At 46.6% G+C, this 71,639-nt stretch overlaps 4 protein-coding genes and 4 non-coding genes across 8 annotated transcripts; 2 read left to right on the forward strand and 6 right to left on the reverse strand.

Moving 5' to 3' along the window:
- Nucleotides 1-19,059: 19,059 nt before the first annotated feature.
- On the forward strand, nt 19,060-20,602 carry LOC125516214 (leucoanthocyanidin dioxygenase 1-like). The gene has a single exon (XM_048681698.1). It carries the CDS (start codon nt 19,321-19,323, stop codon nt 20,428-20,430), a length of 1,110 nt encoding a protein of 369 aa, XP_048537655.1. The 5' UTR covers nt 19,060-19,320; the 3' UTR covers nt 20,431-20,602.
- A 14,669-nt stretch (nt 20,603-35,271) lies between these two features.
- LOC125515314 (polyphenol oxidase I, chloroplastic-like) lies at nt 35,272-37,226 on the forward strand. Its single transcript, XM_048680765.1, has one exon. The coding sequence runs from the start codon at nt 35,306-35,308 to the stop codon at nt 37,148-37,150; it is 1,845 nt and encodes a 614-aa protein (XP_048536722.1). The 5' UTR covers nt 35,272-35,305; the 3' UTR covers nt 37,151-37,226.
- Nucleotides 37,227-38,035: 809 nt separating this feature from the next.
- On the reverse strand, nt 38,036-38,256 carry LOC125517816. Its single transcript, XR_007287821.1, has one exon. It is a non-coding gene; the product is annotated as a small nucleolar RNA U3 (small nucleolar RNA).
- Nucleotides 38,257-38,856: 600 nt separating this feature from the next.
- Nucleotides 38,857-38,927, reverse strand: TRNAG-GCC. Its single transcript has one exon. It is a non-coding gene; the product is annotated as a tRNA-Gly (tRNA).
- Nucleotides 38,928-39,545: 618 nt separating this feature from the next.
- On the reverse strand, nt 39,546-39,762 carry LOC125517818. Its single transcript, XR_007287822.1, has one exon. It is a non-coding gene; the product is annotated as a small nucleolar RNA U3 (small nucleolar RNA).
- A 2,302-nt stretch (nt 39,763-42,064) lies between these two features.
- On the reverse strand, nt 42,065-42,286 carry LOC125517813. The gene has a single exon (XR_007287818.1). It is a non-coding gene; the product is annotated as a small nucleolar RNA U3 (small nucleolar RNA).
- Nucleotides 42,287-48,635: 6,349 nt separating this feature from the next.
- LOC125514371 (putative serpin-Z12) lies at nt 48,636-50,335 on the reverse strand. Its single transcript, XM_048679680.1, has one exon. The coding sequence runs from the start codon at nt 50,154-50,156 to the stop codon at nt 48,888-48,890; it is 1,269 nt and encodes a 422-aa protein (XP_048535637.1). The 5' UTR covers nt 50,157-50,335; the 3' UTR covers nt 48,636-48,887.
- A 10,537-nt stretch (nt 50,336-60,872) lies between these two features.
- On the reverse strand, nt 60,873-62,377 carry LOC125515998 (putative serpin-Z12). Its single transcript, XM_048681480.1, has one exon. It carries the CDS (start codon nt 62,211-62,213, stop codon nt 60,933-60,935), a length of 1,281 nt encoding a protein of 426 aa, XP_048537437.1. The 5' UTR covers nt 62,214-62,377; the 3' UTR covers nt 60,873-60,932.
- Between the last annotated feature and the right edge of the window lie 9,262 nt (nt 62,378-71,639).

The raw sequence follows: 71,639 nt of genomic DNA on the forward strand, positions 1-71,639 counted from the left end.
TGAGCCATCCATCACGCGCCCATCCAATGGTGGATATTGTCCTGAAAGACCAAAACCCTAACCCACCTACCCACCCACCCTTTCCTTCTCCAGATCCAATCGAGGCTACCGCGCCTTCCTCTCCCTCGCCGCCATCCCCACCCAGCACCGCCGCCCCCACCCACCGCCGACCTCGTCTCCGCCATCCCCCTCCCCTCACCTTCATCCCCCGTATCCACTAGTCTCGATCCGGCATGCGTGCGTGCCGGCGCGGGCGTGCCTCGATTCGATCCAGCGCCTTCCTCCCTCCCTCCCACGACCACGCCTTCCTCCCTCCATCCCTTGGCGTGTGTGCCGGCGCGGGTGCCATGTGGGAAGCTCCAACACGACCACGACCACGAGCGGCGGCGGCGGAGGAGGGAAGGACAAGGCGAAGGGCTCTGCGGTCTCCTTCACGGAGGGCGAGGAGGTGCTCGCCTACCACGGCCCGCTCCTCTACGAGGCCAAGGTTCCCCTCCCCTTCCCTTCCCCATCTCTCCCCACCTCCCATTCCGTTCTAGGGTTCGCCCGCCACCGCGTCGGCTCCCCGGAGCTTCTCCGTTACATTTTTTTTCGGCCGCGGCTAGGGTTTCGAGCAGGGCCGTCGAAGCAGGCGAGGGTTCATGGAGTTGTAATCCGAGGGTGTATCACATCGGATGGCACAACACTCTTTTTTTCTTCAGAGAAGAATGAAACACAGCGCCGTTCCTCCTCTGCACCTCCCAGATTTTTACATTTAGGGCATAATTTTTAAATTTAGAGCGCACATGAGGACACTAGTTTGTGCGTATCCCAGTATCAGACCATGATTAGCACCAGGTGAATTGTTCTCTTGGACTATGGGTACTGTTGGTACTGTTGGAAATATGCCCTAGAGGCAATAATAAATTGGTTATTATTATATTTCCTTGTTCATGATAATCGTTTATTATCCATGCTAGAATTGTATTGATAGGAAACTCATATACATGTGTGGATACATAGACAACACCATGTCCCTAGTAAGCCTCTAGTTGACTAGCTCGTTGATCAATAGATGGTTACGGTTTCCTGACCATGGACATTGGATGTCATTGATAACGGGATCACATCATTAGGAGAATGATGTGATGGACAAGACCCAATCCTAAGCCTAGCACAAGATCATGTAGTTCGTATGCTAAAGCTTTTCTAATGTCAAGTATCATTTCCTTAGACCATGAGATTGTGCAACTCCCGGATACCGTAGGAGTGCTTTGGGTGTGCCAAACGTCACAACGTAACTGGGTGGCTATAAAGGTACACTACAGGTATCTCCGAAAGTGTCTGTTGGGTTGGCACGAATCGAGACTGGGATTTGTCACTCCGTGTAAACGGAGAGGTATCTCTGGGCCCACTCGGTAGGACATCATCATAATGTGCACAATGTGATCAAGGAGTTGATCACGGGATGATGTGTTACGGAACGAGTAAAGAGACTTGCCGGTAACGAGATTGAACAAGGTATCGGGATACCGACGATCGAATCTCGGGCAAGTATCGTACCGCTAGACAAAGGGAATTGTATACGGGATTGATTAAGTCCTTGACATCATGGTTCATCCGATGAGATCATCGTGGAACATGTGGGAGCCAACATGGGTATCCAGATCCCGCTGTTGGTTATTGACCGGAGAGTCATCTCGGTCATGTCTGCATGTCTCCCGAACCCGTAGGGTCTACACACTTAAGGTTCGGTGACGCTAGGGTTATAGAGATATTAGTATGCGGTAACCCGAAAGTTGTTCGGAGTCCCGGATGAGATCCCGGACGTCGAGGAGTTCCGGAATGGTCCGGAGGTAAAGATTTATATATAGAAGTCCTATTTTGGCACCGGAAAAGTTTCGGGTCTTCACCGGTAACGTACCGGACCACCGGAGGGTCCCGAGGGTCCCGAGGGTCCACCGGGTGGGGCCACCTGCCCCGGGGGACCACATGGGCTGTAGGGGGTGCGCCTTGGCCTATATGGGCCAAGGGCACCAGCCCCAATAGGGCCATGCGCCAAGAATAAGGGAAAGGAAGAGTCCTAAAAGGGGAAGGCACCTCCTAGGTGCCTTGGGGAGGATGGACTCTTCCCTTGGCCGCACCCTTCCTTGGAGGAAGGGCCAAGGCTGCGCCCCCCGCCTCTCCCTTGGCCCTATATATAGTGGGGGAAGGGAGGGCAGCAAAACCTAAGCCCTGGCGCCTCCCTCTCCCTCCCATGACACATCTCCCTCCTCCCGCAGCGCTTGGCGAAGCCCTGTTGGAATCCCGCTACTTCCACCACCACGCCGTCGTGCTGCTGGATCTCCATCAACCTCTCCTCCCCCCTTGCTGGATCAATAAAGAGGAGACGTCGCTGCTCCGTATGTGTGTTGAACGTGGAGGTGCCGTCCGTTCGGCGCTAGGATCATCGGTGATTTGGATCATGACGAGTACGACTCCATCAACCCCGTTCTCTTGAACGCTTCCGCGCGCGATCTACAAGGGTATGTAGATCCACTCCTCCCTCATTGCTAGATGACTCCATAGATAGATCTTGGTGACACGTAGGAAAATTTTGAATTTCTGCTACGTTCCCCAACAGTGGCATCATGAGCTAGGTCTATGCGTAGTTTCTATGCACGAGTAGAACACAAAGTAGTTGTGGTCGTTGATTTTGTTCAATATGCTTACCGTTACTAGTCCAATCTTGATTCGGTGGCATTGTGGGATGAAGCGGCCCAGACCGACCTTACACGTACTCTTACGTGAGACTGGTTCCACCGACTGACATGCACTAGTTGCATAAGGTGGCTAGCGGGTGTCTGTCTCTCCCACTTTAGTCGGATCGGATTCGATGAAACGGGTCCTTATGAAGGGTAAATAGCAATTGGCATATCACGTTGTGGTTCTTGCGTAGGTAAGAAACGTTCTTGCTAGAAACCCATAGCAACCACGTAAAACATGCAAACAACAATTAGAGGACGTCTAACTTGTTTTTTCAGGGTATGTGATGTGATATGGCCAAAGGATGTGATGAATGATATATGTGATGTATGAGATTGATCATGTTCTTGTAATAGGAATCACGACTTGCATGTCGATGAGTATGACAACCGGCAGGAGCCATAGGAGTTGTCTTTATTTATTTATGACCTGCGTGTCATTGAACAACGCCATGTAATTACTTTACTTTATTGCTAACCGTTAGCTGTAGTAGTAGAAGTAATAGTTGATGAGACAACTTCATGAAGACACGATGATGGAGATCATGATGATGGAGATCATGGTGTCATGCCGGTGACGATGATGATCATGGAGCCCCGAAGATGGAGATCAAAAGGAGCAAAGTGATGATGGCCATATCATGTCACTATTTGATTGCATGTGATGTTTATCATGTTTATACATCTTATTTGCTTAGAACGACGGTAGTAAATAAGATGATCCCTCATTAAAATTTCAAGAAAGTGTTCCCCCTAACTGTGCACCGTTGCCACAGTTCGTTGTTTCGAAGCACCACATGATGATCGGGTGTGATAGATTCTAACATTCACATACAACGGGTGTAAGACAGATTTACACACGCGAAACACTTAGGTTGACTTGACGAGCCTAGCATGTACAGACATGGCCTCGGAACACAAGAGACCAAAAGGTCGAGCATGAGTCGTATGGTAGATACGATCAACATGAAGATGTTCACCGATGATGACTAGTCCGTCTCACGTGATGATCGGACATAGCCTAGTTGACTCGGATCATGTAATCACTTAGATGACTAGAGGGATGTCTATCTGAGTGGGAGTTCATAAGATGAACTTAATTATCCTGAACATAGTCAAAAGGTCTTCGCAAATTATGTCGTAGCTCGCGCTTCAGTTCTACTATTTAGATATGTTCCTAGAGAAAATTTAGTTGAAAGTTGATAGTAGCAATTATGCGGACTAGGTCCGTAAACTGAGGATTGTCCTCATTGCTTCATAGAAGGCTTATGTCCTTAATGCACCGCTCAGTGTGCTGAACCTCGAACGTTGTCTGTGGATGTTGCAAACATCTGACATACACATTTTGATAACTACGTGATAGTTCAGTTAAACGGTTTAGAGTTGAGGCACCGAAGACGTTTTGAAACGTCGCGAAACATATGAGATGGTTCGAGGGCTGAAATTGGGATTTCAGGCTCGTGCCCACGTCAAGAGGTATAAGACCTCCGATGATTTTCTTAGCCTACAAACTAAGGAGAAAAGCTCAATTGTTGTGCTTGTGCTCAGATTGTCTGAGTACAACAATCGCTTGAATCGAGTGGGAGTTGATCTTCCAGATGAAATAGTGATGGTTCTCCGAAGTCATTACCACCAAGCTGCTAGAGCTTCGTGATGAACTATGATATATCAGGGACATATATGATGATCCTTGAGATATTCGCGATGTTTGACACCACAAAAGTAGAAATCAAGAAGGAGCATCAATTGTTGATGGTTGGTGAAACCACTAGTTTCAAGAAGGGCAAGGGCACGAAGGGATACTTCATGAAACTGCAATTCAGTTGCTGCTCTAGTGAAGAAACCCAAGGTTGAACCCAAACCCGAGACTAAGTGCTTCTGTAATAAGGGGAACAGCCACTGGAGCAAAATTACCCTAGATACTTGGTAGATGAGAAGGCTGGCAAGGTCGATAGATGTATATTGATATACATTGTGTTGATGTGTACTTTACTAGTACTCCTAGTAGCACCAGGGTATTAGATACCGGTTCGGTTGCTAAGTGTTAGTAACTCGAAATAAAAGCTACGGAATAAACGGAGACTAGCTAAAGGTGAGCTGACGATATGTGTTGGAAGTGTTTCCAATGTTGATATGATCAAGCATCGCACGCTCCCTCTACCATCGAGATTGGTGTTTGCGTTGAGCATAGACATGATTGGATTATGTCTATCGCAATACGGTTATTCATTTAAAGAGAATAATGGTTACTCTGTTTATTTGAATAATACCTTCAATGGTCTTACACCTAAAATGAATGGTTTATTGAATCTCGATCGTAGTGATACACATGTTCATGCCAAAAGATAGTAATGGTAGTACCACCTACTTGTGGCACTGCCACGTAAGTCATATCAGTATAAAACGCATGAAGAAGCTCCATGTTGATGGATCTTTGGGCTCACTCGTTTTTTGAAAAGTTTGAGGCATGTAAACCATGTCTATTGGTGTATATGCATGAAGAAACTCCATGCAAATGGAACGTTTGGACTCACTTGATTTTGAATCACTTGAGACATGCAAATCATACCACATGGGCAAGATGACTGAAAGCCTCATTTTCAGTAAAATGAAACTAGAAAGCAACTTGTTGGGAGTAATACATTTTGATGTGTGCAGTCCAATGAGTGCTGAGGCGTGTAGTGGATATCGTTATGTTCTTACTTCACAGATGATTTGAGTAGATGTTGAGTATATTTACTTGATGAATCACGAGTCTGAATTATTGAAAGGTTCAAGTAATTTCAGGGTGAAGTTGAAAGATCGTCGTGACAAGAGGATAAAAGATCTATGATATGATCATAGAGATGAATATCTGAATTACGAGTTTGGCACAAAATTAAGACATTGTGGAAATTCTTTCACAACTAATACATCCTGGAACACCATAGTGTGATGGTGTGTCCGAACATCATAACTGCACCCTATTGGATATGATGCATACCATGATGTCTCTTGTCGAATTACCACGATAGTTTATGGGTTAGGCATTAAAGACAACCACATTCACTTTAAATAGGGCACCACGTAATTCCGATGAGATGACACCATATGAACTATGGTTTAGAGAAACCTAAGCTGTCATTTCTTAAAGGTTTGGGGCTGCGACGCTTATGTGAAAAAGTTCAGGTTGATAAGCTCGAACCCAAAGCGGATAAATGCATCTTCATAGGACACCCGAAACAGTTGGGTATACCTCCTGTCTCAGATCCAAAAGCAATAAGGGATTGTTTCTAGAATCGGGTCCTTTCTCGAAGAAAAGTTTCTCTCGAAAGAATTGAGTGGGAGGATGGTGGAGACTTGATGAGGTTATTGAACCGTCTCTTCAACTAGTGTGTGGCAGAGCACAGGGAGTTGTTCCTGTAGCACCTACACCAATTGAAGTGGAAGCTTATGATAGTGATCATGAAACTTCAGATCAAGTCACTACCAAACCTCATGGGATGACAAGGATGCGTACTACTTCAGAGTGGTACGTAATCCTGTCTTGGAAGTCATGTTGCTAGACAACAATGAACCTACGAGCTATGGAGAAGCGATGGTGGGCCTGGATTCCGATAAATGGCTCGAGGCCATAAAATCCGAGAAAGGATCCATGTATGAAAACAAAGTGTAGACTTTGGCAGAACAACTCGATGGTCGTAAGGCTGTTGAGTGCAGATGGATTTTAAAAAGTAAGACGGACAATGATGGTAAATGTCACCATTAAGAAAGCTCGACTTGTCGTTAAGATATTTTCCGACAAGTTCAAGGAGTTGATTACGATGAGACTTTCTCACTCGTAGCGATGCTAAGAGTCTGTTGGAATTATATTAGCGATTACTGCATTATTTATGAAATCTTGCAGATAGGATGTCAAAACATTGTTTCCTCGACAATTTTCTTGAGGAAAGGTTGTATGTGATACAACCGGAAGGTTTTGTCAATCCTGAAAGATGCTAATAAGTATGCAAAGCTCCAGCAATCCTTCTAGGGACTAGAGTAAGCATCTCAGAGTTGGAATGTATGCTTTGATGAGATGATCAAAGATTTTGGGTTTATACAAAGTTTATGAGAAACTTGTATTTCCAAAGAAGTGAGTGGGAGCACTATAGAATTTCTGATAAATATATGTTGACATATTGTTGATCAGAAATGACGTAGAATTTCTGGAAAGCATATAGGGTTATTTGGAAAGTGTTTTTCAATGGAAAGCCTGGATTAAGCTACTTGAACATTGAGCATCAAGATCTATAAGGATAGATCAAAACGCTTAATGGTACTTTCAAATGAGCACATACCTTGACATGATCTTGAAGGTGTTCAAGATGGATCAGTCAAAGGAGTTCTTGCCTGAGTTGTAAGGTATGAAGTTAAGACTTAAAGCTCGACCACGGCAGAATAGAGAGAAAGGACGAAGGTCGTCCCCTATGCTTAAGACATAGGCTCTACAATATGCTATGCTGTGTACCGCACCTGAAATGTGCCTTGCCATGAGTCAGTCAAGGGGTACAAGAGTGATCTAAGAATGTATCACAGGACAGCGATCAAAGTTATCCTTAGTAACTAGTGGACTAAGGAATTTTCTCGATTATGGAGGTGGTAAAAGAGTTCGTTGTAAAGGGTTACGCCGATGCAAACTTTGACACTAATCCAGATTATTCTGAGTAGTAAAATGGATTCGTATTGTAGAACAGTTATTTGAAATGGCTCCAAATATAGCGTAGTAGCTGCATCTACAAGATGACATAGAGATTTGCAAAGTACATACAGATCTGAAAGATTCAGACCCATTGACTATAACATCTCTCACAAGCATAACATGATCAAACCCAGAACTCATCGAGTGTTAATCACATGGTAATGTGAACTAGATTATTGACTCTAGTAGACTCTTTGCGTGTTAGTCACATGGGGATGTGACCTTGAGTGTTAATCACATATCGATGTGAACTGGATTATTGACTCTAGTGCAAGTGGGAGACTGTTGGAAATATGCCCTAGAGGCAATAATAAATTGGTTGTTATTATTATATTTCCTTGTTCATGATAATCGTTTATTATCCATGCTATAATTGTATTGATGGGAAACTCAGATACATGTGTGGATACATAGACAACTCCATGTCCCTAGTAAGCCTCTAGTTGACTAGCTCGTTGATCAATAGATGGTTACGGTTTCCTGACCATGGACATTGGATGTCATTGATAACGGGATCACATCATTAGGAGAATGATGTGATGGACAAGACCCAATCCTAAGCCTAGCACAAAGATCGTGTAGTTCGTATGCTAAAGCTTTTCTAATGTCAAGTATCATTTCCTTAGACCATGAGATTGTGCAACTCCCGGATACCGTAGGAATGCTTTGGGTGTACCAAACGTCACAACGTAACTGGGTGACTATAAAGGTGCACTACAGGTATCTCCGAAAGTGTCTGTTGGGTTGGCACGAATGGAGACTGGGATTTGTCACTCCGTGTAAGCGGAGAGGTATCTCTGGGCCCACTCGGTAGGACATCATCATAATGTGCACAATGTGATCAAGGAGTTGATCACGGGATGATGTGTTACGGAACGAGTAAAGAGACTTGCCGGTAATGAGATTGAACAAGGTATAGGGATACTGACGATCGAATCTCGGGCAAGTACAATACCGCTAGACAAATGGAATTGTATACGGGATTGATTAAGTCCTTGACATCGTGGTTCATCCGATGAGATCATCGTGGAACATGTGGGAGCCAACATGGGTATCCAGATCCCGCTGTTGGTTATCGGCCGGAGAGGTGTCTCGGTCATGTTTGCATGGTTCCCGAACCCGTAGGGTCTACACACTTAAGGTTCGATGACGCTAGGGTTATAAAGGAAGTTTGTATGTGGTTACCGAATGTTGTTCGGAGTCCCAGATGAGATCTCGGACGTCACGAGGAGTTCCGGAATGGTCCAGAGGTAAAGATTTATATATGGGAAGTCCTGTTTTGGTCACCGGAAGAGTTTCGGGGTTTATCGGTAACGTACCGGGACCACCGGGAGGGTCCCGGGGTCCACCGGGTGGGGCCACCTGCCCCGGGGGACCACATGGGCTGTAGGGGGTGCGCCTTGGCCTATATGGGCCAAGGGCACCAGCCCCAAGAGGCCCATGCGCCAAGAATCAAGGGAGAGGAAGAGTCCTAAAGGGGGAAGGCACCTCTGAGGTGCCTTGGGGAGGAGGGACTCCTCCCTGGCCGCACCCTTCCTTGGAGGAAGGGCCAAGGCTGCGCCTCCCCCTCTCCCTTGGCCCTATATATAGTGGGGGGAAGGGAGGGCAACCATACCTAAGCCCTGGCGCCTCCCTCTCCCTCCCATGACACATCTCCCTCCTCCCACAGCGCTTGGCGAAGCCCTGTTGGAATCCCGCTACTTCCACCACCACGCCGTCGTGCTGCTGGATCTCCATCAACCTCTCCTCCCCCCTTGCTGGATCAAGAAAGAGGAGACGTCGCTGCTCCGTACGTGTGTTGAACGTGGAGGTGCCGTCCGTTCGGCGCTAGGATCATCGGGTGATTTGGATCACGACGAGTACGACTCCATCAACCCCGTTCTCTTGAACGCTTCCGCGCGCGATCTACAAGGGTATGTAGATCCACTCCTCCCTCGTTGCTAGATGACTCCATAGATAGATCTTGGTGACACGTAGGAAAATTTTGAATTTCTGCTACGTTCCCCAACAGGTACTTCATGTAGTAAGTAACAAGGAGTGGGAGATGGGACTATGATTAGCACCTGAAGGCTTTATGACATTTACCAGTTGCACACCTGCAATTCTTCCTTTAGTAATACCGACTTTGTTCTGTCTGCATCCTGTCGTCTTCCTCCACGGGGGTCCTGGGATGGCACTTCGCCCGACAACTGTGGGTTCTTCGATCCGGAGTTCTACATGATCGTGTTGTTCGACCAGGTTGTTTTCATTTTGATCCCCTCGTGTGTCTGTTCACCGGTGTTCCTAGGAGATCGCGGTGCTTAATCTGCTTGTGTTTGATTGCAGAAAGGCGCTGGAAGAGCACTCCCCATGCTTTGTTTAGAGGAGAACACCACCTGGGACTTGGTGGCTGACATTGAGAAGGTCAGGCAGCACATCGACATTCCAGAGTGGCAGGCAACTGCAAATACATCTTCTTTTGTCAACTGCAACATATACCCTGCTGTAAAGAAACCACTTGAAGAAAATATTTAAGAGAGCAGGGCAGTTCGTGTAGATTTTCTTGCATTTGTACATAGCTATTGATCATGAATGTTGCAATGCAAGTTATTAAAAGAATGATGATACCTCTTAATGCCTTGTCTTTTCAGAAACTAGCTAGCTAGTCAAGCATTTCTTTTCAAGTTTGATACTAGTGTTATTGTTGGAGATATATAGTGGAAAACAACATCCACAGTGGTATAGATTGTTCCAGTCCATGACATTCGGGTGCAAATTGGCACATAGCACAAATCTTCAGAGATTTGAGCATACTCCTACCAAATCTTGTACTATATGGCATATCATTAATGTAGGTTTAATATAGTTCTAGCAGATTTAGGCAAGTAGTAGTATATCTTATCTAACTGGACTAGGTGCTCTATTTTATATATGGAATGATATCAATGTAGGTTCAATTGGGTTATCTGTAGATTTTCCATCTTCTGCATTATTCAGATTATTTTACCTTACCTTGTTTGAACCAAGAATCTGAGCAAAATAGGTAACTGTCAACTCAAGGATTTGAATTTATTTTGGCAGGCACCAATTGGCCAATGAGATGAAGGAGCTGAAGGAGATCCACATGGAGGACACCGAAGACGAGGAAATGCATGACATCGACAGCTGCGACTTCGGCAACTCCCTTGCGGTTGTTGAATATGTGGATGAAATTTATAGCTTCTACAGAAGGACCGAGGTAATTATCTGCTTGGAACCCCGGTCAAGTTATCTAGTACAGAGTTGTGTGTCTGACCTAACCTGGCGAACTCACCCAATGCAGGTCCACTATAAGTTTGAGCTACTGGGTGAAATTTTATTCCTTACTATCAACATCATTGATAGATACCTGGCCCGGGAAAATGTCGCTAGGAAGAAGCTGCTGCTGTTGCTGTTGTAGGTTTATGGCACTTGCAGGGACAACACAAATTCCATCTGTTTTTTGTCCTAGTATTTTAGGAAATTGATTTGGTCCAACTTGTTTTTGCCCTTGATCAGTATCATTTGTGGTAGCTCCTAAGCAACATGATCTTTTTCTTGCTCCGAGATCCCAAGTGTGGTGTTGTAATTTTGTTGTGCTTGATTGATGTCCTGCTAGCTGCTACTGTTAATTGTTACTGTCATGATGTTAACACTGCTTAGAATATGTTATGCACCTTAATTCTAGTAGTATTTGTTGTCAAAAGCATGATTGTATTGTGAGCCATCAATTTCTTGGAGGCTTCTTAGAGCTTGCTGGTATTTACTTTTTTCCACCAATATAATATTTGCTAATATTTACTCATGGTTGCTACTGTTATCCGTGCCCTCATGCATTAGGATCGACCCCTAGCTGCTTGTGTATTTGTTTATTATTCTGTTCAATATTCTTTTCCTAGCTGTTGTATGTTTGAGGATATTGCTTTCATTCTGAATTCACAGCCATGATAATGATCGTTTCCTGTCTTTTACAGGAGCTCCAGGCTCAAGAAGTTGGAAAAAGGGAACGCTTCATCTTTGTAGCTAATTATATGTTCCTGGATGATGTGAATGGCTGTTATAGTATTTCATAGCAGCACTTTTGTAGTTGTTCTAAATTCCTGGATGATGTGAACTATGGCATGATTGTAATATATATAATATACTCACGTTGGTCGCCATTTATGAAAATTTGTGTGATTGGGGCTCTCTGGACCAAAATACTGGTTACTTTATTGTTGATACTTTATTGTTGATATGTCGGAAATGAAACATATACTATTTGGGCCCTAAAAAGGCCACAAATTAAACAATGAACAAAAGGCGATGGCCAAGTAAATAAAAAGGCTTAGGCCCAAAAACGAAATAGATCACAAAAAGGCCATGATCCATGAAATAAAAAGGCCAAATTGTTGGGCCAGGCCCATGTAGCTAGAGAAAATTAATAGAGAAAATATATAGTAAAAAGGCTGAATTGTTGGCTAGGCCCATGTAGAAAATCGAATTGGACCGGGCTGAATCTTGTGCCACGTCAGATTGCCACGCTGGATGCCTACGTGGCCTGGGGAGGTTGCTAGTGACCAAAACGCCACAGTAGACGTATTTTGGTCATAAACGTCTACGACCATTCCAGAAGAAAGGTCGCTATAGTCAGTTTATGACGGCCAGCTTTTGACCTTATGTTTTTGGTCACAAAAAGGTCACAAATGAAAATTTGTGACCATTCAGTGACCAATAGTGGTGGTCACAAGTTGACATATTTCTTGTAGTGGTCGTTTCTGTCTTGGGAGCATCGTTTGTGGAGCAGCGCTGGAAGTCAGAGGCAGGAGGTGGAGCGGCTTCGTCTTGCACGGAGCTTCGATGGAGATGTTAAGTCATGCTTGACCGACAGGTGCTACACTTTGTCATGCCTGGTCGGCAGGTGCTACGCACGACAGGTCTTCCAAAGACTTCAAGTTGTGTCGGCTGGTGGTACTTGGCAGCTGTTGGGAAACGTAGTAATTTCAAAAAAATTCCTACACACACGCAAGATCATGGTGATGGATGGCAACAAGAGGGAAGCGTATCGTCCACGTACCCTCGTAGATCGTAAGCGGAAGCGTTATGAGAACGCGGTTGATGTAGTCGAACGTCTTCACGATCCGATCGATCCAAGTACCGAGCGCACGGCACCTCCGAGTTCAGCACACGTTCAGCTCGATGACGTCCCACGAACTCCGATCCAGCAGAGCTTCACCGGAGAGTTCCGTCAGCACGACGGCGTGATGACGATGATGATGTTTCTACCGACGCAGGGCTTTGCCTAAGCACTGCTACGATATAATCGAGGTGGATTATGTTGGAGGGGGGCACCGCACACGTCTTGGAACAATGAACTTGTGTGTCCTAGGGTACCCCCTGCCTCCGTATATAAAAGAGAAAGGGGGAGGCCGGCCGGCCCCTATAGGGCGCGCCAGGAGGAGGAGTCCTCCTCCTAGTAGGAGTAGGACTCCCCTTTCCTACTCTTACTAGGAGGAGGAAAGGAAGGAGGAGAGGGAGAAGGAAGGAGAGGGAGGAAAGGAGGAAAAGGGGCCGGCCCCTAGTCCAATTCGGTTTGGGCTAGGGGGGGCGTGCGCCCTGCCTCCTCTCTTCCACCACTTGGCCCATGAGGCCCAATACTTCTTCTCCGTATTCCCGTAACTTCGCGGTACTCCGAAAATACCCGAATCACTCAGAACCTTTCCGATGTCTGAATATAGTCGTTCAATATATCGATCTTTACGTCTCGACCATTTCGAGACTTCTCGTCATGTACCTGATCTCATCCGGGACTCAGAACTACCTTCGGTACATCAAATCACATAAACTCATAATACCGATTGTCACCGAACATTAAGCGTGCGGACCCTATGGTTTCGAGAACTATGTAGACATGACCAATAGCGGAACCAATAGTGGAACCTGGATGTTCATATTGGCTCCTACATATTCTACGAAGATCTTTATCGGTCAAACCGCATAACAACATACGTTGTTCCCTTTGTCATCGGTATTTTACTTGCCTGAGATTCGATCGTCGGCATCTCAATACCTAGTTCAATCTCATTACTGGCAAGTCTCTTTACTCATTCCGTAATGCACTATCCCGCAACTAACTCATTAGTTACATTGCTTGCAAGGCTTATAGTGATGTGCATTACCAAGAGGGCCCAGAGATACCCCTCCGACAATTGGAGTGACAAATCTTAATCTCGATCTATGCCAACTCAACAAGTACCATCGGAGACACCTGTAGAGCACCTTTATAATCACCCAGTTACGTTGTGACGTTTGGTAGCACACAAAGTGTTCCTCAGGTAATCGGGAGTTGCATAATCTCATAGTCATAGGAATATGTATAAGTCATGAAGAAAGCAATAGCAGTAAACTAAAATGATCAAGTGCTAAGCTAACGGAATGGGTCAAGTAAATCACATTATTCTCTTAATGATGTGATCCCGTTTATCAAATGAAAACTCATGTCTATTGTTACGAAACATAACCATCTTTGATTAACGAGCTAGTCAAATAAAGGCATATTAGTGACACTTTGTTTGTCTATGTATTCACACATGTATTATGTTTCCGGATAATACAATTCTAGCATGAATAATAAACATTTATCATGAAATAAGAAAATAAATAATAACTTTATTATTGCCTCTATGGCATATTTCCTTCAGCAGCATGGTGCTGAGGTGTATCAGTGGCGACCGCGACGTCCACAGCTGTTTGCGCTTAGGGAGGAGGTGCCGTTGGGCGCCGTGGTGGCGTTGACGATAGCTAGACCAAGCAAGGTTGATGCATCAGTACAGTTCTAAAGATGGAGCGGTGGCAGTTGGCGACGGCGGCCTCTGAGAGCACGCCGGACTGGCGAGACCCATACCCGGCAGGCGTCCTGGATGGGTCCTCAGGTCTTAGATGTTAGGTTTGGCTGTGATGTCTATTTGGTATTAGGCCCAGGCTATCTGCGCCTCTTCATCAACTGGATAGGTGTAGCGACAGTTTGTTGCTTAGATGGCGGGTTTAGCCTTACTGTAGTATTACTTTGTAAGGTTTTGTAAGAATAATTAATAAAATGGCCGCATGTATCACCCAGATGCAGAGGCTCAGGGTCATCCTCCTTTTCTAAAAACCCTAAGGCAAAGGCCCAATCCAACGGCGATGAGGAACCGACGTCACACATCAAACCACATTCAGCTACCTTCTAAGGCGCCGACGACAACGATGGAGCGCCGTAGCGTGCAGCGGTGACGGGGATGCAAGGGCGCAGGCTGGCAGTGGAGTCCAATTGTAGAATTTTCAGGTTGCACACTGTTGACCGTTCTTGTAATTGTTGTACAATTGTACCTTGTCTAACTATTATTTTTAGGTTCTAAGGCCATTTCTAACTGATCCCCTAAAAGGCCATAAGGGAGTAAAATTTTCGACGGACCTAGCCGATCTCCTAAAACAGTTAGCGGAGTACAAAATTTACTCCACCTTCCTATTTTTCCAAAAATTTCGCAAAATTTTGTCCAACTTTGCTCGGCCGAGTAAAACTGAGCCTCTCCCTCCCGCGCTGCACTGCCTCCCACTCCCGTCGCTGCCATCGATGACCTCCGAGCCGGCCAGAATGGATAGCCAACACCCCCCGCTCACCCCATCGGCCGTAGGTGCCGGCGAATCGCCGCCGGAATCCACCCACGCGCCGCCGCCAGTGGCAAAAAAAAGTTTGGGGATGAGAAAGAACCACCGCGTCCAACCGCCGGCTCCAATCACGCCAATGGTGTCCGGTGTGGCCACCGCGTCTCCGGGCAACGGCAGGCCGCGTTCCCGCCGCACCTACGGGGGGCAAACGGTCTCGAAAGCCGCTGGAGGCGCTCGACAAGGCGGCTGCCAAGAAGAAGACGAAGAAGACCGCGGCGGCGGCTCGTGCAAGTCCTATGCCTCATGTGGCAACTCCAACTGCCCCTAAGGCGACTGCTCCGGGGCGAGTGGCGGCCGCGGCCGACAACGAAAAACGCGCCGCCAAGTGCTCTGAAATGCCAACAAGGTAAAAAACATGTGTCCCGTTGGAATTCGATAGTGATTATTCGTGATCGGTAGTGAGGGTTTATGGTGCTTGCTTTGACATTGTAGAGCGGAGTTGACCACAGTTGAATTCCTCGCATCGTTGGAGTCCTCAGCCACCATTGGCCTTGAGGATCTCCACTATGGTGACTCGTTTTTCGATCATGCGGCCACCCATGACACGGAGTATGCTGAGGAGACCAAGGACGAGGTGGTGGAGGTGACCGAATCAAGCATCAAGGCCGCAAAGGACTCATACCCAAAACTACAACTAAAAGGAGGACCTTGCACTTTGCGATGCTTGGTGTGCCATCTCCATGGATTCCACGATGTTTTGGGAGAGGATCACCGACTTCTACAACTCCCTCGTAGATGTGCGATCAAGCCATACATAAGGTTCGCTTGGGCATCGTTGGAGCCGTACACAAGGTTCGCTTGGGTTCGTTTGGTGCATGCTAAAGATTGGCTCGATCCACAACATATACATGCTATGTTTGTGGTGATTTTGAATCAAACATTGTGCTTGAAGATATGTCTTTTGGGTGAACTTCGCATGTTTAAATTTGAAAAACATGGTGATGAAACTTTATGTTATGACGTTTATTGCTATGCATGTCCTAATTTGAATGTTTTTAAGATATGTATTGTGTTTTGTTTGAAGTTGATACGGCTAGGATACAAAATCTAGACAATTTTATTTTTATCCCACTAACTTTTCGGGGATCATCTAGCCGCGGCCACCATTAGTGGAGTAAATTTTTAGTTCACTAACTTTACTCGGCCGTTTACTCTTGTAAGATTTATGGGATCGATTAGAAATGCTCTAACGAAATGATCATTAGACCTATTTTATTATTTTTCAGTACACTTGCAGGGTGGAGATAGCTTAATTGCTTAGAGTATTGCTTGAATTTCGATGGATGGGGTTTTTAGAGTTCTTCTAGTTCACTATATAAAATTTGAGTCGAGGAGCCAGGACTAAAGAATTCAGATGTTCTCTCCCCTCTCTTATAAAATCTTGCCTACATGATACCTTTTGCGGTTTGTTGGAGCTCATGTCCTATAATTACATATTCATGATGTATTAGTATTTTATTTGGGAATTCTGAATTTGGGATACGTTTGTACTTTATAATCATTTTTGTGATATATGAACAAGCCACAGGTGGCACCCCTGATCTAAAGAAAGTGAAAATCTAGCAAGTTTGTGTGCCTATATATTAACCGAACGACTTTCATACAAAAAATTGCAGGTGAAATTAGCTGCCCTAGCTTGTATCTCCTCAATGATGGCCCCATAGCGTCCTCTGCTGCCATTTTTCAGGTCCTGTATTGCTTGTTTTGCATGTGACGAGATAACAACGTTCTGTACTCCCAGATCCTCTGCCAATGTTAATGCTTCCCGGCATGCAATGATTTCCAAAGTGGCTGGATCCTGCATACCGTATATGAGCAGGGAAGAACTACCCATGTAGTTCCCTTGGTCGTCCCGGCAAACAACCGCTGCTGTCCCCTTAGACCGCGCCACACCTGCATCCACATGTATCTTCGCGAATCTTGGGGGCGGCTCTTGGGGGATGATATATAATATATAAGTGTGCAAATATTTATTTGATTATATTATAGTCATTGGGCCCACTATGCCGGATCGCACTAGGTCCCCTGAAATGCCAGGGCCGGCCCTGGTCGCTACTCTCCTCTCCTTCGGCGCGCGCGTGATGAAAACATCAAACAACGAGAGCATCTCCAACAGTCGCGCGAAACAAGCGCCGCGCCGCAAATTTGGCCATTTTAGCGCGCGCGCAACACGCCGGGTGTCTCCAATGGGCGCGCAATAACCGCGCGCGTTGTATAAGGAGTTGGGCGCGCTGTTCGATTCGCTATCTCGCGCGGTGTATTTGGGGCGCCCGCTTCCGCGCGCGGCACACTTGAGCGCTCGCGCCGCACTCTCTCCTCTCCGCCTCCTACGCCCCGCGCGCGCCGGCGCCGGCGAACTGCACGCCATGGACGCACGCGCCGGCACCCCGCTCACCCGATCCTATAGCCGCGACCCTTCCACTGCCGTCGCCGCAAACCCTAGCGCGGGGGGCGTTGTCCTCGCCTCCGCCGGAGCTCCTCCGACCATCGGCCTCGCGCGCGGCCTCTTCATGCCGTTGCGGATGACCTCGGCGGCGGGTGGCGTCGCACCGGCGCCGCCCCGAGCCCCCTCCTCAAAGCTCCCCAATGTGGCGCGGACGCAGAAGGGCAAGGCATCGGCGAAGAAGAACAAGGCGGCGGACGGCTCCGGCACCTCGAAGGCGAGGAGGAAGCTTGCAAGGCGTGTGACGGGCGCGGCGGCTATCAAAGCGCCGACGAGCTCACTCGTTGAGCCGGCGGCCGACGCGCACAACATGTTTAACGAAATGCCCCCAAGGTAAAAAAAATTCAACGTTTCTTTTCTTGTTATTTTTTGAATGCATTCATATAGATAGCTTATTCGCGTTGTTCAAAAAACTTTGTAGTCTCAACGATGATGCATATATGTCAACTGTGGGTGTTGGCTTCAACAATTCGCATTGGTCTCAAACCAATGACATGCATTTCGAATACCATGAGTTTGAGGTGGACGAGGAGGGTGAGAGGATTGTCGATGCGCCGAAAGAAAGAGCGGGCAATTACACCAACGCCGAGGACATCTTACTATGCAATACTTGGTTGCAAGTGTCGAGGGATCCATCCGTTGGAGGTGATCAAAGTAGAGATGCTTATTGGGGACGGATGAAAGAACACAATGTTCACAACGTGAGTGGAATTGACCGCTCCGAGAGATCACTTCGGCCATGGGCGGAATGTCTTTCGATGTGCCTCCTCACACACATTCCATGAAGGTGCCGTTGAAGATCTTGCCAACAGCGTCGGAGCTTCACGTGATGCGGTGCGCGATGAGGAGAGGGAGGAAGAATCATCTTCGGAGGAGGCAGAATCGTCTTCCGAAGATGAGGACGAAGACGAGGAGGAGGATTGATGTGTCTTTCGTTTGTGTCTTGAACTTGGTTTGCATTTTGAACTTGGTTGGATAAACTTGTGGGCATGAACTTTTATTTATCAATTTGTTTGTGTGAAAATTTATATGTCATGTTCATTACATTTTGAATGTTTTCAAAATTCATTTTGTGTCCAAAATGCCATATATGCAATGCCCCGGCGAGTCACGTGCGCTGCATTTTTTGCGCACTGCTGGAGCGGCGTGCGTTGCATTTTAGCGCGGCTGTTGGAGCCAGCGCTGGCGGCCGCGCAAAACCAGACGAACGGCGCGCAGCAAACTAGTTTTTAGCGCGCGGCGCGTACCGCGGCTGTTGGAGATGGTCTGAGCTTAGGGTTCTTTGGTTGCTACTATTTTTCTTTTTTGCTCCTTGTCTAGGGAAGGAAGAAAACAGTTATCTCTTTTGAAGGGAAGCAAAAAAAAAAAGTGCAGGTTGAAACATGAGGCTAGGGCCTACATGAGGTGCAGCCCAGCGTGACAGCATCTCGTGTCGGCATCGATATCACAGCACGCACTGTTTCTGCTAAGGAGATTACAGTTTGGTAGCACAAAAAAAACAAAAAATGGAGTTGGACGATAGCATGCAGCATGTGCGTGCGTGTGGTTGGAAGCGAAATCTGCTCTGCTTTTGGCGCGTGATGGAAAGTTGGAGCTAACCACCTAACCAAAACCAAGCCATGGATTCTTCTCATCTCTCATCTACTATAAGTAAACCATCCATGAACTCCATCGATTCTCGTCGCAACTAATCCGATCACCAAGTGATAGCATACCTCCGGAGGAGGAGGAAGAAGAAGAATCAAACTGCGATGGCGCGGGTGGAGGCGCTGAGCATGAGCGGCGCGACGACGATCCCGGCGGAGTACGTGCGGCCGCAGGAGGAGCGCCAGGGCCTGGGCGACGCCTACGCCGAGGCGGCGGCCTGCTGGTCCGCGGCGGGCTCCCCTCGAATCCCCATCGTCGACGTGGCCGCCTTCGACGCCGCGGACCCGGCCTCCCCAGCGAGCCTTGCCGTCGTTGACGCCGTGCGCGCCGCCGCGGAGGACTGGGGCGTCATGCACCTGGCCGGTCACGGCATCCCGGAGGATCTCATCGATGCACTGCGCGGCGCCGGCACGGGGTTCTTCCGCATGCCGATCGAGGACAAGGAGGCCTACGCCAACGACCCGGCGGCGGGGAGGTTGGAGGGGTACGGCAGCCGGCTCGCCGGATCCGCCGGCGAGGACGGGAAGAGGGAGTGGGAGGACTACCTGTTGCACATGCTCCACCCCGACACCCGCGCCGACCACGCGCTCTGGCCGGCATACCCGCCCGAGTACGTGCCCGTCACCAAGAGCTTCGGGGAGCACGTGAGCGCGCTCTCGTCCCGGCTCCTCGCCATCCTCTCCCTCGGGCTCGGCGTCCAGGCCGGCACCCTCGAGCGCCGCCTCCGCCTCACCTCCGGCGAGGCCCAGGTGGAGGACGACCTGCTGCTGAAGCTCAAGATCAACTACTACCCGCGGTGCCCGCAGCCGGAGCTGGCCGTGGGCGTGGAGGCGCACACCGACGTGTCCGCGCTCTCCTTCATCCTCACCAACGGCGTGCCGGGCCTGCAGGTCCTCCGTCCCGGCGACGGCCAGACCTGGGTCACCGCGCGTGACGAGCCGGGCACGCTCGTGGTCCACGTCGGCGACGCGCTGGAGATCCTCAGCAACGGGCGCTACACCAGCGTGCTCCACCGCGTGCTCGTCAACCGGCAGGCCGTGCGAGTCTCCTGGGTCGTCTTCGCCCAGCCGCCGCCCGACTCCGTGCTGCTGCGCCCGATGCCGGAGCTCGTCCAAGGGGATGGCGCCGAGACGCCGCGCTTCGAGCCGCGCACCTTCAGGCAGCAGCTCGAGCGCAAGGTCCTCAAGAAGACGAATGATCAACAAGAGGACTAGGTTAAGAAGCAGCCGGTCGCCGCCGGTCGTCAGCGAGGAGGAGCACATGGTCGTGAAGAAGGAGCAGAGTGAACCAGAAGAGGAGGCCAAGATTGGAGAGGCACCGCTGACAGCTAACCTAGTAGTAGAAGTTAACTAACTAAATAATGAATTGATCCAGTTTCTCTCAGAATTGCCATTTCATTTTTTTTACAATTCCTAGCTAAATAATGTTTAGTTAGGTATGAATCGTAAAAAAATTGAAGTGACAATTCTGGAAAAATTGCCAAAAAAACTGGTCGTATATGGAACGCAAAGCAAAGCCAAACCACAATACACAGCTTCTTCGCCAAAACATAAATACAAATCATTTCGGCAATGCGAAAACCCAAAGGTGGCATCATCAGCCAGCCAACACAGTCCTGTCTTCATCGGAAACCACCCTTTGCCTTCGACACATCATCATCTTCTTCGCTGCCTTCGGGTTGGCCTGCACCAAACCCACACACGTGTTTATTTTTGTTTGGCGCATCTCGGCTTCCCACGGATCCATTTCTCTTTTGAGCACATCTCGGCTTCCCACAAATAACAAGTTTCACATTTTTTTTAAATAACAAGTTCCGCCGCCCGTTGCCATGGGCTCACACTCGTGAGCGTCCGAAGCCGAAGGGAAGAAGTGGCCCCGCCGCCACCGGATCCCGGCGGGCTTCTCCCGGCGGAGTCCACCAGTGACGTCGAGGGGAGAGGAGGGGGCGTGGTGGCTAGGAGGCAGACGCGAGGGCTGGTTAGTTTTTGCGGACAGTTTTACACGAGACAAGTACTCCCTCTGTTCGGTGAAAAGTGTACATTTAACTTTAAAATTTGTTCATAAAAGAATGTACTTCTATCCTCTCAATGCACGTAAAGTAGGAAAAAAATGATTCTCCCTCATCACACGGTAATCAAGATCAATAACAATTACATATGGTTTCCTTAATTTCTACACAAACTTGGCTCCTTGGAGATTGGATAATTAAAGAGAAGAGAGATGATGGCTTGCACATTTTCAATGCATTTTTACCGCACTTCATAATTTATTGTAAAATTTCTACATGTACTCAATGTGAGTACACTTTCCACCGAACAGAAGAAGTAAAGATTGTAAGTATTGTAAGTTTGTAAGAAACCACATGCCAGTGACACAAGTAGGCTACTACTAGTAGCGGCCATGCATGCTACTGTACGTTCCTAAAAAAATAGTAGTACTGTTGCGTGCTTAGAAAGTGCATCTGGTAATTAATGCATGCACGACGGGCGAAATGCACAAAGAATAAAGAAAAAAAGAAAAGATCATGAGAGGAGTTGCGGCCTCTCTTGCTCACGTAAGGCTGCTGCCAATGCATGGGTGCTTAGATAAGGTGCTAAGCACATTAAATAGCTTAGCAACTATACTCCCCAATGCATAGGTGCTTAGCTTATGGTTGCTAAGCTTGCTTCATTTAATGATTTAGCAACTAAAACTCTTCATGTATTGGTGGGCTCCCTTTCTTTAAATGTTTTGTCTAGGTTCACGCGCTTAGCATTGATTTTTCTTGGGATCACCACACTCATATCTCTCCTCTTAAATAACTTGTCATATTAGATTTTTTGCCTACGTGGAAAGCTTAGCACCTGTATAAGGTGGAGCATTGGGAGGGGCCTAAGGGATGCAGAACGCGGACCTAGGGGAAAACTGCCCAAGATTTAGAAAGCGCCGCCTAGGAAGTGGCCCGAGACGTGGCAACCAGCCTAAATTGTCGATTGAGAGCATCTCCAACAGGCGCCCAAAAAGAGCTCCGCACACTAAAATGTTTTTTTTGGCGCCGCACAGCTCCAGCAGATGCTGTAGCGTTAAAAGTTTTTGGACGCGCGCTGAAAAACGCTATCGCGCGCAGCATATTTTGGGCTCCGAATTCGCGCGCTTCACAATTTGCACTGTGTGCTTTTTGTGCGCGTGTTTTTGAGCGTCTGCAAAAGCGACGTTGGTCCCGGCGCACTAAAAGTGCTAAAGTGGCACGCTATAACAATGTGAATTCTGGCCTAGAGGCGCAGATCGTTGTGAGCACCGCCAGCACAGCAGCGAGAAGTTGTTACAGTGTTTGAACCAGACATTTTTAATATAGTTTTTTTCTTTTTTTGAAAAGGGGGCTCCCCGGCCTCTGCATCAGAGTGATGCATACGGCCTTCTTATTAACCAAATAAAGCAGTGCCAATATGATCCCAAGGTCTCGAAAAGTAAAAATAAAGCAGAGAAAGCTCACAGAGAGCCATACAAGGCTAGAAACACAACCTAGCCACAAAAAGACGCCACAACCGGCTGGCTAAAAATAGATAGATAGGTAAACTAATTGCCTATCCTATTACATGACCGCCATCCAAATCGGTTGAAGATATCCCGAGCTACCATCTCCCAGCGGAAAGATCCAGTAACCAAATGCTCCCTGGCCTCCATCGGAGTGAGTAGCGACCACGAACGGATCAGTGCCGTGGTTCGGAATATAACCTGCAAAAAATGGATACGTGATATTCTTTTAAAAACCAAATCATTTCTGCAAGTCCAGATAGTCCACAGCAACGCGCAAACTCCAACCCGAATGTGTCTCGCTAAGTTAGGCTCAATCCCATTAAGCCATGTCCCAAATAATGCGTTAACAGAATTCGGTGGATTGATATTAAAAGCAATGTGGACCGTCCGCCAAAGGACTTTGGCCAACGGGCAATCAAAAAAGAGGTGTCTGATTGTCTCATCCCGATCACAGAAACTACACCTAGTAGGTCCTGTCCAATTACGCTTTATCAAGTTGTCCTTGGTTAAAATAACTTGTTTATGAACAAACCACATAAACACTTTTATTTTCAAAGGAACTTTGACAGCCCAAACATGCTTGGATGTAGGAATGGAGTACGAATTAATAACATCAATATACATTGATTTGACTGTGGATATTCCAGACTTAGTCAGTTTCCAGCGTAATTCATCGGGTTGTTGAGAAAGTTGAACCTCCATCAGTCTCCTAACTAGACGGAGCCATTCTTCCCAACGATTGCCCGCTAGCGACCGTCGAAACTGAATATTAAGGGGGGAGATTGAAATACCGAGGCGACGAACACCTCATGTCGTCGGACAATACGGTACAAAGACGGATACTGGATGGCCAAGGGTGTATCGCCGAGCCAAGTATCCTCCCAGAAACGTGTACTAGCACCGTTTCCAACAACAAACTTCATCCTATTAAACAAAGCTTGTTTGACTTTCATCAGTCCTTTCCAGAAAGGTGAATCAGTCGGCCTGACTGTAACCTGGGATAAAGTTTTTGTCTGGAGATACTTGCTGCGAAGGATTTGAGCCCACATAGCATCATTCTTTGATGAGAGCTTCCACAGCCACTTGCTAAGAAGGCATCTGTTCTTAACTTCTAGATTCTCAATACCAAGACCCCCTTGGTCTTTCGGTCTACAGATAATATCCCATTTAGCAAGCCGGTATTTTCTTTTAAGCTCATCACCCTGCCAAAAGAAACGCGATCGATAGAAGTCCAGTCTTTTCCTAACACCAACTGGGACCTCAAAGAATGATAGGAGAAACATAGGCATACTTGTGAGCACCAATTTATCAGGATTAATCGGCCTCCATATGACATGAGCTTACCCTTCCAGCAACTCAGTTTCTTCTCAAATCGGTCCTCTATGCACTTCCATTCTCTGTTTGTCAGCCTGCGATGGTGTATTGGAATACCTAGGTAAGAGAAGGGTAACTCTCCCAACTCGCACCCAAACAATTGCATATAGGCCTCCTGTTCTTCTTTGGCTCTACCAAAACAGAACAGCTCGCTCTTATGAAAGTTAATCTTTAACCTGGTCAATTGTTCAAATAGGCATAACACAAGCTTCATATTTCTCGCCTTGGCCAAGTCATGATCCATAAAGATAATTGTATCATCGGCGTACTGAAGGATGGATACACCTCCATCAACAAGATGAGATACCAATCCACCTACTTGACCATTTTCCTTAGCCCTTCCTATCAAAATTGCTAACATATCCACCACAATGTTAAATAGGATAGGGGACATCGGATCTCCTTGTCTGAGGCCTTTATGTGTCTGGAAGTAATGACCTATATCATCATTAACTTTAATTCCCACACTACCTTTTTGCGTAAATGATTCAACCTGTCGGCTCCAGGCTTCATCAAATCCTTTCATACGCAATGACTGTTGGAGGAATGGCCATTTGACCTTATCGTATGCTTTCTCGAAATCCACCTTAAAAATTACTCCATCTAATTTTTTGGAATGGATTTCATGGAGCGTTTCATGCAGGACTACCACCCCTTCAAGGATATTTCTGTCCGGCATGAAAGCAGTTTGGGATTGTTGCACCACAGAATGCGCAATCTGTGTGAGCCTATTAGTCCCGACTTTGGTGAAGATTTTGAAACTAACATTGAGGAGGCAGATCGGCCTGAACTGCTTAATTCTCACAGCATCCGTTTTCTTAGGAAGCAGTGTGATAGTTCCAAAATTCAAGTGAAATAAGTGAAGCTGTCCAGAGAACAGATCGTGGAACATAGGTAATAAACCCCCCTTAATAATGTGCCAGCACTTTTTATAGAACTCGACCGGGAATCCATCCGGTCCGGGCGCCTTATTGTTTTTCATCTGTGCAATAGCATCAAACATCTCCTTCTCTGAGAACGGGGCAACCAGAATATCATTGTCGGCAGCCGATAGTTGAGGCACATCCTCAGTCCTGGACTCATCGAGGGACACACAATTATCCTCCGGAGGTCCAAATAACTGCCTATAGTACTCGGTAATATATGTTTTTAGGTTATCCTGTCCTAAAATCATGCCCTCATCTTGTTCAAGTTGGAATATTCGCTTCTTTCTGTGTTTACCATTAGCAATCAAATGAAAGAATTGAGTATTAGCGTCCCCTTGGACCACTTTGTGGACTTTAGCACGCAATGCCCACTTCAATTCTTCTTCGCGGAGCAGTTCTTTCAACCTCTTCTCCGCTTCAGTTTTAACCTGGAGCTCAGCTGGCATCAAAATCGTGGATTCGGCCTTTATGTCAAGGGCCTGTATAAGAGAAAGGAGTCTATACTTTTCAATCTTATACACACCACTGAGGTGTTTAGCCCAACCCCGTAAGAAACTTCTCAAATGCCTAATCTTATTCTGCCAACGCTCGACCGCAGTCGTACCTCCTGCTCCCCTAGCCCATTCCCTGGCAATCAGGTCCAAGAACCCCTCGCGTTCGAACCATGACATCTCGAAAGAGAAGGTGTTCTTGTTACCCACATGGTTCGGCTCCCCTGAGTCCAGAAACAAGGGTGTGTGATCGTATATTCCCCGCGAGAGAGCTTGCACCGTAACCAGAGGGAACTTTTGTTCCCACTCCACGCTCGCGAGAACTCGATCAAGTTTTTCGTAGGTTGGGTTTGGCAGAGCATTAGCCCAGGTAAAATTTCTACCAGAAAGCACTATCCCCCTCAGATCCAGGCTTTCAATAATGGTATTGAACATAAACAACCACCTGCCGCCAAAGTTATCATTATTCTTCTCCTCTCTCCTCCTAATGATATTGAAATCACCCCCAACTAAAATTGGGAGCTGTTGTGACCCACAGATTCGAACAAGGTCCGCCAGAAACTCCGGTTTAAGCTCGGGCTGTGCGGCACCATAAACCGCCACCAAAGCCCAGTTGAAACCATCTACTTTAGACCTGACTCGAAACTTAACCGCGAAGTCGCCCATTACTACACTTCGGACTTCAAGCGAATCGCATCTCACACCTAGCAACATACCACCCGATCTTCCTCGCAGAGGGAGGCAATGCCAATCGAAATCAATACCACCCGCAAGAGAGGGCAGAAACTGGGGTGCAAAGTTTTCTCTACCAGTCTCCGATAGAGCAATGAAATCTAAACGCTGCTCTAAAGATGCCTCAGCAAGAAACCTTCTTTTAGCCAAGTCCTTTAGACCTCTGCTATTCCAAAAGATTCCTTTCATATTTCGTCGTGGAATTTTTTAGTAGTCCGAATCCTAGCACTCCTACAAACTGCAGAATCGGGATAGATCTTCCGTTTCCACTTGCGCTTTGGCTTACTAGGCTCTGACGCCCGGTCCTCATAACCGGGTTGAACGAAACTGCCCTCGGTAGTCTCTAGGGGCACATCATCGTCCTCAGACTCAGGATTGGGGGGTGCTAGATCCGCACACAAAGTATCGAGCACTCTAACCCCTAACGCATCAATCCCATCATCATTCATCGGTTTAACCGCTGCAAGATTACGAATAGTCTCTAAGGCACGCTCCGCCTCCAAATCTAACAGATCATTCACCAAATTGGAAACCTCACTATCAGTAGCACCTGGTGAAACTCCTAATTGGTTTGCATTATTTATAATCTCCTCATTAGAAAAATTCAATAAAGAATTAGATATGTTGATGGACATACTAGAAGAGATCGCAGCCTCCTGAAGCTTGGCCGCCCTCATAGCGCACAGCTGCTGCATATCATCAACCTCCGGGAGCTCGTGGATACGAGCACTCATCCGTATCCCCGTGGAGATGGGGTCCGGGATCCCGCCAAAAGCAACGACCTCCTCCCTAGTAACGCCTCGCGCTGAGTCCCTCAAAGGGTCAATCGAGGTTACCGGAGGAAGCAGCTGTGGGCTCCCAAGCCCCCCAGTCAAATGCCCCACGCTGGGGTCCAAATCCACAGGTACGACAGGAGAAGGGATGGCGGGGGCCGCCTGCCCCCTGCCTCCTCCCACCTCACCCGCCGGCGCCGAGTGGATCTACGTCGGCGTCGGAGTCACAGTCCTCCTGACCGTCGAAGATGAATGAGGAGCCAAGGCACCCTGCCCCAGCCCCCCCTCCCTAGCACTGCTGCTGATGCGGTTATCGCCTCCACAACCGGAGTAGCAAGAGCCGAAGCCTCCTGCCTCGGCCTCACTCCACCAGCGCTGACCGACCCCAGCGTGACCGACATCACCGGCGTCGGGCTATGGAGAGGAGAAGTCAAGGCCTCCTGGCCCAAACCCCCTCCCCCCAGCACCAACTCCGACGCAGCCATCTGCGCCGGAGCCTCGACCAAAGGAGGAGGAAGGGAAAGAGAAGCAATCTCCGGCACCCCCACCCTAACTCCATCCATAGTCCTCGCCGATGAGGCCCTCTCCAAGCGTCCAGGCACAGATCCACCAGCCCCCTCAAACTCCAACAGAGGAAGCGTGTGCTCAAACATATCATCAGATTCTACCCAGTCACTCCAGAGTCTGGGAGGCGCTAATGCTGGCTCAAAGGACCCAAACCGCAACGAGGTCATAGGCACCGGTGGCGATGCTGCCTGCTCAACCCCGGTCCCATTCCCGGGTGAAGCCGCATCTGGGCGAGATCTGAAAGACCCCTCATGTGTCGACTCCTCAGGCGGTGTCCCATTGGCTCCCACACTGCCGTCACCCTCATGCATATCAACATCATTCCCATTAACCACATCAGCAAATAGTTCAGTGTCCTCAAACTCGATCTCTAGCGGGAACACCTCTCCCCTATAAGTCCAGTTTACAACATCAGGCACAAACTCAATATTCAGGACACTCACTAAAATCCGGGCCACCCCATGAGCACGGGTAAAATCCATGTCCACTCTCTCCGTCTTCCCAACCATAATACCCATACTGGCCACAACTCGAGCATCCTGCAAAGGCTTAGATGGAGCCCCTGAAAACCGCAACCAAACCTGCGTAAGCGGCTTTCCCTTAGGCTCCACCTTCTTCCACTCATGAAACTCTAGAATGCACTTTGTGCCAGGAACTCAACACAAGCCAAAGCTCGGCAATCTCTGCAAATCATCCGCCGTGGGAAAATCAACCTTAAAAACATTGTTCTCGAGAAGAACCAGCTCCCAACGAAAGTCCCCCGGAACCAGCTCCTGAAGCCTGCACACAATCTGAGCCTCAGTCACCTCGCCCTGGGTAGCTTTCACAATCCCGGTGGTTAAGATCAGGGTCTCCTCCAGAATCTCTCTCGCAGCCGGTGACTCAAAGAACATAAGTTCGGCACAATAGACACCATACATAGTCAGCAACCGAGCCTGGTCACGCAATAACGGGCACTCCCCCGAGGCATGTGCTGGCTTGCCACACGACTCACACAGCTCGGCCACGCACTCAGAAATGAAGTGGCCCTTCTCACCACAACGGTAACAGAGCATCTTTTCCTTCTTACGCGCATACTTGGACGCCCGCTCTGCATCAGACCTGTTGGCCACAGTTTCAGTCTCAGGAACCTCAACACTGGCCAAGGCTGTCACCACCTCCATCACCTGGGTAGGAAGATCAGTGGAGGTAAGGTCGGTCTCCACTACTGACGCGGCATGTTCAACAACTGCCGGAGGCGGAGGCGGTCGGCGAAACCTCCCACGGCCCCCAGCCCGACCACCACGACGGCCACAAAAGCCTCCTCTCTGGCGGTGGTCTAGGCCTGATGCTCCCTCGACAAATCCGCCTGGAGGGTCGAGAAACGGCCTCTCAGCAGACCTGCCACTCTGGCAGGCATAGCCACGACCTCCTCCCGTGGAAGAGGAACCACGATGCTGTCCATCACCATACGCATCAAACCCATCATCCCCCCACTGGTCTCGGGGCGGATCATTGGGCTCTCTATTACTAGAAATTTGCGTCTTCTGTGCCGGACCCGTCCGGTTCTGAGCCGGCCTCACGACATAGTGGGGCGGAGGTGCGGCACGCGGCTGCCCGCCCGAAGGCGTCGGCCCAGCCCGGAGGGCAGTACCACCACGGCCAGCAGGGGCCACACCAGTCCCGCCCGGCGCTAGCGACCGAGGTCCACCACGACCCGCAGCCTGCGGTGGGACGGGCGCCGCAGCCGGCGCCGGTGGCCTCATCCCGCCCCGGCCTGCAGCTACGGGCATCTGCCCCGGTGGCCGTATGCCCGAGTGGCCCAGGCCACGGCCCGGGTTACCCTGCACCGCACCCCTGCCTGCCGGCGGCCTCTGGCCAGGCGGTGCCAGGGATCCACGCCCGGCACCCGCCGCTGGCGGCTGGACCACCACACCCCGTCCCGCTGGACCGGATGACTTGGCTGGCGGTGGCGCAGCCCCGCGTCCGGCCATATCCACGAGCGGCGGGATCGTCCTTGCCCGGCGAGCTCCACAAACTAGGAAGCCTCTCGTCCCGTGCTTGCGAACCCTAGAACCAGGCAGCGACAGCGCACGAGAGATAGAACGCTCGCCCTCGTACGTGCATGGGATCATGATGTGGACAGGAGTATGGCCCGGTCCAGTCTGGGCCACATACCCATCTGACTCTGGCCCAACTCCTTGCGGACCCGATTCAGTCCGAACCGGCCCATCACAACGCATCCGCGATCTGGCGTTCGAACTCTCTGTCGCCGCCGCGGCCATCACGGGCGTCGCCAGTGACTGTCAAGCGGCGAGCCGCCTCGCCTTCTTCTTCTTTTTCACAGTAATCCATGACTCCAGCCTGATCATATCGAATAACGTAAGGTTCGGAAGACTCACCTTAGGTAGAGGACCCTTCCAGGGTTTGAGCGCCACCATTTTCCGATGAACAACGCGTCGGACCATCTCATTTTTCTCGCCCGCATGGAGACCGATACGCGCCGGATCGTCAGGTGGCAGGATCTGATCGATCGTCATGGCCACTTCATCTTCGCTATATCCTGCATGGAAAAGATCGCAAATGAGATCCGAAGGTGTCGGTGAGGACGGCGACCCTGCCGCGGATGCATCCCCATCGTCGTCGGCATCTTCCTCGTCGGACTTAGCGAGAGCCCAGAACCACCCTCCGACGCGCCGGCGATCTCCGGTTGCGGACTGCGCCGCCCCGGACTGGCGCACAGTCGCCCGTCCAGTCGCCGCGGTCGCCCTTCCAGTCGCCGTGCTCATTGTCCTCTGTTCATTTTTAATATAGTTAGCTGGAGATGTTTGACTTGTGTAAACTTTGCACAGCTTTTGTATGTATTTTTAGTAGTGAAGTTTTGTTGTATGATACGACGTAAGCTCCTACATGACATGTCTATTACTAAAGATCATTTATTCATATATTCCTTGTTATGTTTAGTTTAAGAAAAAGCAGTATCCATATTCTTTTTTCAGATATGTAAGGAACTTATTGTCCTGGATCTTACCGTAGAAAGACTTTGGGCTATTGCAGATAAACTACTACAGAGTTAGGTGTGAATATAAAATAACTATAAAAGGTACACAATTTTTGCAAAATGGAACTATCCAGCCATCAGTTTAAGCCAAAATAATATATCATATTTGAACCAAACCATGCACATTGGAGGCATGCATGCATTAGGGGCGTGTTTGGTTGCCCGCATGGAGCCCAACCAGGCCCGCACGGTGCAACATCTTTTCGGACCTCGGTTGTTTCGCCCCTCGCATATAGGGTTGAGCCCGCATAACACGGTTCTTGAAGCACCCCTGGGCCTGGCCCGTTGGGAACGGCCAATCGGCAGTTTCCCGAGAGCCGGGCCCGAGCGATACTTCGAGGCGCATGTGGGTGGCTCTCTGGAGACGTGTGTCTCGAGTTAATCCCTCTCTCTCTAATCCTCAATCCCCTGAGGGAGCTACTGGTCGGCGTGTGCACGCATTGCCTCCTGGAGCGCCTACTGTTGCTCATTGCCGCCATGTCCAGCAACGGCGGCGGCCAAGCGCGCCCGCCGGCCGACGGCGCCTGCTGCTGCTCCTCGCCGCCAAGTCCAGCAACAGCGGCGACCGCGCGCGCCCGCCGGCCAACGGCGCCAGCTACTTGTCGGCGCGGCCCTACTGCCGGGCGCTTCGTGGCCGGACCGGCAGCATCTCCAGCTCGCTCCCCAAGGTCGTGCTTGCTCCTTCCTCCAGCGCCTCGACTCCTCCCGCCACCACCACCACCCCGACGAGGTCGTCCACGACCACGACGGCGGTGGCGGTTGCGAGGACAAGGACACCAAGGTCGAGGGCGACGCCGCCGCCTCCGTCACCAGCCTTGATGGTAAGTTGCCACTCGTACGACGTACGGATGCAATAATTGGTTGCGCTTTGGCTCACGGGCGGATCGATCGGTCTGCAAATTCCTTCATATCGATCAAGTTCGAGGGCAACGACACGGCGAGGTGGGTGGACAGCCAGCAGACATTGCTAAAGCCGGTGTGCGAGGCCACGACGACGACAAAGACGACGGCGTTGGTGGTGGAGCAGCGAGCCAGCGGGGAGGTGTGACGTCTCCGAAGCTGGGTGCAGCCAGCTCAAGCTCGTCCACGACCGCGGCGAGCCGGGCGCGGCCACGGCCACGGCCACGGCAGCGAGTTGGGCGCATCCACGATCGCCAGGAGCTGGTGGTAGGCACGATGGGCAGTGGAAGCTCCGGCGTGCTCAAAGTGTTTGACGAAATGTCAAGCCCAACTTGATGGCTGTTAAGTTTTGTTGTTAACGCTGGTAATCATATGCATGTATGCAACCAAACGCTGGGTGAAAATTGCATCTCGATGACAAGACCCCAATGCAGGGAACCAATCAACTGGTCATCTACGGTTTTGACCCTGTTTTTGCTTACCCAGGCCCTGCTCAGCCTGGCTCGTTTCCCCCCTCTAAGCCAGGCCCGATAGCGAAAGCAACCAAACACACCCTAGAGGTGGAGGGAGGTGTTGTATGGCGTCGCCACATACTCCTATCCATTTATCTTTTATGGCCTGAAATTTGATTGCTCCATACCAAATGGAGATCCAAATCATTTGTTATCAAAACTAGCAACCATCTCAAGGATTACCTTAACCAAGATATGATGTTCAATACTGCATCTTTTACCAAACAAGATCGATCATTTTGAAGGACTAAAATGCTGGCCACAATGACATACTCTGCTCTACGTTTGGCAGCGAAAGGTGGTGACAAGCGGTAGTATGCTCCCACTGATCCCACGGTTGCGGCAGACTCCATGAGCGAAAGATGAATTTGGCAACCGGCTCCTGCTCTGCTTCTGATGAGTTGGGTGCAAGCTATTGAACATGAGATGAACACTTTCTAAATACTCCCTCTGTAAACTAATATAAGAGTGTTTAGATCACTACTTTGGTGATCTAAACGCTTTTATATTAGTTTACGGAGGGAGTACATGACAAACGTTTTATGTGCATGAATGATATTAGTTTTTCTTTTCCTATATAACCTCCCTTTGTTCTGTAGTGCATGTAGATTTTTGAAAAGTCATACTTTGCAAATTTTGACCTAGTTCATAAAGAAATTATTTATATCTACACTATCAAATATATAAAAAAATCATATAATTATGTGAAAACTATTTATGTATATAATACCAAATATATACGTTGCCAACTATATTTACTCCATTTATAAATTCTGGTTGTTCTTTTATTATTTTTTAAACATGTCAATTGTTTAAAAAAATAGAGAACTCATTTTTTAGATATAAATATGTTAATATATATTTATTTTAAAAAAATCAAACTATTTGCGTAAATAAATAAATCGTGAAACCCAAAAACCCTACTCGAATACTCTATTATTTAGCACTTAACTCTACATTAGCTCGGCATAAGAGGTTAAAGATGTCAACACTTAACGTTCACAGTAACCCGTAACTAAGTAGTCGGACCGTCAACCAATGACACTGCAATAAAAGTCAATCAGTATATTCATGTGGACTGACTGCTACCACTCGGTGCCCTAATGGTAATGATAAGTTATTTTTCCATGTAGAACTGCAGAATGCTGCAATAGGTTGCCGACTCGGATTATTCTCATGGCGGCGGTGGCCGTTCTGTAGGTAATGGGTCAAAGTTTAAACCCTTAGGACATTTAATATATGTTTAATATTTATACTAAAATTTTATATTTATGTAACAAAATGTTTGTATACAATCACAATCATAATTAATACATTAAAATAATAATTAAATCATAGTAATTAATGAGATAACAATGTTTCTAAATATGATTAGTTAAATCATTTATGGTGCTGTTGTAATATCCTTTGTTGAAAGATGTGCATGCATTGTGCTAAATATAAACTGTGTTAAAATTGCATTTTTAAACTTTGTTGCACGACGGACGAAATGCATATATAAAGAATAAAGAAAAAAGAAAAGACCATGAGAGGAGTTGCGGCCTCTCTTGCTCACGTAAGGGATGCAGAACGCGGACCTAGGGGAAAACTGCCCAAGATTTAGGAAGCGCCGCCTAGGAAGTGGCCCGAGACGTGGTAACCAGCCTAAATTGTCGCCTAACAATGTGAATTCTGGCTTAGAGGCGCGGATCGTTGTGAGCACCGCCAGCACAGCAGCGAGGAGTTGTTACAGTGTTTGAACTAGACATTTTTAATATAGTTAGCTGGAGATGTTTAACTTGTGTAAACTTTGCACAGCTTTTGTATGTATTTTTAGTGGTGAAGTTTTGTTTGTTGTATGATACGACGTAAGCTCCTACATGACATGTCTATTACTAAAGATCATTTATTCATATATTCCTTGTTATGTTTAGTTTAAGAAAAAAACAGTATCCATATCCTGTTTTCAGATATGTAAGGAACTTATTGTCCTGGATCTTACCGTAGAAAGACTTTGGGCTATTGCAGATAAACTACTACAGAGTTAGGTGTGAATATAAAAAAACCTATAAAAGGTACACAATTTTTGCAAAATGGAACTATCCAGCCATCAGTTTAAGCCAAAACAATATATCATATTTGAACCAAACTATGCACATTGGAGGCATGCATGCATTAGGGGCGTGTTTGGTTGCCCGTATGAAGCCCAACCAAGCCCGCGCGGTGCAACATCTTTTCAGACCTCGGTTGTTTAGTCCCTCGCATACAGTGTTGAGCCCGCATATCACGGTTCTTAAAGCACCCTTAGGCCTGGCCCGTTGGGAACGGCCGAATCGGCAGTTTTCCGAGAGCCAGGCCCGAGCGATGCTTCGAGACGCACATGGGGTGGCTCTCTGACGTGTGTCTCGAGTTAATCCCCCCTCTCTCTCTCTAATCCTCAATCCCGTGAGGGAGCTGCTGGTCGGCGTGGCGTAGCGTGTGTGTGAGTGGACCACATGAAAAAAATTCACCGGTACGGCTGTGTGGTTGCATGTGTCGAGCAGCATTTTGTGATACTGTTCCAACTCAAAACAAAGTGGAATAGACGACCAGACCAAACGTATCCATGAATGCATGGATTGGCCACCAATATGTTTTGACCGCAACTTTGTTTCATTGAAAAGCTGAAACGTGCTTTTGTTTCATAGGTCTGTCTAAGACACATCTAAATGCGACATAATCTAATGTGTGTTATGTTTGTGGTCTATTTTTTTTGTCCTAGCATTTTTTTTATTTTTTGTTGCTGTCTTATTTATGGGAATTTAGATGTGACATACTTAGAAAACATTTAAATATGAATTAGACAAACCGTTGTTTTATTGGAAACGACTGCGACGCAGCTCACGGTCGATATTTGTAGGAGTGCACGTAGGAAGCTGCGTGCCGATGGCCAGTGGCCACACACGTACGTACGTACTCCTACGTATGGACCGTGGAACGCGGTTTCTGGTAGACGTACGTGCTGGTCGTCGAACGTGGACGTCTTTTCCTTGCAAAAGAATCTTAGTTTTGCAGGAAACAGCATGTCCTAGTTTGCCGCAAAATGATGTGCGCACACGTGCATTGCAACCATTCGCCGATCTTCAAAAGACACGAGCGATCTGCCCGACGTCGACGCTACCGGCGTACGTACGTCTTGTCTCATGCCGTTGTTGGTTGCACACTGGTAGGCATATGTCTACTTTGCACACGTGACATTTCGATCTTCATCTCCCTTTTTATGACAAGTTGCTCCACACCATGGTTGTATTATTCGTGTTCGCACGCGGCATGGCGAGCTCTAGCTTCATCGTCTTGCCTTTCACGGCCGCCACCTCTGCATGCCTTCCTCTAAGCAAGCCAGTGGCCCGGCGCAAACAGGTCCGTCGCAGTCGCTTGTCGTGCGGTTGCAAAGCCACGGGCGCAGGCGATGACGACCTGGCGGTGCGTCGTCGCCTCGACCGCCGGCACGTCCTGCTCGGCCTCACCGGGGTCGGAGCCGCCGGCGCCATCAACCTCGGAGGGCTCGCGCTGGCCGCGGGCGAATCCGTGCCGGCCACGTGCGTCACCGTGCCCGTGACGGACAAGGTCATCAGGTGCGTCTCCGCCGACGGCTTCAACTGCCCCGGCGTGTACCGCCCCGAGGACGTCGTCGACTTCAGCGCGCTGCCGCCACCGAACGGCCCCTTGCGTGTGCGCCGGCCGGCTCACCTCGTCGCCGCGGACGCAGAGTACGTGAGGAAGTACGAGGCCGGCGTCCAAATGATGAGAGACCTGGACGCTACCGGCGACCCGCGCAGCTTCAAGAGCCAGGCCGCCATCCACGAGGCCTACTGCAACTTCCACTACAAGGTCACCGCGGCGGCCGTGGCGGCCACGCGAACAGCCGGGGGCGGCGGCGGCACGCCGGAGATCGACTTCGACGTGCACTTCTCGTCCATCTTCGCGCCGTGGCACCGGATGTACATCTACTTCTTCGAGCGGATCATCGGCGAGCTCATCGGCGACAGCGCCTTCGCGCTGCCGTACTGGAACTGGGACGCGCCGGACGGGATGATGCTACCGCCGATATTCAACGACGCGTCCTCGCCGCTCTACGACGCCAACCGCGACCCGGCGCACGTCACCGCCGTCATGGACCTCAACAAGGGCCCAGGCGCGGAGAACGATCTTCCTCTCTGCACCGACGACGCCTGCGTGAAGGAGAACAACCTCTCCGTCATCTACCGCCAGATGGCCGTCGACACGGCCCTGCAGTTCCACGGGAACAAGTTCTGTGCCGGCGGCACGCCCGGCTCCCCCGGCTCGCTCGAGAACGCCGCGCACACCGCCGTGCACATCTGGGTGGGCGGGGACATGGGGGTGCTCGGCACGGCGGGGCGCGACCCCGTCTTCTACTCGCACCACGCCAACGTCGACCGCATGTGGCACCTCTGGACCACCACGCTCGGCAACGAGGACTTCCTCGGTGCCGGCGCCGGCACCGGCGACGACTGGCGCGACACCAGCTTCGTCTTCTACGACGAGAAGCGCCGGCCCGTGCGCATCAGCGTCCGCGACGTCCTCGACGCCCGCAGGCTCGGGTACACGTACGAGGAGAGGGAGACGCTGGAGTGGCAGGACAAGCGGCCCAAGCCGGCGACCGGCATAGACAGACCCACCGGCCCACGCGTCCCTGCCGCCCTCTCCTTCCCCGTGGCTCTGAAGAAGGGCCGGAAGGAGTACGTGACGGTGGAGCGGCCGGAGGAGGCCCGGGCCAGCGGCGGCAGCAGCAAGACGGCGCCGGAGGTGCTGGTGGTGGACGTCACCATCGACCCCTGCGAGTACGCCAAGTTCGACGTGCTCGTCAACGTGCCCAAAGGCCAGGAGGCGCGGGTGGGGCCGCAGGACACCGAGTTCGCGGGGACCTTCGAGAACCTGCCGCACGGCGGCGGCGACGGCGGCGGCCGGGGCATGGGGAGGCTGACGCTCACGTACCGGTTCGCGCTGCGGGAGCTGGTTGAGGACCTCGGGTGCGGGCAGGACCGGCGGCTGGACGTCACGCTCGTCCCGCGAGCCGGTGAGATGGTCGTCGTAGACGGCGTGCGCGTGGAGCTTTGTAACTGAGATGTGCACTTTTGTTTTTGCAAGAAGGATGTAAAATAGTTTCTGTGTGGAGAAATATTTATTCAGGTCCTATATATGAAGATGAGGCCTACATCATACGGAGTATATAGTTTCAGATGTGTGGTTAAGAAGAGAGATTGTGTGGTTAAACAAATTCAAAAGAGCGAACAATTGTAAGAAGAATTTTGTAGCCAATTGGGTGATTGTAGAGATCATGAATTGAAGCCTCGACATCCTTTTGCAGCCAAGCGAACATCAAATATGAGTGCTGGACTCTACATTCGCTGAAACAAGCATGGGGGTGAGAGCACCTCTGCATCCCCAAGAGGGTTTTGCTGATTACTGATCGACTGTTGTACTTTGTACTGTTGGATCCTCGTGTACTACTTATTCTACAAAGACAGTGCTGGAGAGATTTGTTCCACTTGCTACTGCCTACTGCCAATTCAGTTATCTCTGCACATATTGATGGCGAACTCACCTGGACAGGTATATCAGGTTCTCTGCCTGGCATTTGTTCCACCTGTCACCTCTGTTTCAGTTGTCAGTTTGCAATGCCCTGGCATTAGTTTGGGACTTGATCTTTTGGATAATATAATTCAAACTCTTAAGTAAGCCGTTAATCTTCTTTTGTGAACATCATCACACACTGGAGCATCTTCAAAGGATTAGTGCAGCCCAGCCTTCATAGATTCCTGAAAGTTAGCTAATTCAGATGATTTAATCCATGGATTTCACCCTGAACCTGAAGCTGCATTGGGTACTTGAACGCTAACTCAATCTATTCTGGAGGTACATGTGGAACAACAACTGAATGTAATTGCCAGATGTTATACAACCATATCCTAGCTGTACAGCGAAAAAGGAAAAAAAAAAGGTTTCTGTAGTCTGTCAGACAACCACTGGGCCACCCTGTAGAGGCAGATGCCAATTCAGGAACGATCCTCTACCGCCGTCAGATGGCACCCATCAGGTGATCCTGGCCGTTAATCACGCTCTGGTCCAGTGGTCAGATTGCATCAACCAGACTGAAGTGCTTGCCTCCTTATTGGTAAAGGATGCAGCGGTACGAGCCTATAGAACAGATCCTGTTCAAGTAAGGTCGTGCTACAACCAGCCGTGTCCCGCCTTATAAACCACTCCAGCGTCCCTTAAACTAGCGAGGTGGGACTAATTGAGTATTGGAGGCACATGCAGCCCACTCTGCAACGATGGTTTCTAAAGTCAGTCGCTACAAAACACGTGAAAGGAAGCACCTTCAGGCAGCGCTTACCACGAACATAGACGACCTGATTCACAACAGAAATACAGAATGTTGCTCGTCAAGGCCTTGCCAACTACTCAATACGAATCAAGTATGTGTATCTGTCCATCGGTATTCTTCTTCTACAGAGTGTGCGTGCTTCTAGTTATGCCTTCAAAACAGAATACATATGACTGCAAAAAACGGAGCAGGCCATCAGGCTCAGTACCCTAGAAGCTAGAACAACGCATTGGTGAAATCACAATTGTTGCCTTTTTTTTACGGGGTACAAATTGTTGCCTGTTTTGGCTAGAACAAGATTTGGTTTTTCTTTAATCAGCATCATTTTTTGTTGCCCGGACTGTTCTAGTTACTACTAAAAACAAGATTTAGTCAGAAAAAAAATTGTTGCAAGTGAAAGAAACTATAAGATTCGTAAAACATAAAAAAACATACTCCATAATGCACCAGCCGGGAATCGAACCCGGGTCTGTACCGTGGCAGGGTACTATTCTACCACTAGACCACTGGTGCTGTTCATACGTTTTTTCTCGGAGGCAGCTTCACTAATTTGACTTACTCTTTGATTGTAAGCTCGACACAGCGATACAGTGCCGTGCAGGTGTTGCATCCTTGCTGACTGTCGTTTGCTCCATACTTCCATTCTTTGTCCCTCTTCCGTCAGACGGCCATACACATTTTCTTCTCGTGGCACCAAAAATAAGGACCATGTGTAACACTACTCTGCTGGCACTCTCCAAACACATTTTTCTTCTTCAACATACTACTTCAGTAGGCAAACCACCTACACCTACTGTTTTCTCCAACTCAAAATCAAAGATTCAGTGTTCCCGCCAAATTTATTTATCTGGCTACTACTAATTAACGGACAGACTGAATACCTCTGTTTTAGCTGAGGAAACAACTCCTTTGTCCCATCTTTTACTCATGTGTGGTCTTCAGACAGTAGAAGCAAGGGGTCACCTCTGTTTCAGCTGACAGTTTGCTAAGTGCTCCTAGCAAGTTGAAAGGAAACAAAAATGTACCTGCATTCCAGATCCATTTGTAGAACTGAATCATGCATAGTTTCCAAGAGAATCGGTTGCCACAAGGTAAAAAGAGCTTACGAAAAAAGTTGCAAGAAACAAAAAGATTTTGTGTAGTCACTGAGCCGCCCTGCACCAGTGTGAACCAGACAGGAACGATCCTCTACAGCCGTTGGATGCACCCATCAGATGAACCCAGGCCGTTAATCACGCTCTGGCCCAGAGGTCAGAATGCATCAACCAGACTGAAGTGCTTGCCTCCTTATTGGTAAAGGATGCAGCGGTACAAGCCTATAGAACAGATCCTGTTCAAGTAAGGTCATGCTTCAACCAGCAGCGCCTCGCCTTATAAACCGCTCCAGCGCCGTCTAATCTAGCGAGGTGGGACTAATTAAGTAAAGCAGGCATGCAGCGCTGCCCATCCTCAGTCCTCAGCTAGAGGCTGAGCGTGAGAGCGTGGAAGGAGCCCAGCCCATCTGAGGAATGTATTTCTTGCCCTTTTCTTTCATTGCCTTCTCATCTGGTTATGTCAGTTGTGCTGATTTAATGTGTGCAATTATTATTCTGAACAATGCTGAATTCTTAACTTGTTCTCTTTTATGGCAGCTGTTTTTGTCTTCTTTATCTTTTCCTAAATTAAATTACAGTTGGCCATTAAAGATGTAGCAGGCATACTGCTTAGAGAGGAGATTTTATTTTTCTTATTTTTTTTTTGCAACAGATAAGAATGAAACCGGAGAGAAAAATGGGCGTGGTTGAATTACTTTTGTAGACAATCATAGAACATATGGATTTTGTAACTACGAGTAGTATTGTTCTTCTCCCTGAGTTGAGTAACAGAATAGATTTTGCCGTGATTGGTTTTCCAATACATGATTGATCATGGACATATGCATGAAGATATATGCATGAATGCATACATATGTTTTGGGTTCCTTGTCCATCTAGATGAGCAGGCCTGAACCTTATACAAACTGAAGCCAAGATGAGCAGGATCACCTGATATATCTTGATTTCTCGGCATCTATCTATCTGAAAAAAGGTATTGATCTCACACTCAGTCAGTCGCTACAAACACATCAGCGCAGCGCAGGCAACAGGGCGCTCTCCTGAAGGAAGCTATAGCACCTTCAGCTTGCATGGTTTGCCGAGCAATGACAAACGTCAACAACCTGATCGACAACCTAATGAACGCGAAGCAAGTATGTGCATCTGTACCGGCGTCGGTCGGTCCTTCGACAATGGGCTCGGCTCTATTCTTCTTTTGCAGAGTGTGTGTGCTCCTAGTTATACCTGAAAAAAAATACATATGACAGTGGAAAATGGTGCAGACAATCAGGCTCAGCCCTAGAACAACACATTGGGAAATCACAATAGTTGCATGTTTTGCCTAGAACAATATTTAATTTATTTAATCATCATCATCATCCTTTTGGTTGCCCGGACTGTTCTCCTTTTGTGTGGGATCTTCTTTTATCGATGTTACCGCATTTTATAGCTGTTAATTAATGGAGATACTGTTGTATCAACGAGCCTTCTTTTGGTGTATGATGTGTTGATGTTTGAGAAAATATTCCTAGACTCCTTCTCCCAACTAGCGGAGACATTCTATATATGGAGAAAAGTAAGCAATTAGAATTACCATGCTTTCAAAATATTTCTGGGCTCTGCATAATGCTGATGCTGCTGTCCATACGCACCGCACAGCAGGGGGAACAAGGGGTTCCACCGGATCACGCACTGCAGGTACGAGTGCGGGATGCCGGCCTGGACTTGTGCGTTCGCTGTAACAAGCTTGGAAGCATACACACCGTCATGTCCATACTCCATACTGGCCTTATTCGTTCCCAGCAGTGGCCTGAGTTGTTCTTCTTTGTTCTATAGAATCCTCATTTATCTACAAAGATAGTACTCCCGCTGTAAAGAAATATTTTCTTTACGGAGGGAGTACTGGACAGTGGAGATCTCTCGGATATTATTTCCAATTGCCTCTGTCGGAGCAGCGAGGTGGCCTACTCCCAGTTCAATGATCTCCAGCTCTTGGCTAATTCAGTAATTCTGTAATGATGATGTGGACATATCAACTGAATTTTATTCACCTGGATACTTTCCTACCTCGCAGGCATATAATATTCTGTACTCTTGCAGTCATGAAACCCCTCCTGTTAAATGAAAAAAAAAAGCAAATCTTGCTGTCAAAGGAAGCATCATCTTCTGTGGCCAGCACTAAGAGAGTGAGTGAATACAAGAGCAATCTTACTCATGTGCCTTGTGTGGTCTTCACTCTTCAGACAGTTGAAACAAGGGTTCACCTTTATTTCAATTGGCAGTTTGCAATGTCATCCTAGTAAAGTGAAACAAGGGTTCACCTCTGTGTCTGATATCATCCATTCATGGATTTCACTCTGAACTTGAAGCTGCCTAGGGTAGCTAACACTAACTGAATCTACTTTGCAGATGATGTACAGACCACACTGCGAAAAGGAATTCGAGAAAAGGCAAAAACAATTGGTAGCTAACACTATACAGATCAGATTGCCAAAAGGAGTTTGGAACTGAATCTATTTTGCAGATGATGTCATATTGCCAAAAGGAGCTGGGAGAAAATGCAAAAAGAAATGTTTTTGTCTGTCAGACAACCTCTAGGCCACCCTGTAGAGGCAGAAGCCAATCCAGGAACGATCCTCTACAGCCGTCGGATAACACCCATCGGGAGAATCCGGGCCGTTAATCACGCTCTGGCCCAAAGGTTAGAATGCATCAACCAGACTGAAGTGCTTGCCTCCTTATTGGTAAAGGATGCAGCGGTACGAGCCTATAGAACAGATCCTGTTCAAGTAAGGTCGTGCTGCCATTAGCAGCGTCACTCCTTATAAATCACTCCAACGTTTTCTAAACTAGCGAGGTGGGACTAATTGAGTAGAGCAGGCACATGCAGCAGCGCCTCCTCAGGCAGAGCTTGGAAGAAGGGTTAGTGGCCCATGTACATGTAGCTGTGGAGGAACGTCGTACCCATCCTGGCGACGGTTGCGTGTTTATATAGCCAGGTCGCGACCTCCTGGTATAGCGTACAAAGTTGGTTCAGATTACAACTTGAAGAAGAAGGGATAGAGGAGGTTACAAAGATAAACGCATATGAGCTAGATCCTAGTCTATCTTCGGTTGGAAACCTCCTGGCGATGGTTATCTGAACCTGTCACGTACGGCACTTGGCATGACCAATATTTCGTTCAACACCCTCCCTTAATCACAACTTGGTCAAGTTGAGATTACGCTTGAACTCTTCAAAATTTTGTGTAGGTAAAGCTTTGGTGAATCCATCTGCAACCTGATCACGCGAGTGAATGAAGCGAATTTCCAACTGCTTGTTTGTAACTCGTTCTCTAACAAAGTGGAAATCAATCTCAATATATTTTGTCCTTACATGAAAGACAGGGTTAGCAGACAGATAAGTAGCACCAAGATTATCACACCATAAACATGGAGCTTGGGTAGTCTTTACACCAAGCTCTCGCAGCATGGACTGGACCCAAATAATTTCAGTTGTGGCATTTGCCAAAGCCTTATACTCAGCTTCAGTACTGGACCTGGATACAGTGGCTTGTTTCTTTGCACACCATGATATTAAGTTTGGACCAAAAAACACTGCAAAACCACCAGTAGATCGTCTATCATCTAAACAACCTGCCCAGTCAGAATCAGAGAATGCACTGACAAGTGTAGATGAAGACTTGTTGAAAGTGAGACCAAGATTAACTGTATCTTTTACATATCTCACTATACGTTTGGCAGCTGTCCAATGAGTTGTGGTAGGTGCATGAAGAAACTGACAAACCTTGTTTACTGCAAATGAAAGATCAGGTCTTGTCAAAGTTAGATACTGAAGTGCACCTACCAAACTCCTGTACCTGGTACTGTCATCTTGACCCAAGGGTTTTCCTTCTGTAAGTGACAACTTTTCTACGCTGGACAGTGGAGTTGGAGAAGATTTACATCCTTGTAACCCAGCTCTTCTCACCAGATCAGTAGCATACTTTTCCTGAGATAAATGAAGACTATTTCCTTGTTTCTTGACTTCAATCCCTAGGAAGAAGTGCAAGTCACCCAGATCCTTGAGAGCAAACTCAACATCTAAATCCTTCAACAATCCTGATATAGCCTCATTAGATGAGCTTGTGACAATAATATCATCAACATATATAAGAACGAATATGGGTGTTTTCATCTTGTTGTAAATAAACAAGGATGTGTCAGACTTAGAAGGAATAAAGCCAAGAGTTTGCAATTTGTGACTTAGTCTGGAGTACCACGCCCTAGGGGCTTGTTTGAGTCCATATAATGCTTTATCAAGCTTGCACACATGAAAGGGTTTGTTCTTATTCTCAAAACCAGGAGGTTGTTTCATATATACTTCCTCTTCCAGAACGCCATGCAGAAACGCATTCTTGACATCTAGCTGTCGAAGGCTCCATCCCCTGAAAACAGCAATAGAGAGCACAAGACGAATAGTTGCAGCTTTAACAACTGGATTAAAGGTGTCCTCATAGTCAATGTCGTATCGTTGTTTAAAGCCTTTTGCAACAAGTCTGGTTTGTAGCGATCAATGGTTCCATTATCCTTCTTTTTGACTCTAAAAACCCACTTGCAATCAATTAAATTTTTACCATGCCGTGGAGGAACCAGATGCCATGTTTTATTTTGCAGGAGCGCCTTGTATTCTTCTTCCATGGCTGTGCTCCAATTCTTGTCACCAAGCGCCTCTCCAAGAGTACTAGGTTCTTCTGTAGAACAAACGAGACTGAACTTTGTTAATTGTTTGTAATTTACTGGTTTGGTTACCCCTTTTTGAAGACGTGTTCGCGGAGCAACAGACACAGAAGTTGGTGCAGAAGATCCTGCTGCTGTAGCAACAGGACTTGCAGATCCCGAGGCTGATCCCGTAGCATCCCCCGCGTCGCTGCCAGCCAGACCGGATGGATCGTCTGCACCGGCACGGGGTGGAGGTGTTGGAGAGGCAGCTGGGTCAGGCGCAGAAGATCCTGGGCCGCGGGACACGTCCGGCACAGGCCTATCAGGGCGCAATGATGAGGCAGACCCAGGTGGAGCCACACCGGATCGCGCGCCAGCTGACAGGGCCGAATCCACCCGCGAATCCACGCCTGTCTCCTGTCGGGCCGGAGCGACCCTGGGAGCCGCGCCTGTCTCCTGGCGGCGGACGTAGTGGCGGGGCCCATCAGCGGGCCAGCGAGCCTCGGTGCGCCACGTGGGGGCATCCGAATGGGGCGGGTTGGATAGGTCGCCCGCGGGACCGCTGCTAGGTCGGCTGTCAGGCAGCGCGGAGACCCGCGCGCCACCCCCTGACGGCAGCTCAGATCCCGAAGGAGATCCGCTGGCAGACTGCGGTGGAACTGATCCCGAGGCGGATCTGTCCCCTAGCCCTGGACACATAAAATGTTGCATATTTGACAGATTTTCTTCACTGTTTTGGATATTTGCTGCACCATTTTCTCCGTAGTTTTCATCTGCATCATCATAAAACTCATGCAAAGGGTTATGATCATTAGTCAACGGTGAATCATTACAATCATTATCCCCATGAGAGATGCCCGTAAGACTGGATGGTAGAAGAAGGATTTCTTTTCGAAGGAGTGCACCGGCATTAGGATGAAGTTCGGAGAAGGGAAATTTTGTCTCATCAAACACGACGTCGCGAGAAATATAAACGCGACCAGTGGAGATGTCAAGACATTTGACACCTTTGTGTTGAGTGCTATAGCCAAGGAACGCGCATTGCTTGGAGCGAAACATGAGTTTGCGGTTGTTGTAGGGTCGGAGATTTGGCCAACAAGCGCAACCAAACACACGAAGTGTTGTATAGTCGGGTTTGGTGTGAAGAAGACGCTCAATGGGAGTTTCATAGTTTATGACACGGCTAGGAAGCATATTTATGATATGTACCGCAGCAAGAAAGGCCTCGTCCCAAAACTTTAGGGGCATGGAGGCACCGGCCAAAAGTGCTAGACCGACTTCAACGATGTGTCTGTGTTTGCGTTCAGCGGACCCATTCTGTTGATGGGCGTGAGGACATGACACGTGATGAGATATGTCAATTTTCTGGAAGAACGAGTTTAGCTTCTCATATTCCCCTCCCCAATCAGATTGGAGAGCAAGGATTTTGCAATCAAACTGGCGCTCAACGAGAGCTTGGAAGTTCAGAAACACTTGGAACACATCGGACCTTTTCTTAAGAAGATAGATCCATGAAAAGTTGCTGTAATCATCTATGAAACTCACATAATACGTGTGCCTACCAACAGAGGAGGGGGCAGGACCCCACACATCAGAAAACACAAGCTGTAAAGGCTTGGTGGAGATGCTAGTAGAAACTGGATAAGGTAATTGGTGGCTTTTAGCCTTTTGACAAGAATCACAAATTGTTTCAACATCACGCTCTCCAACATACGGGAGCTTATTTTTCCTAAGCAATCGCTCAACTAAAGAAAAAGATGCATGTCCTAAACGATCGTGCCATCGTGTTGAAGACACTTTGGTGGCACTGAAAACTTGTTTATTGAATCTTCTAATCTCCGGAATCAAGGGGTAAAGCCCACGAACGCATCTACCTCGATATAGCACCTTCTTCGTTGCCTGATCCTTGATCAAAAAGAAGTAAGGGTGAAACTCAAGGAAGACATTGTTGTCAATAGCAATGCGATGAATGGAAAGAAGACTTTTTGAAGCACTGGGAACATGCAGAATTTTTCTGATATGAATTTTTCGAAGAGGGGTTTTAATGATTGAGTGACCAATGTGACTAATTTTCATACTTTCTCCACTTGCTGTGTGGATGTGATCTTTGCCACGGTACTTGTCGCGCATGGTCACCTTTTCCAGCTCTCCGGTGATGTGGTTCGTGGCGCCGCTGTCGACGTACCAGTTGGTGTCGACGCCGTAGGAGCCATCAGCGACTCCGGCCACCTTCTCGTCCTGGGAGGAGTCATCTTCATCCTCCTCAAAACGGTACCAGCAATCCTTTGCCGAGTGTCCCGGCTTGCCACAGATTTGGCACCTGATTGTGTCAGGGCGTGATCTGTTGTTGGAGGAGTTGCTGCGCCGGCCTCGGTTGTTGGTGAAGGAAGGCCGGCCGCCGCGGGTGTTGGGGGCGCCGTTGCTGTTGCCGGTGCCAGCGCCCTTGCCCTTGCCGTTCCTAGGCGGCCCGCGGTAGCGAGAGCCTCCGCCCCGACCATGAGTGGCGGCGTTGGCTGATGACTTGAAGCCACCTCCCGCGCCAGCTCCCTGGAAGAGAGCCACCCGCTGGTCGAAATTGCTCATTTGCCCGAACAGCTCGTCGAGGGTGACCGGGGTGGTGCGGGCGTCGAGGGCGGACACCAACGGCTGGTACTCCATGTCAAGCGCATTGAGGATGTACGAGATTAACTCACCATCCTGCAACGGCTTGCCAGCCGCGGCGAGCTCATCGGCAAGCCCCCGCATGTGCGCGAAGAAGGTTGCCACCGATTGCGTTCCTTTCTGCGCATTTGTGAGGGCGGCGCGGATGTTGTTGATGCGGGACAGCGACGTCGACGAGAACATGCTCGCCAGCGCCGTCCAGAGTTCGTGTGCATGCGCGATGGAGGTGACCTGCAGTAGCACCTCTTTGGACATGTTATTCACAAGATAACCGACTACCTGCTGATCCTCGCGGAACCAGACGGCGTGAAGTGGATTTGGGATGGTTTCCTCCTTTTCATCCTTGTCCTTGCTGACGACGAACTTGGCCGGCTCCGCCACGCTTCCATCAACGTACCCGAAGACTCCAGCTCCTCTCAGCTGCGGCGTGATCTGGGTGCGCCAGAGGATATAGTTGGTGCGGGTGAGGCGCTCGGTGATCTGGCCGGAGAGGGGGGAGGAGGTGGCGGCAGATGAGGCCATGGCAGGAAGCGGCGGTGGAGAGGAGGAAAAAAGACTAGATGGGAAGAGTTAGGCTCTGTATACCATGTGGAGGAACGTCGTACCCATCCTGGGCGACGGTTGCGTGTTTATATAGCCAGGTCGCAACCTCCTGGTATAGCGTACAAAGTTGGTTTAGATTACAACTTGGAGAAGAAGGGATAGAGGAGGTTACAAAGATAAACGCATATGAGCTAGATCCTAGTCTATCTTCGGTTGGAAACCTCCTGGCGATGGTTATCTGAACCTGTCACGTACGGCACTTGGCGTGACCAATATTTCGTTCAACAGTAGCAATTGTGCCCGAGAAAGAATAGAGCCCAGCCCACCCGAGTGATGCTGTTGTTTCGTTTTTTTCTTCTCCTTGTTGAGTTAGCTGTGGAGATTTTGAACCAGTTTAAATATCTAGCAAATGCTGCATGCCCAATAATTTAAATACATAATTTTGTTTGTTGGACTACTTCGGTTGCATTTACAGTATCTTTATAGTTTTGTTGAGTCAGCTGTTCAAAAGTTTTTCAGCGGAAACACTACTTGCTATAACCTTCCCAACAAGCCAAGGTATAGCATGGCAATGTATCTTAATTTCTGGAAGAAGGAAAAAGACATTGATCTAGCACTCTCACCGCCAGCATCAGTCAGTCGCTACAAAGGTCATGTCGTGAAGGAAGTTGGCACCTTCAGCTCGCCTGGTTCGTCGGGCAGTGACGAACGCCAACAACCTGAAAGACAACAGAATGGATGTGAAGCAAGTGTGTGCATCTGTGCAGGTGGCTCCCAAATACCGCTGACACAACAGGCGTCGATCGGTCGATCGACACAGGGCTCGGCTCTATTCTTCTTCTGCAGAGTGTGGTTCTAATTATACCTGAAAACAGAATACATATGAGAAAGAAAAATGGTACAGACAAACAATCGGGCCAAGTTCTATAGAACAACCCATTGGGGAATCACAATTGTTGCATGTTTCAGGCTTTAAGCTAGAACAAGATTTAGTTTATTTAATCATCATCATCCTTTTGGTTGCCCTGACTGTTCTCCTTTGTGTATGATCCTCGATTCCTCATAGATCTACAATGATAGTGCTGGAGAAAATCTCTGAACACAGAAATTTGTTCCGGTTGCTGATCACAGAGCAAGAAAATCTCTGAACATATATCAATGCTGAATTCACCTGGATACACCGCCTCGCTGCCATGTCAAATTCTGTCTGGCAGTCATGTAACTAACCCTTCCTGAATTTAAATGGGACAAGAAATCTTGCAGTCATTTTTTTTCCTGGCTGCTATACCAAGACAGACTGAATACAAGAGCTTTCTTTTTCAGTTGCCAGTTTGCAAGGTCATACTAATGCCCTGGCATTGATCTAGGACATGATTTGCTGGATAATGTATCAAGCTCTTAAGCAAAGCAAGAAATAATCTTGCTCTTTTTAATGGAGATCAGCACTCACTCCTGCTCGTACTGCAATTAACAACCACATGGTTCCACATTTTACTCAGTTGGCGAGAGGATTAACCACATGACCAAGGAACAGCGTCGTGCCCGTCCTCTCCTCAACCACGGCAAACAAGAATGACCGATCCGCCACAAAGTCGACAAAGTGCGGCGGCTCGCTTGGAAGCGCGCTGCCAGCCATGTCTATGGCCGTGGCAGCAGCGGCCACGGTGCCTTGCTCGTCCACCTCGATGGTGGCCTTGTGGTGCACCCCGCCGATGGAGAGCCGCCCATCCCCGCCGCTCACCATGCCTGAGAAGTCGCCGCCTGCGAAAGCCCTTGTGACACCAAGCTTCCGCATGTCCGACGACGCCTCGAACTCGGTCGTGAACTTGAACTTGGGGACCATGAACCGCCGTACTTCAACCTCCTCTTCTGGCGTGTGCTTCCTGATGAACTCCGGCGACGACACCACCTTGTCGTAGAGATCGGAAAGGCTGAGACCGCCGCTGTCCGGGAGAAGGATAAGCATGTGGAATGCAGCGGAGCGGTCGCCGTCGTTCCTGTAGGGCAGCTTGAGGGCCCTGAAGCCCGGGTAGAGCGCGATGTACTGTGACCGGCCTGTCGTCATGGCCGGCACGCGCACGGTGGCGCCGCCTGCGGTGTGGAACGGCGCGGTGAAGACGTCGAACGGCTCAGGCCACGCGCCTTTGAAGTAGAGCGCGTTGGCGAGGACGACGGTCGTGGACGAGTCGACGGAGCCGGGAGGGAGGATGTGACGGATGCGCTGCTTCGTCGCGTCCGCCACGAAGCCGTTCACGCGCCGCCTCGCCTGCTCAGCCCCCGACACGAAGTCCACGGATTCCGCCGTCGCGGCGTACCGCGTCGCGCCGGTGGCCGTGAACTCCGGCCTGAGCGCCCTCCTCCAGTCGACCCACACGCCGCAGGCGAAGGACGTCTGCTTCAGCCCGTTGAGTCTGCCGACAAGCTTGATCGCCGGAGCTCTGTGCAGCTCGTCGAGCGAAGCTGACCCGAGGAGCCCCAGGAGCTCCCTGCGCGTCTCGCCCCGCGCGCCGGCGGCCACCATCGCGAGCGCCGCGTGGATGGACAGCGGCGAGACGACGAAGTTGCGGCCCGTGCCAGCCGCCGCCCGGACCCCGGCCTCCCTGGCGAGACTCAGGCCCGACGCATTCCCGGCCGCGTCGCTGACCACAGCTTTCTCCTCCTCAGAGTGGCCACCAGGAGGCGCGCCGGCAAAGAGGGTGGAGCAGAGGTGCCATGCGGCGAACAGGGCCAAGCAGAGGAGGACGGTCTTCCCGAAGCGCGACATCGGAATGGCCGTGGGTTTGTGGTAAGACGCAGACAGGATCACCGGCGATCTGACGACGGAGACGATGGGGGAAGACGGCCGGCGGCGGGCAGGTGGAGTCCCTCCGTGGGAGCTGACGCGTGGGTTAGGTAGGTTAGGTGCACAATGGGCTGATGGGCTTCGAGTCCAGTCCCGAATGGGAGAGACTGGTCTGGTGGGCAGGTCGTTCTTCAAGGGGTATAATAATTTTCATTTTCTCAAAAAAAGAGAGAATATTTTTCAAATAAGAAACCACTACAGTGGCAGGAGTATATTAATTGCACACATATATTAGGTAGGACATAATTTGTGTTTTTTCTTGAGGGGATATTATTTGTGTATTAATTATGTGATCAGTGGTGCTGATATTTGAAGCAATCTAGGTCCTTGCATTGACTTAGTTCCATGGCCGATATTAATTGAATTTGCCTCTTTGAATCTTTTTATATTGGTATATTAGTTGTTGTTTTATTCTACCTCAAGAAAACTACTCTAGATGATTAGGGTTCAAGAACTTCGCCTGCTTTTTGTCATCATTAAGTGAGTTATCTATATGATCATCGGTGAATTCGTTCACCCCTCCATGCACCTTGCATTGCATGTGTGCTCTGGCACGATATTCTTGGCACGTGAATAAACATAGACCAGGTCAGAAATAGCTACTAGGTGATGGCGGGGGAGGGGGTGTGTGAAGGGTAGCAGGAAGGGTAAGGAGAAAGCAGACCTGCACACAACGATGAAGAATATGAAGTTGAAGAATGGAGGACTTAACGATGTCTTTGTCCCTGATGAGGAGATTAATAACAAGCTTGTGAAGGCAACGAGATTGCTCTTAATTAGTGGCTAGAGTAAACATGAGGCATCTGTTTAGCATAGATGCTTTCAAGCAGTGCCATAGCTACAGTGTGGTACTGTTTGCTACAGTCCACGAAGTGTTGACTCTCTACGCCCAGGCTAGCCTGGGGTCTGCCTATGCCCCTGCTTTCAAGGGCACGATGAAATTCGCATGGAGGCTTGCCTGTGAGCCAGAGATACACTAGCTAAATGAGAACTTGTTCATAATCCATGTGTTCTTTCTTGGCGAACGAAACAGGGTTCTCCTTATTGAAGACTATGATGGCAGAGTTAGGCTGGAATCGGTGAAGCTTTTATCAAATCCAGGTGTGGGCACATATACAGAGTATCCTAGAGCTATGTCTCACCTAGGTCATTACAAACCAGCTATCATGAATGACACTGCAGGTCCAAAGCATTGAGATGAATCCGATTTGGGTGTTTGGGGTGTGGGGGGGACTGAATGTGAATGTTTTGAAATTCAAGAACATTTTTATAATTTGTAAAAATATATTTGCAAACAATAGCATTTTTCGGTAATTCAAAATATTTCAAATTTTAAAACAAATTCTAAAATGTATAATAAAATTCGAAAAGGAAAAAGAAAATGAAATTAATAAAAAAAGAAGAAAGAAATAATAGAATAGAAAAAAAATACGCTCAGGCCTTGCCCAACCTGGAGATGGCATGGCTTCCATCGAGCCGCCCAAACATTTGCCAATTTGAAAAAAGTTCATCAATTTTGAAAAAGAATGTTTATGAATTTTAAAAAATTACAGGATTTATAAAACTTTGTAAAAGTTGAAGAGAGTTCCTAGATATGGAAAAAACTTCATGGATTTAAAAACTAAGTTTACGAATTTAAGAAAATTTTCACAAATCAAATGGAAAAAATTTCGTGTAGGGCGTTCGGGTTGGGCGGAAGGTTCCGTCTCAGAGTACCTTTTTTCGACATTGTTCAAATGGACCAAATTTTTTCTAGGGCCTTGTATCACCATTCCAAGGCACCATGCCAAGTTTTTGTGATTGGGATAATTCTTCATTTTCAAATAATGTTCGTGCTTTCAAAATTTATTTGGAATTTAGAAAATAATCCCATATTTAATGTTTTTCTACGCAAATAGAAAAATGTTTGCGGAAATTCAAAATAATTTGGTTTCAAATTTTTGTTCATATTTTCTGAATTTACTTGATATTTCAAATTTTGTAGTGTTTTTCCAAAAATGTATGTGTTCAAAATTTTGTTTGCTCTTTTGAAATATGTTCGTGTTATGACATTCTGAGCAATTTTGAAAGACACGAATAAATTTTTGACATATTTGTACGATTTTGTTTAAAATATTATAAGCGTGAGCATTTTTTGAAAAAGGAAAGGAAACAAATAAAGGAAAAAAAGAAAAAGAAATAGTGATAAAATGACCGATCCAACAATGGGCTAGCCCAGCCGAAAGCAAAAAAAGAAGTAAATACACATAAGCATTAGGATGTCCTAGTTGGTTAGTGTGGTCCTTCTTAGACCAAGAGGTCTTGTGTTCGATTCACATTAATTGCATGCTTTTTATCTTTTAAAAAGAAAGTGAAAAGCAGCCGAGGCCGCCGTGAGGAAAAAAAGGGCATGGGTGAAAAGACCATACTATCCTTATTATATAGGAGTATAGAGACATCTCAACCATCAATGTGTTTATCTTTTAAAAAGAAAGTGAAAAGCAGTCGAGGCCGCCGTGAGGAAAAAAAGGGCATGGGTGAAAAGACCATACTATCCTTTATTATATAGGAGTAAGAGGCATGCTTTTTATCTTTTAAAAAGAAAGTGAAAAGCAGCCGAGGCCGCCGTGAGGAAAAAAAGGGCATGGGTGAAAAGACCATATTATCCTTTATTATATAGGAGTATAGAGACATCTCAACCATCAATGTGTTTATCTTTTAAAAAGAAAGTGAAAAGCAGTCGAGGCCGCCGTGAGGAAAAAAAGGGCATGGGTGAAAAGACCATACTATCCTTTATTATATAGGAGTAATAGAGACATCTCAACCATCAATGTGTTTAGGGGGGTAAACCGAAGCAAAAGTGAGTGTGAAGTTGGTCTAACTGAAACTGAATGGTATACTGAACAACTGCAGAGTAATAACAGCTTTATTGCAGGATTTAATGTCCATTTTATCCTTTGTTTTATCAACGGAGTACATATCTATTTATCTTTTAAAAAGAAAGTGAAAAGCAGCCGAGGCCGCCGTGAGGAAAAAAAGGGCATGGGTGAAAAGACCATACTATCCTTTATTATATAGGAGTATAGAGACATCTCAACCATCAATGTGTTTAGGGGGGTAAACCGAAGCAAAAGTGAGTGTGAAGTTGGTCTAACTAAAACTGAATGGTATACTGAACAACTGCAGAGTAATAACAGCTTTATTGCAGGATTTAATGTCCATTTTATCCTTTGTTTTATCAACGGAGTACATATCTATTTTACCATGCAGGTGTAAGATTTTGGGATGTCAAGGATGAAGAATCACACTTTTTGTTTCCTTCAAATCCACAGCTCAAACAGTAATATCTTTGATCTTTTCATGCATTGGTTTTGTTATGTTTGGCTCTTGTGTGATGTGACACTCCATTCATCGAGAATCATTTTTCTTGATTCATCCGTTCCATTCGACAAATGTGGATATTGCCTCTTACATTTTCCTTGTTCCGCTGGTGTGCATCTTTTGTAAATAACCTATCGTGACTGTATTTTCGGTTGGCCTACAGTCGGAGTGGACGGCAGCTTTTGCGATGATAGAAGATTGAATGCTCCGGCTAAAAATAGAAAGATTGAATGCTGGCATCAGGTGCGACGTCTACCGTTTTGGAGCGATCCTACGGGAATTAATTAGCAACGTTGTGTGTGCCATGGAGCGGGCTGAATCCAATGCAAGTCGTCGGAGTAGTTGGGTTTCAGAGCAAGGACGCAGCTTCGGTGCCTTAAAGGCACCTGCCTTTGGGTCACTGACATGTGGGCCAGCCACCTGTTAGGCCCACATGTCATAGACACAAAGGCAGGCGCCTTAAGGCACCGAAGCATAGTCCCAGAGGAAACGGCTAGACGTTCCCAAAGAGGTCGACCCACTGGTGGCTTGCATACTATCTTTATGTTGGGACAAGTAAGATGACAAATCATTCTTCAAATAATATGCTGCTTTTCTCAATTTTCATTTTCTCTTTTTTCTGCCACTTGCCTCACTGACAATGACCTCTGATGATCTTTGTGCAGCGATGCAAGCAAACGACCATCCTTCTGCCAGCTCCTGTCGCCGCTGAAGAAGTTACATCAGTTGCTTGTTACAGAAGGCCTCTGACCGTATACAAGACAAATATCTAGGTAAAATGCAAAAAAGAAGAAAAATACAAGTATTTATGCTTTTAAGTGGACCAAGTTTTTCATGTTGAAGCCCGTGGGAGATGCATTCAAGATCTCTGCAACATGGATGCATATGGATCAAGGTTCTGCGCATCCTTTTCAAGATCTCTGCAACATGAGAAGTAGAATTCACAACAAAGATATGGTACTGTTTTTTGTTGGTTTAAAACAGAAAATGGGGAGGAAAAAAGGGAGCCAATAGTTTTTTTATGTCTGCAGAAAGTTGCAGGCTAGCTAAATATTTACCACATGCAGTCTTGTATATCATGTATACACATGTTACTTGGCATCTCTATGATAGGCATATTAATACCTGGTTATCTCCTCTTTTATCGATGTTACTGCATTTTATAGCTATTATTAATGGAAATACTGTCATATTACCATGCCTTCTTTTGGTGTATGATGTGTTCATGTGTGAAAAATATTCATAGACTTTTTTTTTAAATCAGAGGTGACATTCCATATACGGAGAAGTAAGTAACTAGAATTTCCATGTTTCCAAAATATATCTGGACTCTGCATAATGCTGATGCTGCTGTGTGAGAGAGCTGATTACTGATTGCTTAATTGTTTGAGTCACTAGAAGTGGCCTATTCGTTCCCAGCAGTGGCCAGAGCTGTTCTCCTTTGTGCTATGGGATCCTCATTTATCTACAAACATAGTGCTGCAGAGTGCAGATCTCAGATATTTTATTTCTAATTGCCTCTGTCTGAGCAGTGAGCAGGCCTGCTCCCAGTTCAATGATCTCCACCTTGGCTAATTGTGTGCTGATCTTTTTATATGTTAATTCTGTGATAATGACAGAGCAAGATCTCTAGACATATAAACTGAATTTCGTTAACCTGGATACTCTTCTACCTCACACGGCGATCATAAAACCCTCCTTCTTCTAAATGTAAAAGGAAATCTTGCTGTCAAAGGAAGCATCATTTTTTTTACCGGCCACTGCTAATTGACTGGCTGAATACAGTCGAAACAAGGCTTCACCTGCGATTCAGTTAGCAGTTTGCAGATTCCTCCTAATTGTGCCCTGGCATTAATCCAGGACATGCTCTTTTGGATAATGTTTCAAACTCTTAAGCAAGCAATCGATAATCTTTTTGATTGAGTTAACAGGACACGAGTGACCACATCATCAAAGGATTACTTTAAAAATGTTGGATTGTTCAAAAAAAAATGTTGGAAATTGTCGTAAGATGAGCTGAACTTAGCTTTCCATAGAGCTCTCTTTCTGAATTGTCAAAGATCATTTGGGTTAAAACATAAGTCTCTTTCTGAATTCCCAGCCTCATGTAAAACCTATACGGAATTCTCTGTACATAATTTATTTGTCGAATATCATCCATTTCCTGGATTCCATTGACTGAATTTAGTTTGCAGAAGATGTACAGATCATATTGCCAAAAAGAGAAAGTCAAAAATGTTGTTTGTAGTCTGTCAGACAACCTCTGGGCCACATGATCCTGTTCAAGTAAGGTCGTGCTTCCTTCAGCTGTGCCACGCCTTATAAACCACTCCGTCGTCGTCTAAACTAGCGAGGTGGGACTAATTGAGTAGAGCAGGCACATGCAGCAGCGCTTCTCAGGTTTAGCGAGGTGGGACTAATTGGAAGAAGGTTTAGTGGTCCATGTAGCTGAGCACGAGAATGAGCAAGGCCCAGCCCCATCAGAAAAACGTTAAGCTGCGCAGATTTTGATCCCTTAAAAAAAAGCTGTGCAGATTTTGAACTAGTTTAAATATCTGTCAAATGCTCCATAGCCTGTACTTTTAATACTCCCTCCAATCCGAATTAATTGACGGAACCTTTATACAAAGTACAATGCACATTGTATCGAGATTGCGTCAGTTTAATTGGATCGGAGGGACTACATATAATTTTGAACAATGCTTATTCTAACTTTCTTTTTCATGACACCTAGTTTTTTTTTGTTTTTAGTTAGCTTTTATGCCAAATGAAAGTACAGTCGGCCATTACCAAAGTAGCAGACACAGTGCTAGGTTAGAAAGAAGAGAGAGAAAAAATGCGACAGACAATAACAAATCCGGAGAAAATGAGTGTGGTGTAACTCCGGAGCATCCGAGACAGAACATAAACGTGTCGTTAAAGTACTTCTGTTGCATTTACAATATCTATTTGTTTTAGTCGACTCACCCGTTCAAAAGTACTCCAGTTGACTGGCTAGCACAAGATTTAGTTTCTTTAATCAGCATCCTTCTTGTTGCCCGAACTGTTCCGCGTTCGTGTTGGATCATCATTGATCTACAATGGTGTTCCAATTGCGGATCACAGAGCAAGAAGATCTCTGTACATATCATACTAATGGTGAATTCACCTGGATACTCCGCCTAGCTGCCTTGTCAAATCCTGTCTGAGAATCATGTAAGTAGACCCTCCCGAAGTTCACACCCTTGCGGATGCTAATCCCCGTTTGGAGCGGTGTGGAGGCACAATGCTCCCCAAGAAGCCACTAGGGCCACCGTAATCTCCTCATGCTCTCGCACAATGCAAGATGCCGTGATTCCATTAAGGCACCCTTGAGGGCAGTCACCGAACCCGTACAAATGGCAACCCTCGGGGGCGGTCACCGAACCCGTACACTTTGGCAACCCTTGGGGGCGGTCACGGTACCCGTCAAATTGCTCGGGGCGATCTTCACAACCTAATTGGAGACCCCGACGCTTGCCCGGAGCTTTGCACCACAATGATTGAGCTCCGAACACCAACAACCGTCTAGGGCGCCCAAGCACCCAAGAGGAACAAGCTCAAGGGTACCAAGCACCCAAGAGTAATAAGCTTCTCAACTTGTAACTTCCACGTATCACGTGGAGAACTCAAACCGATGCACCAAATGCAATGGCAAGGTCACACGGAGTGCCCAAGTCCTTCTGTCTCAAATGCCACCGAAGCAACTAACGCTAGGGAGGAAAATGAGAGGAAGAACAAGAAATAGAACACCAAGAACTCCAAGATCTAGATCCAAGGGGTTCCCCTCACATAGAGGAGAAAGTGATTGGTGGAAATGTGGATCTAGATCTCCTCTCTCTTTTCCCTCAAAAACTAGCAAGAATCCATGTAGGGATTGAGAGTTAGCAAGCTCGAAGAAGGTCAACAATGGGGGAAGAACACGAGCTCAAAGGATAAGGTTCATTGGGGAAGAAGACCCCCTTTTATAGGAGGGGGAAAATCCAACCGTTATGTGCTCAGCCCGCACACGAGCGGTACTACCGCTCCACGAGCGGTACTACCGCTCAGGTGGAAGAAATAGGGAAAATGAGCAACAAAACATGAACCTTGGGGCGGTAGTACCGCAGGAGACAGCGGTACTACCGCTGGGTTAAGCGGTACTACCGCACCCTTCAGCAGTACTGCCGCACAGAACGAAGGGTAAAGGGAAAGAGGGAACCGGGCGGTACTACCACGGAGGAAGGGCGGTACTGCCGCACTACTGCCGCAGCGAGGTACCGCACAATCCGACACAGAAAAAGACCCCTCGAATCGACGCGGTAGGGACCTGGTAAGCCAGCGGTAGTACTGCTGCGGAGTCACCGCCGGTACTACCGCTGCGGAGCGGTACTGCCGCTTGTGACCCCTCAGCGGTACTACCGCTGGGTACCACGGTACTACCGCTGGGACCTTGACAAAACCACACTCAAGAAAACAAGAACTGCCATAACTTCTGCATATGAGCTCCGAATTGAGCAAACTCAAGCTTGTTGGAAACAAGACGACGAGTAGCATCAAAACAGCTGGTGGCTTGCATACTATCTTTATGTTGGGACAAGTAAGATGACAAATCATTCTTCAAATAATATGCTGCTTTTCTCAATTTTCATTTTCTCTTTTTTCTGCCACTTGCCTCACTGACAATGACCTCTGATGATCTTTGTGCAGCGATGCAAGCAAACGACCATCCTTCTGCCAGCTCCTGTCGCCGCTGAAGAAGTTACATCAGTTGCTTGTTACAGAAGGCCTCTGACCGTATACAAGACAAATATCTAGGTAAAATGCAAAAAAGAAGAAAAATACAAGTATTTATGCTTTTAAGTGGACCAAGTTTTTCATGTTGAAGCCCGTGGGAGATGCATTCAAGATCTCTGCAACATGGATGCATATGGATCAAGGTTCTGCGCATCCTTTTCAAGATCTCTGCAACATGAGAAGTAGAATTCACAACAAAGATATGGTACTGTTTTTTGTTGGTTTAAAACAGAAAATGGGGAGGAAAAAAGGGAGCCAATAGTTTTTTTATGTCTGCAGAAAGTTGCAGGCTAGCTAAATATTTACCACATGCAGTCTTGTATATCATGTATACAGATGTTACTTGGCATCTCTATGATAGGCATATTAATACCTGGTTATCTCCTCTTTTATCGATGTTACTGCATTTTATAGCTATTATTAATGGAAATACTGTCATATTACCATGCCTTCTTTTGGTGTATGATGTGTTCATGTGTGAAAAATATTCATAGACTTTTTTTTTTAAATCAGAGGTGACATTCCATATACGGAGAAGTAAGTAACTAGAATTTCCATGTTTCCAAAATATATCTGGACTCTGCATAATGCTGATGCTGCTGTGTGAGAGAGCTGATTACTGATTGCTTAATTGTTTGAGTCACTAGAAGTGGCCTATTCGTTCCCAGCAGTGGCCAGAGCTGTTCTCCTTTGTGCTATGGGATCCTCATTTATCTACAAACATAGTGCTGCAGAGTGCAGATCTCAGATATTTTATTTCTAATTGCCTCTGTCTGAGCAGTGAGCAGGCCTGCTCCCAGTTCAATGATCTCCACCTTGGCTAATTGTGTGCTGATCTTTTTATATGTTAATTCTGTGATAATGACAGAGCAAGATCTCTAGACATATAAACTGAATTTCGTTAACCTGGATACTCTTCTACCTCACACGGCGATCATAAAACCCTCCTTCTTCTAAATGTAAAAGGAAATCTTGCTGTCAAAGGAAGCATCATTTTTTTTACCGGCCACTGCTAATTGACTGGCTGAATACAGTCGAAACAAGGCTTCACCTGCGATTCAGTTAGCAGTTTGCAGATTCCTCCTAATTGTGCCCTGGCATTAATCCAGGACATGCTCTTTTGGATAATGTTTCAAACTCTTAAGCAAGCAATCGATAATCTTTTTGATTGAGTTAACAGGACACGAGTGACCACATCATCAAAGGATTACTTTAAAAATGTTGGATTGTTCAAAAAAAAATGTTGGAAATTGTCGTAAGATGAGCTGAACTTAGCTTTCCATAGAGCTCTCTTTCTGAATTGTCAAAGATCATTTGGGTTAAAACATAAGTCTCTTTCTGAATTCCCAGCCTCATGTAAAACCTATACGGAATTCTCTGTACATAATTTATTTGTCGAATATCATCCATTTCCTGGATTCCATTGACTGAATTTAGTTTGCAGAAGATGTACAGATCATATTGCCAAAAAGAGAAAGTCAAAAATGTTGTTTGTAGTCTGTCAGACAACCTCTGGGCCACATGATCCTGTTCAAGTAAGGTCGTGCTTCCTTCAGCTGTGCCACGCCTTATAAACCACTCCGTCGTCGTCTAAACTAGCGAGGTGGGACTAATTGAGTAGAGCAGGCACATGCAGCAGCGCTTCTCAGGTTTAGCGAGGTGGGACTAATTGGAAGAAGGTTTAGTGGTCCATGTAGCTGAGCACGAGAATGAGCAAGGCCCAGCCCCATCAGAAAAACGTTAAGCTGCGCAGATTTTGATCCCTTAAAAAAAAGCTGTGCAGATTTTGAACTAGTTTAAATATCTGTCAAATGCTCCATAGCCTGTACTTTTAATACTCCCTCCAATCCGAATTAATTGACGGAACCTTTATACAAAGTACAATGCACATTGTATCGAGATTGCGTCAGTTTAATTGGATCGGAGGGACTACATATAATTTTGAACAATGCTTATTCTAACTTTCTTTTTCATGACACCTAGTTTTTTTTTGTTTTAGTTAGCTTTTATGCCAAATGAAAGTACAGTCGGCCATTACCAAAGTAGCAGACACAGTGCTAGGTTAGAAAGAAGAGAGAGAAAAAATGCGACAGACAATAACAAATCCGGAGAAAATGAGTGTGGTGTAACTCCGGAGCATCCGAGACAGAACATAAACGTGTCGTTAAAGTACTTCTGTTGCATTTACAATATCTATTTGTTTTAGTCGACTCACCCGTTCAAAAGTACTCCAGTTGACTGGCTAGCACAAGATTTAGTTTCTTTAATCAGCATCCTTCTTGTTGCCCGAACTGTTCCGCGTTCGTGTTGGATCATCATTGATCTACAATGGTGTTCCAATTGCGGATCACAGAGCAAGAAGATCTCTGTACATATCATACTAATGGTGAATTCACCTGGATACTCCGCCTAGCTGCCTTGTCAAATCCTGTCTGAGAATCATGTAAGTAGACCCTCCTGAATTTAAATGGGACAGGAATCATGTAGCGCTACCCTCCTGAATTAACACATATAATTGGATCAGACAACGATTCCACATTTCAATCAGTTAGCAAGAGGATTGACAACATGACCAAGGAACAATGTTGTGCTCGTCCTCTCCTCGACCACGGCAAATAAGAACGGCCGATCTGCCACAAAATCGACCAGGCGCGGTGGTTTGCTTGAACGTGCACTACCATACATGACTATGGCCGTGGCAGCAGCGGCCACAGTGCCTAGCTCGTCCACCTCGATGGTGGCCTTATGGAGCACCCCGCTGATGGAGAGCCGCCCATCCCCATCGCTCACCATGCCTGAGAAGTCACCGCCTGCGAAAGCCCTGGTGACACCAAGCTTCTGCATGTCCAAGGACACATCAAATTCAGACGTGAACTTGAACTTGGGCACCATGAACTGCCCCACTGGAACTTCCTCTTCCGGCGTGTGCTTCCTTATGAACTCTGGCATCGACACCGCCATGTCATAGAGATCCGTGAGGCTGAGAGTGGCGCTGTCCGGGAGAAGGATAAGCATGTAGAATGCAGCAGCTTGCCGATCGCCGTCGGTCCTGTAGGGCAGCTTGAGGGCCCTGAAGCCCGGGTAGAGAGCGATGTACTGTGACCGGCCTGTCGTCATGGATGGCACGCGCACGGTGGTGCCGCCCGGGACGTGGAACGGCGCGGTGAAGACGTCGAACGGGTGAGACCACGCTCCTTTGAAGTAGAGAGCATTGGCGAGCACGACCGCCGTGGACGAGTCGACGGAGCCGGGAGGGAGGATGTCATGGATGCGCTGGTTCGTCGCGTCCGCCACAAAGGCGTTCACGCGCCGCCTCGCCAGCTCGGCTCCCGACACAAAGTCCACAGATTCTGCCGTGGCGGCGTACCGCGACGCGCCGGTGGCCGTGAACTCTGGCCTGAGCGCCCGCCTCTGGTCGACCCACACGCCGCAGGCGAAGGACGTCTGCGTCAGGCCGTTGAGCCTGCCCACAAGCTTGATCGCCGGCGAGCGGTGCAGCTCGTCGAGCGACGCTGACCCGAGGAAACCCAGGAGCTCCCTGCGAGTGTCGCCTCGCGCGCCGGCGGTCACCATCGCGAGCGCCGCGTGGATGGACAGCGGCGAGATGACGAAGTTGCGCCCCGCTCCGGCCGCCTCCCGGACGCCGGCCTCCCTGGCGAGAGGCAGGCCGGACGCTTTCCCGGCCGCGTCGCTCGCTACCGGCGCCTCCTCCTCAGGGTCGCTACCAGGAGCAGGAGGCGCGTCGGCGAACAGGGTCGAGCAGAGGTGCCATGCGGTGAACAGGGCCAAGCAGAGGAGGACGGCCTTCCCGAAGCGCGACATCATCGGAATCGCCGTGGGTTCGTGGTAAGATTCGGTTAGGATCGCAGTGGTTGAGCGCCGGAGATGGTGCCGGCGGCGGAGCTGAGCCCCTACCCTAGAACTGGAAGCTCTCGCGTGTGCGTTAGGGTTAGGTGAACAATGTACTGGGCTTCGAGCCCAGCCAGCCTGCAAAGCTGCCTAAACGGACCGGGAGAGCTGGGCTGGCACGGCACGACACGGGCTAAAAGGTTTTGGGAACCTTCTAGAAGGTTCCTGAGCCGGTTTTTATTTTCTTCTTGCTACCTTTCTTTTTTCTTTTTTCCTGATTATATTATCTACTCTTTCCTTTTTTCTGTTTATTTTTCTTTCCGTTTTTCCTTTTTTTATTTCGTATTCATTTTCTTTTTCCAAGTTTTATTTTGGTTTTCTTTCTTTCCTTTTTTCCTGTTTATTTTGTTCAAAAATTTCAAATATTGTTTAAAATTATCAAAAAATGTTCTTGTTTTTGAAATTTGTTCATAGTTTTAAAAAAATGTTCAAGTTTTAAAAAATTTCTCATTTTCAAAATTTTGTTTGCACTTTTAAAAAATGTTTGTTTTTCAAGAAATTCTGGGATTTCAAAAAACGTTCTCGTTTCCAATATATGTTCCAGCTTTGCAAATTTGTTCACAAATTCAAGAAATGCTCATGTTGTAAAATTTTGTTCTCAAATTCAAAAAATGTTTGGCACATTGGAAAAATGTTCACATTTATTAACTTTTGTTCACCGATTCAAAAAAAGGGGAATTTCCAAAAAAATCCTGCTTTCCAAATTTGTTCACATCATCAAAATGTTCATGTTTTTCAAAATTTGACCCCTAATTCGAAAAATGTTCAGGGAAATTCAAAAAGTGTTCATGTCTTGAAAATTATGTTCATAAATTTTGAAAAATGTTCGCGCTTTCAATTTTTTGTTCCTGCTTTCGGAAAATGTTTTGCACTTTCAAGAAAGTCTTCTTCATTTCAAAAACAAAATCTAATTTTCATGTTGTTCCTTGTTTTTTTGAAAAAAAGTTTGAGATTACCAAAAATGTTTCAAGTTTCAGTTTTTTTGCTATGAAATATGAAAATGTTGTATTTCAAAACATATTATCTTTTTTCTAAAAGAAAATCACGTTCAAAATTTTAAAAATAGTTTTATTTTTTTTGGCTTATATCATATAAGGCGGGCTGCCATTTTTATGTACGAAATCCTAGGAATTATGGTGGCTATTAGCGTCCCTCACCTGCTGTAGGTGATTTGTTCGATACCTGCCGCTGTTGTATGTTTCTCTATGTATGACCCTGTAATATTAACATGAGAAGTTGACTGTTGTGTTGGCTAGCACATCGCGCCAAGGAACATGAAGTCACGGGATTGAATCCTAGCTCAAGTGTGCTCTAATTTTTTGCGTTATTTCATCTCAGGATCGTGCCACCGGAAATGGGCCTTTTTTGCGTTATTTCATCTCGCGATCGTGCCACCGGAAGGAAATGGGACCTTTTGCGTTATTTCATCTCGCGATCGTGCCACCGGAAATGGGCCGGCCCATGTTAGCGGCGCCCTGTGCGAAACGTCGGCACTTTGCCGCAGCGAGCGGCATATAGGAGGTCCCAAACGGCTATGCCAGGCACGCGACATGCCAGGGCCGTACCTGGGCCTGAAGGCTGGGCACGCGGGTCGGCATGACGCGGGCCTCCAGCCCATTTAGTTTTTTGAGAAGTTTTTATTTATATATCTATGGCCTAAAGAATAACCCAATAGGCCAAATATAGCTAAAAACAGCCTAGCGGGCCATTAGCCTAGCAGATATGGCATGCCTGGCATGCTGCCGTGCCGGCCCATATAGCAGCTGGGTTGTGCTTGGACTGGAGGGTGCAGCACGCGAGTCGGGACGGCACGGCCCTTTTAGTAAACATGCCCCCACGAATCATGTCTTTGTGCTCAGTAGTTCATAGATTCTTAAAGAGGTTTAGCCCCTGACCGAATCACAAAACGAGGTCTACTTAATCCCTAATATGGAGGGTTTCCTCATCAATATTTGGCATGCAAGGTAGGCGACTAAGGCTCCAAGTTTTCTTCGGCTTCATCAAAATATTTATCAACCATGCCGGGAGAGCATTCTCCACAAGTCTCAGAGCACTCCCATGTCGGGAGAGCATTCTCCACAAATCTCGGAGTACTCCCATGATACATCTTCAACGTATCTATAATTTTTATTATTCTATGCTATTACTAGATCATTGATGGCGCACGTTGTCGCACCCGTCCATTTTATCAATAGAGTGGTAGGGATTTCAATAATATAAATGTCACAAAAAAACATGATACTCCCTCCAATCCAAATTAATTGACACTGATTTAAACCAGCATTGATAAACACTATCCAAATCATGAACCCCTCAAACTAAAAGAAGGTACCCAACTGATTATTGTACAGGTTCATTCATTATTTATGATATTGAGTAAGCATGATTTTGATCTCCTCACAAGTTAATTAGTGGATACTTCTAAACATAGCTTTACTATGTTAGAAAAGGTAGTATATATTTCATCAAACAATCATTGATAATATAAGAACGCGATTTAATTCATCAAACAATCATTGATAATAATATAAATTGCAATATAAGACAGACATTTAATTAGGAAATGTATACCAAATTCTTTGTCATCTTGTTTTTAAGGTCTTGCAAGGTGAGCACAGGAAATACACAAAATATTTCAATTGAGTGTGGTGTTAGTATTGTTTACTAAATTATAAAGTTGCCCAAATCCATCCATGTATTGAATTACACAACGATGTTTGCTGATCCCAAAAAACGAAAAAAGAAAGGCCTTCCAGTCAAAATGATGCCTGCATTCAGGTTTGTGCACTTTGAATCAAAGTCAAGCTGCATAGGATGTTAAACAACATGTAAAGATGACAAGATCAAAAGCTATAATTTAAATGGAAGATAACACTAAAGCAGGAGCTACGATTTATTTCCAAATTTATAACCTTCTACAAAAATGTGCCAGTGGCTATACATTTCTTCTAGGTCCATCTAATCACTCTAAGCAGAAATTCATACTACAAATTATCATATGGGAGATGCAAGGTATAATTAAGTGCCACTGTATGGTGCAGACTTTTCTATTATGTCAGTAGAATTTTTTCTGTAATCTACTGCCATATTTAAAGGTAAACTATCCATGCAAATACCATGATTCTTTCTGAATGTACAGTCAATTTTGTTGCCAGGAGATGTAAGGGAAATTTCTTCAAATCCAAGAATTCCATTCTGTTTTGTGTAAAGAAGATCAAAGACCAGTAAGAATAGGGAAAATGTTGAGGGAAATGCACTATCGTATTAACAGAGATCATATTGTGTACCAAGTATCAACATCGTTCCCACATCAATGATTCGCCTATGCACATATATTTATATATCTAATAAAAGGATAATACTGGTCTAGGTAATCAGTCCTAGGCTCAGGTGGAGGTTGTATATAAGAGGTAATTGGGTGCCAATGGTTTGGATGTGAGTCGACGTAGGTGGGGGTTAGTTTTTGTGAAGATTGTTTTTCATAAGAAATGGTAGCATGTGGAGTTCTATGACCTTAGTATATATGATCAAGACTTTTAACAAGACAGATAATGTCCCTTCCAGTCCCGGCTATCAAAGCCGGCACGATTCTATGGGCAATTAAATGTCCCAAGAAAGTGGCGGGTCCATTTGCTCAAGTAGATCTGGCTTGTTAAATCATTTGTTTGTTAGCATTACATATTACGATATATGTACGTGTGTGCCCAAAAAGCGTGCATGAGTCTACAATTAGGAAGATGTCTTTGCCATATATTGCTTTTGGTTCCTACAGAATGGTAAACAGTGTGTTTTATATCTCCAGGGTCCCAGTAATATGCCAAAAACAAGAGTGGGAGTGACTCCATAGTAATTACATTAGAATGAAGAAAAGGACATTTTCATTGTACAATACAAACAGAAAATTCCTGTACACACGTGCATTGTGGACTTAATGGATCAGCGAACAAACACTCCGTCTTATTGATCTTGAAAAGCACCAGCTAAAACTCCTGAACCATGCTAATGCACAAGCATGACAACTCAGATTTTTCATCTCTCATCATATACACAAATATGTACCAACAGAACATTATTTTACTTTTAACAAGATGGGTGTTTATCCACTGACCCTGTTAATCAGCATGTCATGTATGACAACACTGTTGATTTCTTGAACACATCGGACAAATCTGGATGGGTTCCCTTGCTTTCATCCAGGCAGCGGTGAATCCAATTGGTGGTCTATGGAGCGGGAACGACGACAGTGGTTCCCTGACGCTAGAGGCTCCACCGCCACTGTCCTGGTTCTCTTGTGCTGACTGCTAGCGGAATTCTGGCCAACCCTCCATCCAACAACTCGTACATATTTGTATTTTTTTATATGTTTCAGCCAAAAATTAATCCCAAACTTCTATATCGTCTTATGGCATCTTGGATTGAAGGATTCACCATAATGCATAGATCAATATGGGGAAAAACTGGAAGAAAAGATGCAGGAATCTAAATAGCTGACTGAGCATTTGACAACTGACAAATGAGATGGCAAGGATGCAAGGCTCCGGGCATGTCTATGATACGTCTCCATCGTATCTATAATTTTTGATTGTTCCATGCCAATATTCTACAACTTTCATATACTTTTGGCAACTTTTTATACTATTTTTGGGACTAACATATTGATCCAGTGCCCAGTGCCAGTTCCTGTTTGTTGCATGTTTTTTGTTTCGCAGAATATCCATATCAAACGGAGTCCAAACGGGATAAAAACTGACGGAGATTTTTTGGAATATCTTTGATTTTTGGGAAGAAAAATCCACGCGAGACGATGCCCGAAGGGGCCACGAGGCAGGGGGCGCGCCCCTGATCCTCGTGGCCACCCCGTAAGGCGGTTGATGCCCTTCTTTCGCCGCAAGAAAGCTAATATCCGGATAGAGATCGTGTTAAAATTTCAGCCCGATCGGAGTTACGGATCTCCGGGAATATAAGAAACGGTGAAAGGGAAGAATCTGAGAACGCAGAAACAGAGAGAGACAAAGAGACAGATCCAATCTCGGATGGGCTCTCGTCCCTCCCACATCATGGAGGCCAAGGACCAGAGGGGAAACCCTTCTCCCATCTAGGGAGGAGGTCAAGGAAGAAGAAGACGAAGGGGCCCCCTCTCCACTTCTCTTCCAGTGGCGCCGGAACGCTGCCGTGGCCATCATCATCACCGCAATCTTCACCAACAACTTCACCGCCATCATCACCAACTCTTCCCCCCTCTATGCAGCGGTGTAACCTCTCTTTTACCCGCTGTAATCTCTACTTAAACATCGTGCTCAACGCTATATATTATTTCCCAATGATGTATGGCTATCGTATGATGTTCGAGTAGATCCGTTTTGTCCTATGGGCTATTTGATGATCAAGATTGGTTTGAGTTGCATGTTTTATTATTGGTGCTGTCCTATGGTGCTCTCCGTGTCGCTCAAGCGTGAGGGATCCCCGCTGTAGGGTGTTGCAATGCGTTCATGATTCGCTTATAGTGGGTTGCGTGAGTGACTGAAACACAAACCCGAGTAAGGGGGTTGTTGCGTATGGGATAAAGAGGACTTGATGCTTTAAAGCTATGGTTGGGTTTTACCTTAATGATCTTTAGTAGTTGCGGATGCTTGCTAGAGTTCCAATCATAAGTGCATATGATCCAAGTAGAGAAAGTATGTTAGCTTATGCCTCTCCCTCAAATAAAATTGCAATAATGATTACCGGTCTAGTTATCAATTGCCTAGGGACAAATAACTTTCTCGTAACAAAAAGCTCTTTACTAAACTAACTTAGTTGTGTCTTTATCTAAACAACCCCTACTTTTTATGTACGCAATCTTTATTATCTTGCAAACCTATCCAAAAACACCTACAAAGTACTTCTAGTTTCATGCTTGTTCTAGGTAAAGCGAACGTCAAGCGTGCGTAGAGTTGTATCGGTGGTCGATAGAACTTGAGGGAATATTTGTTCTGCCTTTAGCTCCTCGTTGGGTTCACACTCTTACTTATCGAAAACTGTTGCGATCCCCTATACTTGTGGGTTATCAAGACCTTTTTCTGGCACCGCTGCCGGGGAGCAATAGCGTGGGGTGAATATTCTCGCATGTGCTTGTTTGCTTTATCACTAAGTAATTTTTATTTGCTGTTCTTAGTTGTTCTTTATCTTTAGTTATGGATATGGAACACGAAATACCAAAAAAATTAGGTGTACTTGCTACTCATGGAGATGGGGAACCTCCTAAAACCCTCGATGCTGGTTATGTGAAAGATATTATGTACTACTTTAATAATCCTAAGAAAACCCCATTCAATTATGTAATGGGAGTAACGTTGGATCAATGTGAATACTTTAGGGATTACCGCTTGACACAAAAAGGGAAACTATTATGGGATCAAATTCATATATTGTATTGGTATGCTAGGCAACTATGCTTGAGATATGATTATACTTGTTGCTCTAGGATGAAGACTCCACACCTTCCCTTTTCATGTGAATTTAATTATAATAAAACTTTAGCTTCTTATGCTAATGGTGTATATGATTACTATGATGTGGAACAAATAGAAGAATTTTTTGCTTTTATGGGTGCTTATGAAATTGAATCTATGTTTAAAGAGTTTGAAGATTTTGATGATTCAGTTTATAGACCTGAAAATTTAGCTATCATTAAATATTGCTATGAGAATTATGAATACAATTCCGATATTAATGCACTTATTGAGAAAGTCTCCGCTGTCCAAGAAGAGACTAATATTTTGCAGGAATCTATGGAAGAAGAAGTTGATGAAACTGTGAGCTCATTGGATGAAAAAGATGAGGAGGAGAGTGATGAACAAAAGGAGGAAGAGTGGATTTATCACCCGTGCCCACCTTCTAATGAGAGTAACTCTTCAAGTCATACATTGTTTAATTTCCCTTCGTGCTTATCGAAGGATGAATGCTATGATAATTGCTATGATCCCGTTGATTCTTTTGAAATATCCCTTTTTGATGATGCTTGCTATGCTTGTGGCCAAGATGCCAATATGAATTATGCTTATGGAGATGAACTTGCTATAGTTCCTTATGTTAAACATGAAATTGTTGCTATTGCACCCATGCATGATAGTCCTATTATCTTTTTGAATTCTCCCAACTACACTATATCGGAGAAGTTTACCCTTATTAAGGATTATATTGATGGGTTGCCTTATACCATTGCACATGATGATTTTGATGAATATAATATGCATGTGCTTGCTGCTCCTACTTGCAATTATTATGACAGAGGAACTATATCTCCACCTCTCTATGTTTCCCACATGATAAAATTGTAAGAAACTGTTTATACTATGCATTGGCCTTTACTATGTGTGCATGAATTGTTCTTTTATGACATGCCGATGCATAGGAAGAGAGTTAGACTTCGTTGTTACATGATACATGTTACTTTGTGATGACTACTAAATTACAAATCATTGCTAATTAAAATTGGATTCACTACTTGAGCACTATATGCCTAGCTTAATGGCTTTAAAGAAAGCGCTGCCAGGGAGACAACCCGGAATTTTTAGAGAGTCATTTATTTCTGTTGAGTGCTTTTATATAGTTTAAAAACAAAATAAAATAAAGAGGGGAACCCAAAACTTTTTCAAAAAGAAAAGTGAAAGTGAGAAAGACAAGCATTGTTGAAGTGGGAGAGCTCCTTGAACTTTGTTCATGCTCACGACAACTTTGTGAATCTTGATTACAGAAAATTTTCAACAAAAATAATTACCCTCTTGTACAATTCCATTGTATTATAAAAATAATGTGCCAAGGTTTGCCTTTAGGATGTTTACTTTGCTTGTTGGTTTGTACGGTGCAGGACAGAAACTTTGGCTGTAGTGCGCGATTTTACATTGTTTGCTGGAACGTCAAATGGTTCTGATTCTTTTTGCACTGTCTTTCTATACAAATTTTTTATTTTTGATAATTTTGGCAGAAATTTTCAAGTATCAGAAGTATGGTGAATGTTCAGATTATTACAGACTGTTCTGTTTTAGACAGATTCTGTTTTTGATGCATAGTTTGCTCGTTTTGATGAAACTATCAATTTATATCAGTGGATTAAGTCATGAAAAAGTTATACTATAGTAGACACAATGCAAAAACAAAGTATGAATTGGTTTGCAACAGTATTTAGAGTAGTGATTTGCTTTATTATACTAACGGATCTTACCGAGTTTTCTGTTGAAGTTTTGTGTGGATGAAGTATTCGATGATCGAGAAGGTTTCGATCTGAGAAGAAGGAAGAGAGGCAAGAGCTCAAGCTTGGGGATGCCCGAGGCACTCCAAGTAAATATTCAAGGAGACTCAAGCGTCTAAGCTTGGGGATGCCCCGGAAGGCATCCCCTCTTTCTTCAACAAGTATCGGTATGTTTTCGGATTCGTTTCGTTCATGCGATATGTGCAATCTTGGAGCATCTTTTGCATTTAGTTTTCATTTTTATTTTATGCACCATGCTGGTATGAGATAGTCCTTGGTTGATTTATATAATCCTCTATGCACTTCACTTATATCTTTTGAGTATGGCTTTATAGAATGCTTCATGTGATTCACTTATATCATTTGAAGTTTGGATTGCCTGTTTCTCTTTATATAGAAAACCGCCATTTGCAGAATGCTCTTTTGCTTCACTTATATTTGTTAGAGCGTGGGCATATCTTTTGTAGAAAGAATTAAACTCTCTTGCTTCACTTATATCTATTTAGAGGGATGACAGGAACTGGTCATTCACATGGTTAGTCATAAAATCCTACATAAAACTTGTAGATCACTAAATATGATATGTTTGATTCCTTGCAATAGTTTTGCGATATAAAGATGGTGATATTGGAGTCATGCTAGTGGGTAGTTGTGGATTATTAGAAATACTTGTGTTGAGGTTTGTGATTCCCGTAGCATGCACATATAGTGAACCGTTATGTAACGAAGTCGGAGCATGATTTATTTATTGATTGTCTTCCTTATGAGTGGTGGTCGGGGACGAGCGATGGTATTTTCCTACCAATCTATCCCCCTAGGAGCATGCGCGTAGTACTTTGTTTTGATAGCTAATAGACTTTTGCAATAAGTATGTGAGTTCTTTATGACTAATGTTGAGTCCATGGATTATACGCACTCTCACCCTTCTACCATTGCTAGCCTCTCTAGTACCACGCAACTTTCGCCGGTACCATAAACCCACCATATACCTTCCTCAAAACAACCACCATACCTACCTATCATGGCATTTCCATAGCCATTCCGAGATATATTGCCATGCAACTTCCATCATCATCATATACATGACTTGAGCATTCATTGTCATATTGCTT

This window comes from Triticum urartu, chromosome 6 (assembly GCF_003073215.2).
Source record: "Triticum urartu cultivar G1812 chromosome 6, Tu2.1, whole genome shotgun sequence".
Lineage (NCBI taxonomy): Eukaryota > Viridiplantae > Streptophyta > Magnoliopsida > Poales > Poaceae > Triticum > Triticum urartu.

Bases quoted from the DNA above. Each gene is read 5' to 3' on its own strand.
- LOC125516214 (XM_048681698.1), top strand. From the start codon at position 19,321: ATGGCGCGGGTGGAGGCGCTGAGCATGAGCGGCGCGACGACGATCCCG.
- LOC125514371 (XM_048679680.1), bottom strand. From the start codon at position 50,156: ATGTCGCGCTTCGGGAAGACCGTCCTCCTCTGCTTGGCCCTGTTCGCC.
- LOC125515998 (XM_048681480.1), bottom strand. From the start codon at position 62,213: ATGATGTCGCGCTTCGGGAAGGCCGTCCTCCTCTGCTTGGCCCTGTTC.
- LOC125515314 (XM_048680765.1), top strand. From the start codon at position 35,306: ATGGTTGTATTATTCGTGTTCGCACGCGGCATGGCGAGCTCTAGCTTC.